Here is a 70,016-nt window from a genome sequence, read left to right as displayed (position 1 = left end):
GAGGCAAGGAGCAGAGCCACCAATTCGTTGAATTAGCTTCAGTTTCCCCATCTGAAACATGGAGCTGGTAAGAGGATCCACGGCTGCGGTTGAGCCGGCTGGTGCCCAGCTCAGGGCTCCGAGCCCACTCTACTTCCCCTGCCCTGCCTTTCCTGCTCAGGCTGCGCCCGCCCGTGCTTTCCTTTGGCACCTTTTTTCTCTCTGCCTCCCCTGGGCCGGGCTCTGGGAGGAGGGCGGGGGTGTGGGCGGAGCCTCTGGCCCTACAGCTGGTGCTTCCTGCCTTCTGATTGGCTTCCTGTGAGCCGGGGGCGTGGCCTTCCTTTTTAATGGGGAAGGCGTCTTCAGCCTCTTGCAGTCTGCGGAGCCTTTGTCTGAGCGTGCTCAGCCCTTCTCTTTCTTTCCTCCCTGCAGCCGCTGCCGGCGTCCAGCTGCCAGTTTTCTGTCTGGATCGCCGTCTCCCCATTTCTCCCGTGTCCTCGTGCAGAAGGCCTCGGGGGTATGTAACAGCCATGCCTGTGGACATGCTGTCTCCTGGAGCCCGGGACACACCCGCCCTACCTTTCCGCCTGAGGACCAAGGTCCCGGGCTACCTGCTGCGAAGGCCGGCAGACGGCGGAGCCCGGAAACCCAGTGCCGTGGAGCGCCTGGAGGCCGACAAGGCCAAGTACGTCAAGAGCCTGCATGTGGCCAACACCCGCCAGCAACCTGTGCAGCCGCTGCTGTCCAAGCAGCCGCTCTTCAGCCCCGGGACTCGCCGCACGGTGCTCACTCCCAGCCGCCGAGCCCTGCCTGGCCCCTGCCGCCGGCCCCAGCTGGACCTGGACATCCTCAGCAGCCTTATCGACTTGTGTGATAGCAGCCCGGTGTCCCCTGCCGAGGCCAGCCGGACCCCCGGCCGGCCAGAGGGAGCCCGCCAGGACCCTCCAGCCACCCCGCCACGCCCACCTCCCAGCACCGCTGCTGTCCGCCGCGTGGATGTCCGTCCCCTGCCGGCCTCCCCTGGCCAGCCCTGCCCGTCACCGGACACTGCGGCCTCCAGCCCAGCCCGGCCCCCGGGCCTGCAGCGCTCCAAGTCAGACCTGAGCGAGCGCTTCTCGCGGGCAGCGGCCGACCTGGAGCGGTTTTTCAACTTCTGTGGCCTGGACCCCGAGGAGGCGCGGGGACTGGGGGTGGCCCACCTGGCCCGGGCCAGCTCAGACATCGTGTCCCTGGCGGGGCCCAGTGCTGGGCCAGGGAGCTCCGAGGGCGGCTGCTCCCACCGCAGCTCGGCCACCGTGGAGGAGCGGGCCCGGGAGCGCGTCCCCTACGGCGTGTCAGTGATCGAGCGCAACGCCCGCGTCATCAAGTGGCTGTACGGGCTGCGGCAAGCGCGGGAGACGCCGGCCGTGGAGGGATAGGCCTCCGCCGGACTCGCACTTGGCACAGGGCACAGATCTTTAAGAAGCGATTGGCCCGTGACCTCTCCTTCACCCCTCCCCTGGGTTGGGGCAGACCAGAGACCACTGCCTTCTGCAAACTTGGTGTGGAGGCAAAGGCTCCGAGGCTGGCCCAGCATCCATCTGGGCAAGGACGGACCCCGGAGAGGGTGGCCTCTGGACCTCGGACCACTCCCTCCTCCTCACATGTCGGGATTTTTGACACGAGTTGTACCTCTGCTTGGTTCCTCTCATGGGCTGGGGGCACGTAGCCCTCCCCACTGGTGAGGGACCAAGGATCTCCACCAGGTCTGTCTACCCTGTGGCTCTGTTTCTTTCTTCCTTCGTTGGCCTCTATCCTTTGCTGACTTCCTCTTCCTCACTCAGTGGGCCCTGGTTCCCGGGGAATTCACCCCCAGGATGGGGGCAGGGAAGAGTGGTCTGGCCACTGTTCTTCCCAGGCCTTGGCAGCCTGGCCTAGGTGGGCAGCCTACAGGACGGACTGGTGGAGCCCTCCTGGCTCTGGCTTCCCGCCCTTTGGTTAATAAACACAAATGCTTGCTTTTTTAAAGGCTGGCTCACCAGACTCTTCTGTGATCACAAGGGGGCGGGATGGGAGAAGTCTTGGGGTGGAGCCTTCCAAACCTAGTAATTGTTTACCCCAGCATCTGTGGGGCGTGAGGTCCGAGGTTGGCCTGGCACGAGGGAGCTCGGGGAGGCGGGCGCACTCCCTAGCTGGGTCCGGGCACCAGGTGAGTTGGGATGGAGCTGGGAGGGCCGGGGGCCTTTCCCCTTTGACCAGGAAGGGGGACTGCAGGGGACAGGCTGCCATGGTCACGGGTGTTCTGACTTCCCCCACTCCCTGCCCAGCTCCAAAGGGGGAAGGAAGCTCAGAGAGGGCAAACCCTCAACTTGAGGTCACGTAGGCCATAGATTGGGGGGTTGGAAGTGAGAGTTCTTAGAGGAAGAGGGACTTGGGTGGGCAGCACAAAGTGAATGGGCTTACCTCCAACTCCGAGTGCCCCCGAGTGGACAAGCACAGTCTTCTCTGGGTTGAGTGGGAAGGGGGAGGAAGCAGCTGGCACTGGGCTTTGAGGTCTCAGCTCCTTCCTCTCTCTCTCCCGGTTAGTTACCTGTTAGGAGACCACGCTTAGGCTGGGGGAGCTGAGGACACAGAGGGTGAAAGCACGGGTGGCCTCTGCCAGCGTTCGGGTGGGAGAGGGGAGGAGCTGGGTGGTGCTTCCTTTCACTCGGGCTGGCTTAGCTGCACTCCTCAGAAACAGGAAGCGCTACTGGGGCCCTAGTGACAGGTTTGATGTAGGTTTTATTTTAGGCATAGAGAGGAGATTTCCGCTGGGCTGTTGACAAACATCCAGGACAGCCCAGCTGTCTGTCCGTCTGACAGTCTACCAGCCCCTGGGGGATTAGGCTAGGCCCGGCAGTTGAAGGGAACAAGGGGACGTTGGGGTATAGAAGAGGATGTTGTTGGAGCCCATGAGAATGAGGTCTATCCCTTCGTGATGCAGACGAAGAGCTGAGGCCCCCGGAAGGCCACCTGCCCCCGGGGGCCCAGCAGGCTGGATAATGTAGGACCTGGGCCTCCTATGTTAAGGGAGTGAGGAGAGCAGAGGGATAAGCTGGGCGGGCTCTGCGGAGGTGGTGTCCTTTGAGGGGTCAAAGACCAGCTCCTCTGGGGCAACCTGGTCAGAATTTTGTGCTAATTACCGCCCTTTCTGTGACCTACCAGCCCTCAGAAGCACAAGCAGGCGAGTGTGTTGGCTGCATTTTACATGTGAAGACACTGAGGCTGGGAGGGCCCTTGTTCCGGGAGGGGGCTTACGTGCTGGGCTTGGACCCTTTACGCTCGTCCTGCCACTAAATCCTCAAGATGGCCCTGCAGGGGTCCCCTTAGAGGGTCATCTCTGTCTTAGAGCAGGAGGAACAGTAGCTTGGGGCTGCCGCAGACCAGGTCTGCACGCTGGCCTGTCAGTGGCACTCTGGTTCTTTTGACACACGCCTCACTTCTTCCCATCCCGGCAGTTTTCCCTTCTGGTCACTTTATTGAGCACCTACTGGGTGCCAAGCAGTGGGCAAGAGAGTCTTGGCCCCCCTTTAATCTTGGGGTGGAGAGGGAAGGGCAGCGAAGCAGTAAGCACACAGTCGTACCACGTGGAGCAGGCATGTTGAGGGACTTTTGCCTGAAGCCCAGAGCGGTTCCCAGGAGCTGGGCCTGGGGTAGCCTTGAAGGGCGTTGGGAGAGTCTGTTGGGAAGCGGGCAGGAGGGATTCTTGGAAAGTGCGGAAGGTGCCAGTCTGAGCCCTGACTTCTGCAGCAGAGGTTCCCGAGTGGAGGAGGGCTTCCCTCTGCCAGGAGTTCGGAGCCCGCTGGCCTCTCACGTGGGGAATCTGTGGGCTGCAGCTGGGGCTTCCCCCTCTTCCCCCAACCACCCCTCAGCCCCACCAGCCTGCTGCTTCGGGCTCTGCGGAAACAGCCCCTCCATTGTTCCGCCTCCAGTTGGAGTGTGAGGGGCGAGGAGCGGCAGCCGCTGCCTTCCAGCCCCTCGGAGGGCCTGCAGCTGCTGCCCCGTCCCCGGGGGCTGCCTGGCCCCCATCGCCGCTCCCCCAGGCCAGGCCGGCCCAGCTGCCTAGCCCCTAATTAGGCAGAGATGAGATCTGCCCCCTGATCTATTTCCCACCGGCTAATTATATACACGGGGGCTTGGGAGACCGGCGACTTGGCTGCTCACTCCTGACAGGAAGGTGCGCTGGGCCTCTGGGAAAGGCACCCAGCGCCACCTGCCAGGCTTCGGCGCACCCTCCTGGCCTCTGGGAAAGGCACCCAGCGCCACCTGCCAGGCTTCGGCGCACCCTCCTGGCAAAGGATGGGTGTCGCTCGGGGGCCTTGGGGCTGTCCCTGGTGAACTGGTCCTAGTTCTGCGGCTGAGGCGTCGAGGGGACCGGGAGAAGAAGACCCGATTGATTCCTGCCTGACATCAGGGGGAGTATGGAGGGACAGGATTAGGCTACAGGATCCCAGGTAAGGTGGGGACAGCTGTCAGATAGATGTACACACAGGAGGGCTTAGGGTAGTGTGGGTCCATCCAGGTTTAAGACACAAGACCCCATTCAGGTTTTTAAAAGCTTAATATTATTTTTCAGATAATATATTCATATATTTCCTCCAACATTTTATTAAGAAAAATTTCAAGCTAAAAAAAAAACTTGTGCCCTGGCTGGTTTTGCTCAGTGGTTAGAGTGTTGGCCCTCAGACTGGAAGGTCCCAGGTTCGATGCCCAGTCAAGGACACGTATCTCGTAAATTTATGTGTCTCTTTCACATTGATCCCCTCCCCCCCCCCTTTCTCTTTCTCCCTTCTCTCCATTCTCTCTCTTTTTAAAAAAATATTTTTTATTGATTTTTTACAGAGAGGAAGGGAGAGGGATAGAGAGTTAGAAACATCGATGAGAGAGAAACATCGATCAGCTGCCTCCTGCACACCCCCCACTGGGGATGTGCCCGCAACTAATGTACATGCCCTTGACCAGAATCGAACCCGGGACCTTTTAGTCCACAGGCCAACGCTCTATCCACTGAGCCACACCGGTTTCAGCATCCTCCATTCTCTTAAAAAAAAAAAAAAAAAAAAAATGAAAAATATCCTCAGGTGAGGATTTAAAAAAAAAAAAAAAGAAAATTTGCAAAAATTATACATTGAACACATGTCTACCTACTCTGTGCTCAGATCTTGATATTTTGCTAAATTTTTTTTTATCAGGTATCTATCACTCTATCCATCTATTAGGACAGCTTATCTTTTTGAAGCTTTTCAAAGTAAGTTACAAACACTAGAACGTTTCCCCTTGGCACTTCAGCATTTGTATCATTAGCTATAGTTCCAAAGTATTTGTTTACAGTTCTTTTATTTTTATTCGGGGAGGTAAAATTTACGTACTTTGAAATGCACAGATCTTAGATGTACCCCTTGCTGAGTTCAGGTAAAAACATACTGTACCCCAACCCTCCATCAGGATTCAGAGCAATGCTACCAATGTGTAAGTTCCCTCATGTTCCTTCCCTGCTAACCTCTGTCCCCACCTCTTGGGTAGCAGCATGTCTGTATAAGTTAAATCGTACTAATAAAAATCATTCTCTTGCCCTGTCCTTCTCTCACTCCCAGTCCACCTCCTCCAAGCAACCACATCCAACTCTTTGAACAGTTTCTTCTGGTACCGTCCTCCACATTTCTAAGTGACATGCTTTTCCTTTTTTTTTAAAATTAATTTTAGGCAAGTGTTGACCTCCTTTCTGGTCTGCTGGTCTGATGTCTTCATATATGGCTTCCGCAGCCTGACTGCCTGGCTGGCCATGACTTTGGGCAAAGGACTTAACCTCCTGTGCCTCAGTTTCCACATTTGTGAAATGAGAGTAATACGAATATTTGAGGTGCTGGATTGTTGTGAGGATTCAACATGTAAAGTATCAAGAATAATGAACATTACCCAAGGAGTGGTCAAAATTATTTCTTTTTATCATTACTATTGTTAAGGAAGATGGAACTGCACTTACCCTCCTCTCCTTTGGATCTACAGTTGTCACAATTTCCCATTAGATGAATACTGAGAATTTTTATATTATAACTATGTAAGAATGGTTTCCTGGTCAGCCAGAGCACATGTCATGGTTGCATTCCTTTCTTGTGAAACTCTCTGTTGTTGTTTTTTCCTGGAGTTATTACTACCTGCTTTGTTTTTCTTCCCTTAGTTTCCTCTTAACCCATCCTAATTCTCAGACATCCTCAGTTTACACATAGAAGATAAATAATGACTCCAATTTCTTTCCTGTAACCCTTCCAGGGCTCTTTAATAACCTTCACTTTTTAATAAAAACAGTGGAACCAATTTTAAAAACAGAATCTCAAGCACAGGGACCATTTGTAAGATAAATCTTGTGAGCACCACTGTGTGCTCCTGCCCACACGGGTCCTCAGAGGGCTGGGCACTGAGGCTGTGGCCCTGCTGCCAGGCCTCCCCGTCTACCCAGGGGAACCCCCAGCACCTCCTGGTCTGCTCATTGGTGCCATCCTGTCGATGTCTCTTACTGGCTCATTCACTGCCCTTTGCTTTATTCATCTGATGCTCTGAGCGGTGCTGCCAGTGCTAGGGATACTGAGCTTGGGCAACGTCCACCCCCTGACTTCCAGGTGGGCATTTACATTGACGTGTGAGCAGGCAGGAGAATGGTCGGAATAGAGATGTGTGGGGCTGGGTGATGGCTGGTGTGTGTATGTGACCTGTAAGGGATGTGTAAGTGTCAGTGTGGGTGCCGGCAAATTTTCAATGGGAGTCCCTCTGTGTACGTTTATGTGTACAGGGGTTGTGTGCATAGTGTGTATTCACAAGGTATATGTATCAGTTAGTTTTTGCTGCTTAAAAAAACCACCCTAAACCCAGTGGCCTAAGGTCATTTATTATTCTCTGAATTGGTAATTTAGGCTGAGCTGGTGATGGCTGTTCTTTTGGTCTTACCTAGGCTCACTCCTGCAGTTGCAGTCAGTGGGGGCTGGGTGGTCTCGGAGGGCCTTCCCCACATGCCTGGCAGTTGGCAGGCTGTTTGCCGGGGTGCCTCAGTTCCCCTCGAGGAGGGTAGCTTGGGCTCATTCACATGGTAATCTCAGAGTTCCAGAGGACCAGCTCCATTGCCTTGGTGGTGATTACAAATGTCCCAGACAACATGACACGGCCAGGTCAGCCCCAAGGGATGGAGACGGGGTCTCCCTCTCTCAGTCATATTGCATAAGGGCGGGAGTCCAGGCAGAGAGGAATGATCGCAGCCAGTTTCCGGTTGACAGCAGCCTATGTGTGCCAGGAAAAGGATGGGGGGAAATTCCCAGTCTGAGAATCAGAAAAACCTGGATTTCCTGGTGCTACCCATTTAGTTGCTGCCTGACCTCAGTCAAGGTGCCCCAGCGCTCTGAGCTTTGTAACCTGGATACAATAGAATGAAATGAGGTCTTTACGAAGTGCCCGTGCAGTTCAATTGTTCATTAATGCAGTGCGTATTTCTTAGGGCCTGCCATGTGCCAAGCACCAGCCGCACCCTGAGGATATGGCAGTGAACAAAATGAGCCAAACACCTGCCCTTGGGAAGCTCAGTCTAGGTTTCGGGCGGACACGAACCCATCCCAATAGTTCCATGGCCACGTCCTGGGAGGAAGGAAGGACTGCTCACCTGGCCAGGGAGGTCTGCGGCCTGAGCTGAGATGTGAAGGATAAGGAGTAAGCCAGGAGGAGAGGGAGTAGGAGTGGGAAAAAATACCAGATCAAAAAAGCATGTGCAAAGTCTGTGGTGGGAACAGGAGATTCTAGGCACAGAGACTTGGAGCTTAAGAGCCAGGCCATACTGGGTTATGAGAGTCTATGAACAATTCAAAGGCCTGTCTCGCCAGGAAGCCTGAAATAAAACCCCGAGGTCTGACTGCTCTACGAGGCCCTCATGACCTGGATTCTTCTTCTTCTTCTTTTTTTTTAAATTTTTAAAAAATATATTTTTATTGATTTTTTTACAGAGAGGAAGGGAGAGAGATAGAGAGCTAGAAACATCGAAGAGAGAGAAACATCGACCAGTTGCCTCTTGCACACCCCCTACGGGGGATGTGCCCGCAACCAATGTACATGCCCTTGACCGGAATCGAACCTGGGACCTTTCATTCTGCACACCGATGCTCTACCACTGAGCCAAACCGGTTTTGGCATGACCTGGATTCTTATTTCTCCCCCCACCCCTCCCTTTACCTACGCAGCACAGCCATGTGGCTTCCGTGATGTTCCAAGAACACACCACACACATTCCTACCTCAGGCCCTTTGCACGGGCTGTTTCCATTGCCAGCACCTCTCCTGCCCCCACATCCACATGACTCATTCTCTCCCTCCATTCAGGTCTGCGCCCACACGTCACCTCCTTAGGGAGAGCTTCCTGACCCGCCCTCTCACTGCCCTCTCCAGCGAAACCATCAGCATCCAACAGTCCCTAGTTCCCTACCCTGGCTTATTAATTATTATTTTTGCTAGAGAAGTACACATCACCCCCTAACTTACAGCAAGCAGAGGCCGCATGACCTGCTTCCTGTCGATATCTCTTACTAGCCATGCAGCGCCAGGAGACAGGACTTCCTATGCTTCAGGCTGCGCCCCGTTCCCTGGGGGAGCAGCAGGTATTCTATAACATTGGTTGGATGAAGGAAGGAGTGAAAACCAGTGAGTGTGCGGCATGCTGGGAGGAACTGGCTCCTGGAAAGGAGGAAGTCTGGGTTCAAGCCCCTCGGTGACGTCAATCAATTGTTTGCCTTTCTGTTCCTTGGTTCCTCGGCTGTGCTCTGTGGTCTCCAGGTTGGTTTTGGGTTTGAAAGAGAGTCTCTAGGCAGCGGGACAGGACCTGTGGGGGAGGAGAGGAGCTGGCTCACTCTCCCTGGCCTTCCTGGGGATGAAAATAGCTGAACCCAGGCCCTAGGTCGGCCCCTTACCTCTCACTGTGGCATCCAGCTGGAGCCAGGGGGCTCTGGCTGGAGCCTGCCAGCCTGGCGCGGGGCTGGGATTGAGGCTGCTTGACAGCTGGGCCCTGTAGACCTGGGAGTTCTAAGGGCAAACTGGGCCTCCCCAACTTCCCTCTCCTCCTCCCTCTCCTCCCTGGCCATATGAATCCCTTAATCCCCTACATGCCTGCAGCCTTTGCAGCTTGCAAAGCTCTTTCTCAGTCCGTGTCTAATTTCACCCTGCAGGGTAGCTGCTTTACTGGTGGGGACACTGAGGCTCAGAGACAGCTGCTTCATTGGAGGTTACACGGCTAGGTGGGAGTGCAGTCACTAATGGTACCCAGATCTGGCCCAGCCCTTCTCTGCCAGTGTGTGTGTGTGTGTGTGTGTGTGTGTGTGTGTGTGTGTAGGGCGGCATGACCTTATTTGAGCCTCACTACCAATGCCCTCCCTTCAGCACTGGTCCCCTGGATGTCTGGTTCCCGACAGAGTATGGCGGTTAATAGCAGCTAGAGCCAGGCTGCTTGGGTTCAAATCCCACCTTTGCTACTTCCTCACTGGGTGCGTGTTGGGTCCTCACCGTGCTCCCACCTCAGTGCGCCAATAGGACAAATCACTGACTCCCGGACATTATCAGGTCTAACCTTAGCATGGACCAAGTTTTAAACATTTAATTAGTTGCCTACTGTGCGCCCAGCACAGAGCAAAGTGCTTCTAGGGGCGTTCAGTCCTGGGAGTGTGTGCATTGTGAAGTGGGTGCCGACAGAGACTCAGAAAGGAGAAGCACGCGCCTGAGGCCACACCGCAGGGAGGGGGCTGAGCGTGGGGGGCCGAGACTCCAGCACTCACCCCTCTGCGCTCCTTGAGACCCTTGTGTTTATTCAGGCAGGTGCCTCCCTCCCTGTCTGTGTTTTTCTTGGCAAAATGGGGTGGGGCAGTGGTAAATGCAGAGGGCCTGTCCCAGCCAATGGCCGCCCTGCAGGAATGGGGGCCAAAGTTTCAAGTTTTCATGAAAATCAAGATCTCAAAACTGTGCCCTGGCCCGTGTGGCTCAGTTGGTTGGGCATGACAAGAGGTCACTGGCTCGTTTCCTGCCCAGTGCACATCCCTGGGCTGTGGCTCTATCCTCGGTGAGGAGCGTGTGGGAGGCAGCCAATTGATTGATGTTTCTCTGTCATTGATGTTTCTCTCTCTCTCTCTCAAATCAATAAAAAACATATTTAAAGACATCTCAAAACCATGTAGTAGGTTATTCCCTCACTGTTTACATGTGGGAAAGTAACGGTTTACGTGTAAAATACCCCCATTCAGAGGGCATGCCATTATTCATCACACGATGGTTGGCAATAGCAAACAGCTGTGAACGTCCCTCAGGGAGAAGTGGTTGCAGCAGAGGGGCCCAGCCGCGCCTGGAATGCCCTGCAGCCACGGGGAGGGCGCCCTGCTGCGCTGGATGGGGATACCTGGCGACACGCCGGATCAGTGAGCAAAGCGAGGTGTGGAGTGGCATGCACGGGGTGCTGTGTTTGCAGAAATCAGGACATGTGTCCACACACTCTGGTATGGCAGAGACCCTCCCAGGAGAGTCACACAGGGGACCATGCACCCTGGGTGCCCGGGAGGGAACTGGCTGGCTGGAGCCAGGGGTGGGAGGGGCCTCACTGTTCCCTCTTTGTACCTTTGAATTTTGAACCATGTGAAAGTATTATCTATGCAGGGGGGAAAAAATAAAAATAAAATAGACAACAAGACATTTCAAACAGACAGATAGACACCAGGCCAGCTGGCCCAGTCAGCTCCCTCCCCTGCCCCACCCTCGGGCAATCATGGACCACATTCTAGGCTCTGCCCAGCTTGGTTTTGTGGCTCCACCCTCTACGGTAATATTTTGGTTTCCACACGTACAGCACCCACAGGAAACCCCAGCCAATGGCATCAGGTTCCAGGCTGGGCCTCCTGCCTGGGCTGGCGGTAGGCATGCCACAGCTCCAGGAATGGTGCGTCGAATGCCTGAGGGATGACGCAGCCCCGCGGAAGGCTGACACTTCCCACAGTCTCACAGGCCCTGCTGGGCTGGGGTTTGTCTTGCAACCTCCAGGTGGGTGCATGGGCACTTCAAAGCAGCCATCCCATCAACGAGCTCTGAACCTTTGGACACTGAATCCATCCATCCACCCACCCACCAATCCACCCATCTACCCATCCACCCACCCACCAATCCACCAATCCACCCATCCACCCATCCACCCATTCATCCATCCACCAATCTATCTATCCACCCACCCATCCATCCACCCATCCTCTATCTATCTATCTATCTATCTATCTATCTATCTATCATCTATTCATCCATCCATCCATCCATCCACCCATCCACCCATCCACCCATCCACCCATCCACTCACCCATCCATCCACTCATCCATCCATCCACCCATCCACTCATCCACCAATCTACCTACCCATCCACCCATCCACCCATCCAATATTCATTAAGACCTGCCTGTGCCAATTTTCTTCTAGGCACTGAAGGTACAGCAGATAACAAAACAAATAGAATAGCCTGCTCTTGTGGAATTGATTGACATTCAGGTGGAGAGACGGGCAATACTTACCGGAGACTGGAAATGCTGTGGAGAGAAATGAAGCAAGGAAGAGAGGTGGGGGACTCTAGGTTCCCCTTCTTATTGAGGTATAATTGATAAACAATAAAATTGACCCATTTTAGATATACCGCTTAGTGAATTTTGAAAGTTGTGTATATCTGTGTATCCACCACTTCAGACAAGTTATAGCCTATTCCTATCAACCCTAAAGCTCCTCAGGCCCCCTGGCAGCCATTCCCACCTCCTACCCACTCCCGGTCTAAACACTGCTGGTCCGGCCCTAGCCAGTTTGGCTCAGTGGACAGACCATTGGCCTGTCTCAGGTTCGATTCCAGTCAAGGGCAATGCCCAGGTTTTGGGCTCCATCTCCAATGTGGGGTGTGCAGGAGGCAGCCGATCAATGATTCTCTCTCATCATTGATGTTTCTATTTCTCTCTCCCTCTCCCTTCCTCAATCAATATATATATATATATATATATATATATATATATATATATAACCAAAAACAAAAACACTGCTGGTCAGTTTTCTTTCACTGTTGATTGGATTTGCCTTCTCCTGAGGCTGATGCAAGTGGAATCTTGCTTCTTTCTTTCTTTCAGGATAACACCTTTACGATTCATCCACGTTGTGTGTTTTTCATTTTTATTGCTGAGTAGCCTTCCATGCTATGGGTGTCCCATTCTCGTTTATTCGTCAGCCTGTGGAAGGACATCTGGGTTGTTTCCACTGTGGGCTGTTATAAATAAAGCTACCGTGAACATTTGTGTACAACTCCCGGTGTGCGCATGTCTTCATTTCTCTTGGGTGAGTGCCCAGGAGTGGGATGGCGGGGCCTAGTGTAGCCTAGTTGGAAGTGGGGATCGTGCTGCGGTGAAATAGGGCAGTCAAGGCACTTTCACTGACCGGGGACACGTCAGCAGAGGCTGGAAGGAGGCGAGGGGCCTCGTCGAGGGTTGGTCTGCAGGGTGAACTGAGTCAGGGGCTGTGCCTGGTGTGTGAGAGCAGCGTGGAGACCAGTGTGGCGGGAGTGGAGTGAGTGAGTGGGGAGGGCCTGCAGGAGGGGTCAGTGCTGGACAGTGTAGGTCATGGCTTTTACGCTGAGAGCCCATGGAGGGTTCTGAACGGAGGTGGGACAGGATCAGGCTTGTGTTTTAATACCTCCCCCCACCCAGCCTATCCCGGGCTGGGCTGCAGGGCAGCAAGGGAGGGAGCAGGAAAGTCAGCGAGGAGGCTACTGCAAGAGTCCTGGCAGGAGAGGCAGGAGCTGGAGAGGGTACAGGGGGCGGAGGGGGAGGAGTGTCAGCTTCTGGATCTGCTCTGAAGGTGGCGTCTACAAGGGAAGTATTGCTGTGAGAGGCAAGGGACACAGGGACCCGAGTGGCTTCTCAGAGTTGAGAGTGACCTCCAGCGAACTGCCAGCGGGGAAATGGGTCCCTCAGACTGGCAGCCGCCAGGAACCCAACGTCGCTGACTGCCTGCATGGCCCTGTGTCCCCAGAGGCTCACGGCCCCGGCCACAGCTTGGCCTCAGCCGGGTGAGATCCTGAGTGGAGAACCGGGAGATGCGGCGCCCAGACTTCTGACCCATAGAAACTGTAAGGGGCTGCTTTCCGTCACCAGGTCTGTGGTAACTTTTACTCAGCAGTAGGTGACGAGTTCGGGCTCCTAGAATGCTACAGTGGCAGAGCTAAGGGGGTCCTTAGCAGCACTGAGTCCAAACTCCTCATGTGCAGATGGGGACGGCAGCCCAGAGAGCAGATGGGACGTGAACCTGCTTCCTGCAGGAGGTGATGTCAGGCAGGAGCTTCCCCCACCCTGGAGACTCTGCCAGGCCCGGCCTCTCCTCTCCGCAGAGGCTGCTGTACCAGCCGCTCTGCTCACTCTTCCTCTGTGGGGCCCTGGCCACCCCAAGAGCTGGTATCTGGCTACCCACTGCATACCCTCATCTCCTGGGAGCAAGCTCGGGCAGGCTCCCCATCTGGCTCCTAGGTGGTCAGGAGGTAGAGCTCCCACCCCCACAGCAGAACATGGCCCAAGGGTGCAGGAGCCAGATCCGACGGAATCTGGGAACTCAGCGGGGAGGCCCGAGGGATCCTGGCTCGCATCCCAGCCAGGCCTCCGTCAGCGGCAGGACCCTGGTGTGGGGACTTCCCATGCTGGGCTGGTGTCCACGTCTGTGAAACAGGACCAGGGAGGCGTTCCTTCCGGCCGCGGAGGAGCGCAGGTACCTGAAACTCTGCACAGAAGCTCCCTGCGTGTGCAGATGTGTGTCTCCAACCTCGTCCTTTCTGGGGGTCTTTGCTTCCCCGACCTGTTAAATGGTTTTGTACCCTAGAGCTGTTTTGCAGACCCTAACAGTCGACCATTTTAGGGTTCACATTCTAGCTCCGTTTCCTCCTACCCGTGTGACCTCGGGTAAATCACTTCAGCCCTCTGAGCCTCAGTTTTCTCACTTGCAAAGCAGGGCTACTGATCATACCTACCATTACACGGGAGATGCAGGTCAGATACCCGGCCGAGCGCCTCCAAAAATGTCAGCCAGCCCTATCACCATAGCGATCATCGCTGGAGGAGCGTGTGAGTCCGGTCATGCCCACTGCAAAGGGCAGCGGGGCAGAGCCTCCCGGGGTGAGAGAAGTTTGGTTTCCTGGGAGACAGATGTTTGTGGGCTGGGAACATTTTTGTGCCTGCATACATTTCTGGGAAAGCAACATGAGTTCTTTTCCCTCAACTCTCTGGCCCTGCACCCATCCAAACCCCTGCCCCGAGCAGCGCCGGGCTTGTCAGCAGTAAAGCTGCAGGCGGGTTTTGGAAAACAAAAATGCGCATTTGTTCCTGTTGCCAGGTCTAGGAACTACTTCCTGTTTTTCTCTCCAGGATTGGCCATCGCTCGTGCAAATGGCCGGAGGTGGGAAGGTGAGTCAGGCGCACACCCGGTGGGCATCCCTGCCATGTCCCCACTGGCCATGCCTGGCTATATTGCACGCTGTCCTCTGCCCATAGCTGATCCCCTGGTGCCGACAGACACCTGATGGGGCAGGCAAGAGTCTCTCCGGGGACTCGGAAACTTGAGGGCACAGAGGCAGGGGGAGGCTGGACATGCACCTTCCCCCGCCAGTGCCCTGGAGAGGACAGCCACAGGCTCCGCCCCTGAGGCCCCTGAGGGGAGCGAGGGGGACTCGGGCTGAGGGTTTTCTCTTCTCCCACCCCAGGAGCCGCTTCTTATAAAACCATCAATGGGCTCCTTGGTTGGTAACGTGCTGGTGTCTGCCACCCCACACGCCCTGGTCGATGTGATGATGGGGAGGACACAGCATCGCTGGGGGTGGAGGGCAGTCTGTGGGATGGAGCGGTGACCCCCCTGGTCTGTGTAGATAACTGTGGGGTGCTTCTGTGCCGAAAGAGCATTGGACTCGAATCTGGTTCTCTATGACCTGCCTGTCGTCTGTGTGACCTTGAACAAGTTCCTAAGCCTCTCTGTGTGGTCTAATGGGATGGGAACAGGGGCTCCTCAATGAGCATACGGGGAAACTGAGGACCGGAGAGGAAGGGCTTTACTTAAAGCCACACAGCAGGTTTAAGGCAGACTCTGGGGAGCTCCAGGTCCTCCAATCCCAGCGCCGAGGGGGCAGTCCTGGGAGCAGGAAGTGCGTCTCTGATTGGTAGCAGGTCCTGTTGCCTTAGATGAAACCCAGGCCCCCATGTACTTCATGGACCACAAATTCCTTCCCAATCAGTTGTGGCATTTGGCCCAGTAATAGCATCAAAGTCACTCTGGGGGGCTGAGCAAACAGCCCAGAGAGGGCCAGGGACTTGTCCAAGGTCACCCTGCAATGTCATGGCGGAACTGGATTCTGAGTCAGATCTGAAGAGCCCGTGCTTTTTGCTGTAAGTCAGGGCTTCTTAAGCCTGAATTTTGCATAAGAATTTTAAAATTGTTTGCTTCCATTGTGATGATACCACGATAAAGGAACTCAAGCACATCATGAATCATCTGCATGACCCAAGGTGAACCTTACCTGAGCTTGTATTTGACCTTGGGATCACACTGGCACCAAAGAATAACATTGAGGAGAACTAACTATGGGCCAGGCACTGTGCTTTGCTCTTGTTGTGTATTATTCACAACAATGCTCTAAGGAGATAGAAGGTGCTATTATCCTCCCATTTCACAGATCAAGGCACAGAGATTGAGTAACTTGCAACCACCCCCGCAGCGAGTAAGGGGTGTAGCCAGAATTTGAACCCAGGCTTATTCCAGAGCCCGTGATCTTGATCACTATGCTTTAGCACTGCAACATCTCCGGGCAGTGAGACAAGGGCGGAGGTGGCTGACAGGTAAAGATAAATTCCTGCTACGTAAGGTCCAATCGATGCAGAAGTAAGGGTGGGAAGCACGTTCACTGTGGGTGAAACAGAACCAAATGGCGGGAGGAGAAGTGATCAGGACACAGACCAGAGTGGGAGGGAGAGTGCCAAACCCAGAGGGAATGGCAGCCCAGCCGAACGTCCCAGCGTCACACTGCCAGCGACTCTTCAGGTTCAGCAGAGCACTGTGTGGTCATCACTCAATTAAAGTTGTCACATTGACGCTATGGCACCATGCTTTGGTAGTGAGGGCCATGGGCTTACGAGTCATAATTTCTGACTTCAAATTCATCTTCCTTCGTGCCTAGTCCTCAGACTATGGGTAAGCCACCCAATCTCTCTTAGCTTCCGTTTTTCTAAACTGTCAAATGGAATTAGAACAGCACCTGAAAGACTGCTAGTTGCCTTTGCAATTTCCCTCTCTCCTTTCAATTTTTTTTTGGAGCGAATCCTCATTTTATTCCTGGGTGATGATGAACCCAGGTAAACAACAAACAACAATTTAAAAAAATATATATTTTATTGATTTTTTGCAGAGAGGAAGGAAAAGAGATAGAGAGCTAGGTCGATGAGAGAGAGACATCGACCAGCCGCCTCTTGCACACCCCCTACCGGGGATGCGCCCGCAACCGAGGTACATGCCCTTGACCGGAATCAAACCTGGGACCCTTCAGTCAGCAGACCTACGCTCTACCACTGAGCCAAACCGGTTTTGGCCAAACAACAATTTTTATTTTTAAAAATTCTTTATTGTTTGGTTATTTTAAAAAATACTCTCTTGTAGCTGCTGGTGGCCAGGGAGTGGAAGGGGGGAGGGGAGGTCTCTGGGGAATATTCTTGGAAGATGCTGATGCGGCTGGGAGGAAAGCCAACATGCCCATCTTTCTTTTTTTAAAAAATTTTTTTATTGATTCAGAAAGGAAGTAAGAGGGAGAGAGAGATAGAACCATCAATGATGAGATCAGCTGCCTCCTGTGCATTCCACATGAGGGATCGCGCCTGCAACTGAGGCACATGCCCTGACCGGAGATTGAACTGTGACCTCCTGGTACATAGGTCAACGCTCAACTACTGAGCCACACTGGCCAGGCTATTTTTCTTCCTACATGGGACTCACTCCTTACCGTTGGAGCCTCGCCAGCTATCTTGGAACTAGAAGTGACCTTGATGATGAAGCCAGGTAGGAAGATGAAGCAACATGAAGCTGGAGGGAACCTTGACATTGATGACCCCATGGAGATCGCATCAGCCCTGGCCTGGCCTGATCTTTTCAGGATTAAAAAGCCCCCACAAAACTTGTAATCTTAGAACAGTTTTAGGTGTACAGAATTATTGCCAAGATAGTACCGAAAATCCTATATGCCCCAAACCCAGTTTCTCATCTTATTAACATCTTAGGTTAGTATGGTACATTTATCACAGTTAATGAACCAATATTGTCATGCTATTATTAATGAGGAAGTCCGTACTCCGTTCAGATTTCCTGTTTCCCGCGACTGTCCCTTTTCTGTTCTGGAATTCCATCCGGGACACCACATTACACTTATCTCCTTGGGCTCCTCTCGGCTGTGACCGTCTGGGACGTTTCTGGCTTTGGACGACCTTGGTAAGTATTTGTAAAATGTCCTCCCGTTGACTTTGGCGATTTTCTTACGATCCTACCAGCACACTGTGCTTTGGCAGATGATCACACAGGCCAAGTGGCATTCTTCACCTATTCCTCGAAGGGCAGATGCTATCAGCGCGACTTATCAGGCTGGAGGTAAACTTCATCACTGTCAGCTTCTCCACCATAAAGTGTGTCCTTCCCCCCCACCCCCCCCACCCCTGGCCGCTTTCCATGCTGTGTCTTGGGAATAAGGTTATTGTGCACAGTCCACGCCGAAGGACTGGGAATTTTGTTCCCTTCTTACGGATGGAGTATCTACATAAATTATTTGGAATTCTTCTGCATGGGAGGCCAATCTTTTCTCTTTATCGTATCTCATTTGCTTACTAATATCAGTGTGAACACGTGGATGTTTATCTGATTCTTTGGGTTATAATCCAGTACAACTTGATTCCCTCCCCGCCCCCACCTCCTCAAACTATCCCACCTTTGGTCATTGGGAGCTCTTTCCTGTTGGCTCCCCAGTTTCTAACACAAGAGGAAAACAGAGGTAGTTATTTTGCAACGAAGGTCTTAAATTCCTCCCATTCCGATGTGCTCACCCCTTTGCAACGCGACTGCAGCTTCTCTCATTAGACCCGAATCTCCTTCTCCATCGCTGGAATGTGGGCTGGGCCATGTGACTCGCTTTGGCCAAAAGACCGAAGCTCCAAAAGGCTGGTTGGTGTGCGGGGCTCGCTGCACGTAGGACCCTGAGACCAGGACATGAGCCGGGACAGGTCTCCTGCCAGAGGATGGATGACACTGTGGCCCAGCCACCTCAACCCCTGCTGCCTAACCCCAGGCACAGCCTGTGCGTAAGGCTCTGACTATAACTGGTTGCCAAGGGATGATGGGCCCAGGGACAAGCCCTCCCCACTGAGCCCAGTCCCACTTCTCACCCACAGAGTCCTGAGCAAATCAATGGTTAGTGGAAGCCACTAAGTTGTGAGGTGGTTTGTCACGTAGCAAAAACCACTTGCTGCCCAAACTACTACTTCCTTTTTACAAGTCTGGGATTTGACTTTTCTGTTACACAAAGTCTAACCTCGTCCTAAATGGACAAAAATTAGTAATTTTGTTTCAGGTTTTAACTGTTTGGGAAATATAGGCGTAAGGACCTGAGACCTCATTGTACGAGTGTCTACAAGTCAGTAATAGCTTCCGTCTGCACCTTCTGGCCTGCGACCACCAGGAACATATCTGGGCTAAATAGGCAGGATCCATGACCGCAGGGACGGTCTGGCACCTCAGGAAACCCTGGGGTCCCAGTAAGAGGGCGTTAGAAAGGGCTTTCTGTGGGGTTTGGGCTTGTGGTAGGTGGCTCTGAGTTCACAGAAGTGGGGTTTTCCGCTAGACTGGATGCTGTGAGGCAGTGGGAGGAAGTATATGGTTGGGGTCTTGATAAGCCTTCTCTATGGAGGAGACAGTGCCACGCTAAGCTGTTAGGGGTGAAGCAGCAGCAGTCACTGTGTGAGCCAGGATGGGGGTGGGCGGTGGAGGGAGGCGTTTGGTTATTTTTAAAAATTCTTTATTGTTTAGACTCTAGAGTATTACTTTAGAGTATTACATGAGTCTCCTTTTCCCCCATTGACTTCTCCCCAGCCACTCCCAGCCCCCAGCACATGCCCTCACCCCCTATTGTCTGTGTCCATTGGTTATGCTCACATGCATGAATACAAGTCTTTTGGTTCATCTCTTACACCCACACCCTAATCCCCCTCCCCTGCCTTCCCTCTTAGGTTGGATGGTCTGTCCGATGCTTTCATGACTTTGGCTCTATTTTTTTCATCAGTTTGGTTATTTTTGTGGCTTGGAAACATGCACGATTTATGTTCAGACATCCTTACAGAGTGACCTTGTTTTTGTCTTGATCCATGAGTCACAGAGTGCCTTGTTTGATGTGGGTGCTCTGTAAAATGTCCGTGCTCACAGGACCTCAGCTGCTACCTGTGCTGGGCAACTCCTAGCCACACCCAGGCCCCGCTGGCCCAATCCAGGCCAGCTTCTGGGTGGCAGCACTGCTTTCCTTCCTCATGAGGCACAGAGAGGGTGTGGAGCTAGCCTCAGGTCACACAGCTATTGAGTGGCTGTGCACCATACACCCTGCCAGCTGTCTTTCCCGCCTGTGGGCTGCTGTGGGCTCGCTCTCGGTATTGTGTACGTGCATGTGAGTATCCTGAGGCCGGTGTCAGGCATGGAGGTGTGGCTCTGTTTCTGGGTTGGGGTGTGTAGTGCATACTGGAGGAAAGAGGACCCCAAACCCCTGTTCTCTCTGGGCCTCAGCCTCACTTCTGGGATCATGTGGGCACTGTCCTAAAAGGGCTGGGCCTGGGGAGGACCGAGGGGCCAGGCAACCTCATGTCCAGTCCATGCTGTGTCTGACGAAACTTGGGCCTGAAGAGAAAATAGTTACTTGTGTCTTGTCCAACGTCTAATGTAATAACTTTAAAAAAACACACAGCTCCACCCTAACCGGTTTGGCTCAGTGGATAGAGCTCTGGCCTGCAGACTGAAGGGTCCCAGATTTGCTTCCAGTCAAGGGCATGTACCTTGGTTTCGGACACATCCCAGTAGGGAGTGTGCAGGAGGCAGCTGAATCGATGTTTCTCTCTCATCAGTGTTTCTAACTCTCTATACTTCTCCTTTCCTCGCTGTAAAAAATCAATAAAATATATTAAAAAAAAAAACCACAAAAAACAAACCCACACATCTCCACTGAAGTAAAATGGACACACAGCCGGGACCAGTTTGGCTCAATGGATAGAGCGTCGGCTTGGGGACTGAAGGGTCCCTGGTTTGATTCCGGTCAAGGGCATGTACCTTGGTTGCGGGCATATCCCCAGTAGGGGGTGTGCAAGAGGCAACTGATCGATGACTCTCATCGATGTTTCTAACTCTCTATCTCTCTCCCTTCCTCTCTGTATAAAATCAATAAAATATATATATAAAAATAAAATAAAATGGACACACAGTAGATGGCACGTGTTTCAGGGAAACCATTTGGTGAGGGTTAGCATGTATACAGCCCTGAAACCCTTGCCTCAGTCAAGGTAAGGAACACGGTCATCACCCAGGAAGGTGTCCGCTGAGTAATTCAGGGAAGGCGCTGTCTCAGAACTGGGCTCTGCGGGCTTTTGTCTGTCTGTGATTTTCAGGAAAAAGGAGACTCACTGTCCAGTACATGTCACCACATCGTGGCTCAGTGGCCACGCCCAGGAAAGAGGGAGCAGACTCCTGTGCATCCCCTGTTGACGCCTGGAACCCCTCACAGTCACCCCCGTGTGCCATGCAGGCTTCTCAGCTGCAGGCGACAGAATCCCAACGCAAAGTGGCTTGAGCAAAACAGAACTCTCATTGGCTCATGGCGCTGGGAAGTCCCCCGTGAACAGGTCCAGCGCAGCTTGGCTCCGGACTGCTTTTCTCCTGTCCTTGTCCGCAGGCAGGCTCTCCTCCGGGAAGCAGGATGGCAGCACATGTGCGGGGGCTGGGCAGGCAGGGAGGGGGCAGGCCCCCGGGCATCACTCTTTACTCTGGGGCCAGTGGCAGGGGCAGCCTTGGCAGGAGCTGTGAGCATGAGAACAGCCTGATTAGATCTGGGTTCTGAGATGGTCACGCCAGCCATGGTGCAGAGCCAGAGAGAGAATTAAAAAAAAAAAAAAATCTTGCTTGAAAAGAAATAATTTCTTTTAAAAAAAACTATCCAAACAGAGTTAACATGAGCCAGCATTATGGGCTCCTTTTTAAGGATCTCATGTCTTCCCACAAGTCCATGAGAAAAATGCGTATCAGTTAAGATTTTAATATATATATATATATATATATATATATATATTTTATTGATTTTGTACAGAGAGGAAGGGAGAGAGATAGTTAGAAACATCGATGAGAGAGAGTCAATGATCAGCTGCCTCTTGCACACCCCCTACTGGGGATATGCCCGCAACCAAGGTACATGCCCTTGACCGGAATCGAACCCGGGACCTTTCAGTTCCCAAGCGGACGCTCTATCCATTGAGCCAAACCGGTTTCGACTCAGTTAAGATTTGAATGCCCAAACAACAGTGGCTTAAATAAGAGAAATGCTTGCCTCTCTTTTGTGACAGGTGGGTGAGGGCTGGGGAGCAGCTAAGCGATGGGAAGAAATAGGGGCTCCTTCTATGGTCCTGCCGCACCTGCCCCGTCCTCCAGCTCCCCTCTGGTCCAGGTGCTGTGCTCCAGCCATCACGCCTGCATCCCACATACAGGAAAGGGGGGAGAAGGGGCCCACCCCCTGGTCTGGCCAGCTTTCCCATTCTCCTGACATGACATTTCTTCTTGCAGATTGTTGCCCAGAGCCTGGTCACATGCCATACCTTAACATCAAGGGAGTTTGGGAAGTGTGATCTTGACAGGGCCACATGGCCACCCCAAATGGGGTGTGTGTGTGGGTGTGTGTGTGTGTGTGTGTGTGTATTCAAAAGAGGCTGTACATTTTTGATACTATTTCCATCCAGCGGTAGGGTCCATGACCACAAACCCCGTGCATCTGGCTGGGGCTCTGTGCCTGCTCTGACCATACAATAGGGCGGAAGTGTTGCTTCCACACAGACTTTCCAGGCCAGGTCATAGCAGGCCATGCAGCTTCTGCCTGTTTGGCGTGGAGCCAGGACCAGCTTCTTGGGTGTGTGACCTATTTAGTTGCACATGGCCTGGGCCAAAGGGGTTATTCACTTGTTTTAATGCTCTCCTTGCGGTCTTGACATTTTTAATGATTTTATCTTTGAACTTGTGGTTTGTAAGAAGCTGGTGGGACTGTGGAGATGAGCCTCTGTGGAGGGATGTGTACAGTCGTTTCCGGCCGCTCTATTAGCACCTGCACTTCCGGTACCGGCTTCCATTACACTTACCTTGCACGGAGGGCCAGGCTCAGAGGGCTTCTGTCTTGTCTGCCTGCTGTCACCATCTTGGAATCCTTCATTTTATCCTTGAACTCGTGTCTTGGAAGTGAAGTCCAGTGGGGCCAGGGCTCATGCAGATGGGCAGAAGAGATTCACACGGGATGGATGTCCACCGTTCACACATAGTGTTCACAATGCCCCATGAGCACAGGCACGTGGGGAGCCCACCGCCTCGGCTCGACGTGAGTACAAGGGAAGCCTGCGATGGCGATGATGAAGTTGGGGCACAGTCCAAGGAGACTATGCTTTCTGTTCGAACCAGCAGTTCCTTTGGCCAGAGGAAAGAAGGCAGTGGGATTCTAAGAAACACAGACAACCACGGAAACTAATCACATCCTTTCTTATTCAGGCCACTTTCCTGTGTTAGCCAACCACTTACACTAAAAACGATGACATAGAAGGGGAAACACAGGGCATCCCATTGTTCCCTTTCCTCTCAGTCCTCCTTACTCACCAGTAGGTAGGAAGCAGAGAGTGTTGATAGAATGTGTGCACATCCGGAAGTGAAATAAAAGCAATTCAATTCGTTTGGTGCAGCATTTCCATGTTCCGGTGAGAATGAAATAGGCACACACATGCATGAGTTATGAAATGCCACTGGTGTCACTTCAGTGATTCTACATATGAGTTCAACGCTCTTACGTTTGCATTTAACACTGTCATTGCACTGTATAAAGACGAATGGTAAAACTCATGCACGTAATCTGCATGAAAAGTTTTTCTTTACTTAGAACAACATTTAGCAGTAAATAAAACAACACCATGACTGGCTGAGAGAGGGAGACTAGAAGAAGGGGAAAAGCTTTCTATTTCAGTACGACCCCTGGCACTTCCTTCCTGCCTTTTCTTTTTTTTTTTTTTTTTTAATAAAGTTATTTTTTTTTAAGCAAATTTTTATTGATTTCAGAGAGAAAGGGTGACGGGGAGAGAGAGAGAGAGAGAAACATCAGTGATGAGAGAGAATCATTGACCGGCTTCCTCCTGCACACCCCCTTCTGGGGGGATTGAGCCTGCAATCCAGGCATGTGTCCTGGACCAGAATCAAACCTGGGACCTTTCCATCCACAGGCAGATGCTCTATCCATTGAGCCAAACCAGCTAGGGCTCTTCCTACTTTTTGAACAAAGGGCCCCACATTTTCATCTTGCTCTGGGCCCTGAAAATTACGTTGCTGGCCCTGTTGGGATGCTTGCAGCCAGGAGGCATCCTTTCAGAACCCGGTCTTCAGGTTGTGAGGAAGCCCAAGCCGAATGGAGAGGGCACGTGAAGGTGCTCCAGGCAACAGTCTACCCAGCCCCGCCTGTGAGTCAGCCCAGCGCAGGCACAGGAATAACGCTTCCAGAGGGTTCCTTCCCCCACCCCCAGCTTCCCAACACCTCCCTCCAGCAGGTTCTCCAGCTGAGCGCAGCCTCACGGAGTAGAGACAAGCCATCCCCTCAGTGCCCTGAGTTTCTGACCTACAGAATCCACGAGCAAAATAAAATACCTTGTTGTTTTTCACTACAGGGTTAACCCTACCCCTAAGATGGGGTAGTTTGATATGCAGAAATAAGTGTACCATAGTTTATTCATTTGGGTTGATTCTCATCTCTGTTAATACAAGTGAAGTTGCAGTAAATAACTCTGTGCAGGTATTATATATATATTCAAGGCAGATTCCTAGAAATGAGGATTACTAGGGTAAATTCATATGAAAGGGTAAATTCATATGAATTCTTATTTTAGCTATTGCCCAATTTCTCTGTAAACTTTATTTTTCTTCAAATAGCTTTCTTTGTGTTTACAGAATATTTATATTTTTACTAATGGCCCATGCACAAAATTCGTGCATATTAAAAGGGAATTAATTAGAGGAAATAGTTTAATATTGCTAGTTGTCCTTTCTCTATAATAGGAGTGTCAGAAGTGAAAGAAAATTAGTAAAATGTATATGAAAATAATATATAAATTTATTAATAAATAAACAATCACAACATGATATAAAAACAACAAAGATATGATGCAAAAACAACACTGATACAAACAATGACTGATAAATTGATGAAACTTACTCTAATATCTCTCCATATACCACATTAAGAGTGAAAACTCTTTCGGAGTGCTTGACTAATTTCCCTTGTGATGAAGTTAGGTTTTACAACTTAAACTTTAACGTCACATGCTCTTCGAACTCAAGAGAAAGCAACATACAACGGACCATGTGCAAAAACCGGTTCAGGGAGGAATATTCCCACTCTGTCAAGAGCTTGTCCTTGGGACTCATTAGTAGTCATTGAAAATGCCGGCATCTCAGGAAACTGTCTTGGAATTAATTTAAATGGGAGGCCAGTGTCAGATGGGTACAAATCAATACTTGGAAATCAGAAAAAGCTCTCTTCTGCAGATCCTGTTAATACTTCAGTTTCAATAATGTTAATCAGCTTTGTTAATACTTCAGCTCTGGAGGGACTCTCTGAGCCCTGGCTGGGTTGCGGTGGCGACAGAGAGCTCTGGGCCCTGGGTTTGAAGGCCAGACACCCAGACACTCCCGCGATTGTAGGAGACTCAGAGTTCCGCTGCTCCCCAGCTGGGGCCAAGAGCTCCTTTCTGCCGCCATGCCCTGGCAGGGGCCCAGGACCCAGTTATTTGGTCATCTCTCACTGCCCCCCCCCCCCCCCCCCCCCCGCCAGCCTGGTTGCCCCACATAGCTTCCTGTTCGGTAGTTCGGTCAGTCATTTAGGTCATGACAGCCCCTGGCTTTTTATATATTAGGATTATCCTTGCTGCCCACATACAGAGAAACATACATAGAGAAAAGTGCACAAATAAATGCACAACTTGCTGAGTTCTTGCAAACAGAACTCGTGTGTGTAACCCTCTTGTGTGTCAAGAAACAAACACTCCTAGCCCCTCACGAGCTGCCCCAGTCCCGCTTCCCAGGGAATACTCACTTCCATGGTGTGACTGTGTCATTGTTTATCCATTTCCTGTTGACATTCCCGGGTAGGGGCTAATCTGTGCGATAGTCCTTGGCTGCTGTATAGTCTGCAGGACCCACTGCACAGATATCAGGCTTGGGGCATCCTCCTTTACCTTCTGTGGGTTATCATTCTCAAACTAGGTTCCTGTGGAACCCTGGAGTCCTTTTCCAAATAACAGAAAATGAATAAATCCATGGCTTGGCTTCTCTCCATTTAAAAATTTCCCTAAACATTTTAGGGTCCACTCCCAGTTATCTGCTACCAAGTTTCAGCAATGACAAATGTTCAGGAAGCAGGAAATAATGGAAAGACCCGGAAATGCCACAGGCTGCATTGAAAATAGCAGTGGCCATCACTTTTGGAGAGGTCCTCCATGCTGGAATAGGCCTTTCATGATGGTGGATAGAGTTTCTCTAAAGTCTTGCCAACGTAGGTATCGAGATTCCTGTTTCATTGGCACTGAAAACCCAGGTTCTGAAAGGGGAAATAACTTGCACAAGTTTACACACTCACATTGGAGAAGAAAGTTTACACACTCATATTGGAGGAGGGAAAAGTTTACACACTCACATTGGAGGAGGGAAAAGTTTACACACTCACATTGGAGGAGAAGAACGTTTACACACTCACATTGGAGGAGAAGAAAGTTTACACACTCACATTGGAGGAGAAGAACGTTTACACACTCACATTGGAGGAGAAGAAAGTTTACACACTCACATTGGAGGAGAAGAACGTTTACACACTCACATTGGAGGAGAAGAACGTTTACACACTCACATTGGAGGAGGAGAAAGTTTACACATTCATATTGGAGGAGAAGAAAGTTTAGAAGAACATTTACACACTCACATTGGAGGAGGAGAAAGTTCACACACTCACATTGGAGGAGGAGAAAGTTTACACACTCACATTGGAGAAGAAAGTTCACACACTCACATTGGAGGAGAAGAAAGTTTACACACTCACATTGGAGGAGAAGAACGTTTACACACTCACATTGGAGGAGAAGAACGTTTACACACTCACATTGGAGGAGGAGAAAGTTTACACACTCATATTGGAGGAGAAGAAAGTTTACACACTCATATTGGAGGAGAAGAACGTTTACACACACATTGGAGGAGAAGAAAGTTTACACACTCACATTGGAGAAGAACGTTTACACACTCACATTGGAGGAGGAGAAAGTTCACACACTCACATTGGAGGAGGAGAAAGTTTACACACTCAAATTGGAGGAGAAGAACGTTTACACACTCACATTGGAGGAGAAAGTTTATACACTCATATTGGAGAAAAAGAACGTTTACACACTCACATTGGAGGAGGAGAAAGTTCACACACTCACATTGCAGGAGGAGAAAGTTTACACACTCACATTGGAGGAGAAGAACGTTTACACACTCACATTGGAGGAGAAAGTTTACACACTCATATTGGAGAAAAAGAACTTTTACACACTCACATTGGAGGAGAAGAAAGTTCATACACTCACATTGGAGGAGAAGAAAGTTTACACACTCACATTGGAGGAGAAGAAAGTTCACACACTCACATTGGAGGAGGAGAATGTTTACATACTCACATTGGAGGAGAAGAACGTTTACACACTCATATTGGAGGAGAAGAAAGTTTAGAAGAACATTTACACACTCACATTGGAGGAGGAGAAAGTTCACACACTCACATTGGAGGAGGAGAAAGTTTACACACTCACATTGGAGAAGAAAGTTCACACACTCACATTGGAGGAGAAGAAAGTTTACACACTCACATTGGAGGAGAAGAACGTTTACACACTCACATTGGAGGAGAAGAACGTTTACACACTCACATTGGAGGAGGAGAAAGTTTACACACTCACATTGGAGGAGAAGAAAGTTCACACACTCACATTGGAGGAGAAGAACATTTACACACTCACATTGGAGGAGGAGAATGTTTACATACTCACATTGGAGGAGAAGAACATTTACACACTCATATTGGAGGAGGAGAAAGCCTGTGGGTTCTGAGCGACTCCTGGGCACTGGCTTCCTGCTGCTACGGCTGCATCTTCTTGTGTTCTCTTCTCAGCTTGGCACCCAAGGCCCTGCCCACCCAGCCCCTATTAAAGCTGTGGCCACTTCTGCCCCCGTGCTCTGATGCTTTCCCCTGGGCCAGCGCCTGGGCCTTTGCATGTGCTATTCCCTCTGCGTGGAATCCTCTTTTTCCTGTTCATCCAGTTCTTCCCATCTTCAATTTCTTCTCACTTTTCCCTCTAAGTTGACACCCTTGCTCCAACAGCACGGTGTATTTCCCCTAGCACTGGCACTGTACATTTTGTTCCTTAGTTATTTTTTTTTAAAGTATTTATTGATTTTAGAGAGAGAGGAGGGAGAGGGTGAAAGAGACATCGATGAGAGAGAGAAACATCCATCAACTGTCTCCTGCACTCCTCTTACTGTGGTTCAAGCCTGCAACCAAAGCATGTGCCCCAGCTGGGAATTGAACTGGCGACCTCTCGGTGTATGGACTGAGCCACACCAGCCAGGGCTATTGTTTGGTTACTTTCTATTGAATCTCTGTTTCCTCCCACCCACTCCTGGCTACATTTCCAGTGCTTAGCACAGTGGCTGGCACATGGTGGATACCCTATAAATGTCTGCTGAGGAGAGGGACCATCGTACTAGTATGTGAATTTCATGGCAACCCTGTGAAACAAGTAGGGTGGGGATGCCCACTCCCGTTTTATGGAGGAGAAGAATGAGGCTCAAGAGGGAAGGGGCTGGTCCAGTCTTTTGATTTATGGACCCTGTCAGACCTGGTGATGATGGTCCTGACACTTCTCTCAGACACTAAGGGACAGACAGCGAAGGCTGAGGGACAGGGCCTCCTAGCCAGGGGGCTTCCAGCCTCCCCAGATTAGAATAAACCGGCAATAGCTGCTGTCCATCCCTTGCCCAGGGCACAGGAGAAGGCCAAGGTGGTTGACAAGAGAGAAAACTTGAGTCCTGCTCAGAAGAGGACTGGGGCTGGGGGGCCTGTGCCCATGTGTTGAAGAGCCGGAGGTCCGAGCAGGAAGGGAGGTGTTGGCCCTGCCCAGGACGGTGCAGTGGGGACTGCGGGCCTCTGTCTTCCTCTGTGCATTTCAAGCATTGGCTGGCCAGCTTGAACTCAGCCCTTGCTCATGTATTTTTTATTCCTTTAACCTTCCCCTTTAAGCGCACGGGGAACATGCGCTCCAGGGGAAGCCTGCTCTGGAGGAGGTGACGTGGGACCAAAGCCACCTCCACACCCCTCCTTTTTGTGATTTTGGACAAGTGACTTCACTTCCCCGGGCCTCAGTTTCCCCATCTATAAAAGGAGGGGAGGATAATGGCCCCTGTCCCACTGGGTTGTTATGGGGCTTTTATGGATCTTCGAGGGAAGTGCTTGCTGAGGCGCCTGGCATAGAGAAAGATGCGAAGATAACGTCACAGAGAGCTTGCTCTGTGCAGGCCCTCCCGTGGGTCCCCTCACCATTCACTGAGCCGGCCTGGGGATTCTGGAGGCTCCGGTGTTAATCTTGTGAGGGGCATGTGTGGGACCTGGACCCAGATTTCTGCCATAAACGTTACTTACAGGGAACAGCCACTGCATCCTGCTCCTTAAAGGTGGGAATGGACAGATCTTCTAGGTCCTAGAATCTAGGACAACGGTTGGCCATTTGGGACTTTTTCTTTAGAAGGAATGCCTCAAGCCCGGAGCCTGTGAAGCCCAGTTTAAGAAGTTCCAAGGAAGAGGAATAGTTAACTCGGTGTGTCTTGAGGTCTTTTAGCTGCAGCAGCTTAGCCTGTATCCTAAGTCCCTGTGTGACCTGAGGCACGGCACTTGGCTTCTTTGAGCCTCCGCTTCCACATCTGTAAAATGGGGTAATGACAGGACCGACTACGATTCAGGGATGGTGACTGTAGAAGCAGCTTGGAGAAGGCGTACGGTCAATACCCAGTGTCTCTGCCCAACTCCTCTGGCTGACCCCATGTAGGAGACACACTGAAATGCCCATTCTCTTCTGATCCCCTCAGTGGCCCTTAGCTCAGGCTGTGGGCCCAGGTTTATACAATCACAGGATGTGGGTGACTTTCAGACGTCCCTCGCCTACATTTCACGGATTGGAACCCTGAGGTCCCAAGAGGGGCAGGAGTTTGCTCCCGCTCCACAGCCTCTCAGGCGGAGTGGTGGCTGCATCCAGGCCTTGGCAGGCATGGGGTGGGGAGGCGATCTCTGATGTAGGTGCTCGGAGGGCACATTCTCCACCACTTCCCCCCCTGGCTCCCTCTGCTGCAGCCGCGCTGGCCTCCCTGTAGCTCCTCATGACCACCTCAGGCCTTTGCATTTGCTCTTCCTCTAGTCACGAGAGTCTAATGGGCCTATTCTTTCCACAGCTCTTCCCTTGGTGGCCTCTTCCCCGCCTTTTAGTCCTCAATTTATTTATTATTTATTATTTATTATTTATTTATTATTTTTTATTTTAAATATATTTTATTGATTTTTACAGAGAGGGATAGAGATTTAGAAACATTGATCAGCTGCCTCCTGCACACTCCCCACTGGGGATGTGCCTGCAATCAAGGTACCATGCCCTTGACCGGAATCGAACCCAGAACCCTTGAGTCCGCAGGCCGACGCTCTATCCACTGAGCCAAACCGGCTAGGGCTAGTCCTCAATTTAAGTGTCGTCTCTTCAGAGAGGGTTTCCCTGATCGCCCTAAGGTGGGCCCTTCGTAATCTTTCACCTCTACCTCCTGTTTATTTTCTTCATCTGCAATATAATAATTTGTTAATTTAGTTTTTAAATTAAAAATAGTTGGTTTTGGCTTCGGTCCCCCGAGCCTGTTAAGCTCTGTGAGTGCAGAACTGTAGACATGCATCTTGTTTGCGGCTCCATCCCCATCACCCACCCAGGCCTGCACCCAGGTGGGTCCCAGTCCGTTGCTGCGATGTGGATAAATGAATGTGTGCATGCATTCTGTGAGTGGATGCACACTGAACGTGCTTGACTTCCCTGTGAACTAGATCCCAGCCTCCTGATTGTGCAAACACAGACGAGAGGCTCAGAGCGTTCTCACCAGGCAGGGCAGGAACGTGCTAGAAACTAAAGGCCTTTGGACGTCCCCACCCTCAGGCCCCGGGAGAACACCAGCGGTGCATTCCCACATTAGCGAACACAAGAGAGTAACATATGAAAGCTGGACATGGCTTGGGCCAGACTCCGTTCTCCGAAGGGCTGCTCCATCAAACTGTGCCGTCGCCAGTGTGACCGAGGCAACACTGACAGCTTTCTGAAACCTTTTAAATAGGAGAGGTCAGGATCACACAGACATCGAGGGCCGGGCAATCTGGAAAAAGGGGTCAAATCCCCCATGGCGACAATCTACCCTTATGCCGGCTGCTCCCATCCCCCTGCAAAGGGCCACCCTGGCTGTCATCTCTGGGGGTGCACAGTGCACTCTCCCTCAGCCTTGGCTGGGAACATGCAGAGATCTCAGGAACATTGTGCTCTGTCTGTCTGGCTCCAGCAGGACCTACCAGGTGCCAGTGGGAAAGACAGATGGGTCTTGGAGAGCTTTCCAGAAAGTTCCTTCAGCCCTCGATATCGGTGGAGGGGACACCGCTCCAGCATTTTTATGTTCTGTGCCAAGATGCCTTCAGAGAGCTCTGGACGAGGGAGGCAGCCTGTGTATGCCTCTGCATTGTCGGCGGTGGTTGGCTGTGCTGCCTTAGATGAAATCCTTTCCCTCTCTGAGCTCTAATTTCTTCATCACGAAAATGAGGAGAACACTGGCCTGATGTAGGGAGAGGTGACGAGGATTCTGCATAGCAGCCTGCAGATGCAGGTATCCCAGAAGCCAGCTCCTATGAGCAGTGGCTCCTGGAGACCCGGCCGGGGCCAAGGCCCCACCAGGGTTGCCCACCACAGGCTTTGTGCTGCCCAGAATCCTTCAGCTGGTCTCGTGTGCAGCCACCATGAGCATCGTTGTCAGAGGCTCTTAGAGGTCTGCAGGTGTTCCGTCCTTGCTGCACAGATGGGAGCGGAGGCTCAGAGAGGGCCAGGGTCTGACATTGCCTGAGCAGGACGCAGCTGTGCCCTTGATAATCTGGGGCAACCTGGGGATGAAGAGCCTGGGGCCAGGCATTGGAGTCAGAGAGAATGGGGGGGGGGGGTGCGGCAGAGATGGAGAGATAAGAGACGGAGAAAAAGTGATCACCGGTCTTGCCTTCCTGAAACAGTGTCTGTTTCCCCACTGCTGGTCCACATGCCGCATGACTTAGGTGGGACAGACCCCACCCGCTGGTTCCAGGCAAGATCATGTGACCCAGGTCTGGTCAATTAGAATCACAGTGGTAAGTGCAGGGATGGCACGGGACCAGTCCCGGCTGGAGAGAATCATGCCCTCGCTGGGACAGGGGAGCTCTGTCTCAGAGGCGCGAGCTGGGACGACGTGAGCCCAGCGGGAGGGGCCCTCTGGTCAGGACCGAGCATGACTGGGAGTGAAGTCCACATGGCAGATGGCAGAGCCAGGAGACGGAGAGGGGCATCATTGGAGCGCCTGGATCTAGCCACACCTGAATCCACTTTCAAGCTTGTTAGGTGAGCCAATCCATTGCTTGGGATAAGGTTTCTATGCCTTGCACTGGAGAGTCCTGGCTTGGAGGAGGAAGGAAGGTGAGAGGGAAGGGTGAATATTTAAAAACAAGTGTCTGGCCCTCGCCGGTCTGGCTCAATGGATAGAGTGTCAGCCTGCAGACTGAAGGGTCCCAGGTTTGACTGCGGTCAAAGGCAGGTGCCTGGGTTGTGTGCTCGTTCCCCAGTGGGGGGCGTGCAGGAGACAGATCATCAGTGGATGATTTTCTCTCATCATGGATGTTTCTATCTCTCTCCCTCTCTCTCCTTTCCTCTCTGGAATCAATAAAAATATATTTAAAAAACAAAACAACAAACAAAAAACAAGTGTCTGAGGGTAACCAAACCAGCTTTTTGACCTTTTAGGGAATGGGATTGCAGACAGGAATTTGGGGGGGGGGGGGGAAGAGAGAGAGAGTTCACCCCATGCAGAGGAGTCTGTCCCTGAGGCTCCCAGCTCCCCCTCCACCCCTCCCCAGCACAGAGCAGTGTAACAACAAGTGCTGTGGACACAGCAATACACGCTCACTGATCTGGGCCCAGCAGAAGGGATGACACACACTCGGGGCAATTTCTCACCTCTTTGGGAACTAATATTTATTAGGCACCTGCTTCATACCAGGCTCTGATCAGACGTTGACATGCATGGTCTCATAGGAATGAGTATCATCGCCTCCATTTCACAGACGAGATAACCGAGGCCATGAGAGGCTGAGCCACAGGCCTCAAGTCCAAAGAACCGGAGCAGGCCTGTCCGACGCCAAGCCCTGCCCACGACACCACGCTGCGCACAGTGGGCCATGGGGACTGGAGAGGGTGGCACAGCGATGGGGGAGTGGCAGAGCGGCCGTGGCTCCTTTCTGACCTCGCCCTCTGACAGAAGCTCAGGAGAAGGCCCTGGTCCCCCAGACCCCCCGCGGCAACATCCTGTTGGATGGAGCAGGGGGAGGGGGCTGGGGGTTCCGGCTTAGACCTGGGAGGATCTGGACCTGCAGATGGTGTTCTGCCCAGGGCAGTGCGGACAGTCCCTGGCAGTGCCTGTACCTGAGCCAGGCTGAGCTGGGCTGACAGGGAGTGCCGAGGGCAGCCCAAGAGCCAGAAGGAGCCTTGGCAGCAGCCGGGAAGCTCCGGGATGGTGTGTGTCTGTTCTAATCCAACGTTTCTTTCCAGTTGTTTTAGAGACGATTTGAGACCTTCCCTGTGGCTTTTGCAGCCAGAAAGGATGGGTCGCTGGGGGTGGGAGATGGTGCCTTGGGGCTCCTCCTCATGACACTTGAGGACTAGCCTTTTCCAGAGGCATCCACCGCCCCGAGAGATAAGGAAATCTGGGGAAAGCTGCCCATGCCAGCCCCTTCCCGGGGGTCACCAAGTACAGGCCACATTGAAGGCTCTGATGCGTCCTGCAGCTGAGAATGCATGTGGACACTGGTTTAACTACGCTCTCCTCTCTCACTGGACCACAGGCACGCTGAGCGGGAAGCCTGCGTTATTCTCTGCGGAGCCTGTTCCGGAACCCGCTGGGCGGGGGGGGGGGGGGGGGGGGGGGGGGGGGGGGAGGAACCTCTCTGAGGTCTCCTGGAGCCCTTGAGAGACCAGGGTTGAGTTCCAGAGGTGGGGCCCCGGGAGTGGTGGGCCGTGTGGGGTGGACATAAAGATTCCTGTTATGGGGTAGGTGCAGGCCTTTCAGCCTTGGACAGCTCAAGGGCATCTCAAGGCTGAGAAGGCTTGGAACAGGCGATGGCCTTCCCACCAACCCTGGGCATAGGATCTGGGTCTCCATCTGAGCAGTCTCCTGCCTGCAGACACCTCCCCACCTGCCTGAAATTCCATCGCCAGCCAGGTATTCCTTTGAGGAGCCACGTTGTCTGTTCTCAGCTCATTCAGAGTATTGTGACCCTCGGGTTGGCAGGGGCCCCTGCAGAATACTGGAGAAAAGAGGGGTCCTGCAGAGACAGGAGCCCCCAGTCACCCCTCCCCCCCATATCACAGCTGGAGGACGACAGGGAGGCCAGGCGTTGGAGACTCGTGGGGACTCGTGGGGCCAGGAGGGCTGGCTCAGGAGGTCCAGGCGTCCAGGCCCTGGCACTGTGTCCTGTGTTGGTCCAGCTCGCCCAGGGCATAGTAAGCCCTGCCTCCTCCCGGGTCCCAGCCTTCGGCGGGGCTGCTGTTAGGTGCCCACGGGCCGCACCAGCATGCGGGTGGCGCGCAGCGAGTAGCTGGGGCCCTGGAAGTAGTGCCAGCGGATGCCGTTGAGCTTGCGCAGGTGGCGGCCGGCCGCGTAGTAGATGCCGTTCAGGTTCGAGAGGCCACAGGCGTCAAACCACCACCCTGGGGGGAGCGGAGGAAGAGGCTGTGGGAGCTGGAGGCCCTCCGGTGGGGTGAGGGCAGCCCCCTACCTCAAAGACTAAGCAGGCCTTCGACTCCCCCAGGAAGTCAGCTCCTGGGAGACGGGGGCTGGGGGGAGTGGCCAGGGGGGTGAGAGGGAGACTCCCGGACCCTCTGCCCAGCCTGGCGCCCCTGGAGGTGGCATCGGGCTCCGTTACCCCCCTCAGCCCCTCCATTCTTTCACCCTGCCCCCAATCCCTGTGTCCCAGCATCCCTGTCTCCTCCCCCTCGCCTCCCCTCTCACTCCCGCACAAGCCCCATCTCCCTCTCTCTGTGGGGTTCAGTGCTCTCTGTCCCCTGAGTCTCTAACACCCTGGGGCTATCTCTTTCTCTCTCTGATGGTCTCTGTGCTTGCCTGCCACGCTGTGGGTCTCTCTCAAACCGGGATCCTCTCTCTGATGGTCACTGTCTCTGTCTTTCTGGGTCTGTCTGTCTCCCACACTCCGTGTTCCTTTCTCTTGCCCTGATCTGCATTTCTCTCTCCATCTCTCCTTTGTGCTTCCGCCCCCGCGTAGCTTTCTGTCTCCAGCCCCCTGTCTCTATGCCGGTTCCGCAGTCTCTCTCGGTCTCCACCTGTCCCTGGCTCTGTGTCTCAGGGGGTCTCCCGCCTCCCACCTGTGGGCGGATGGGCGTCACCGCACCCCGCACCCACCTCCGGACAGCATCTGGGCGCACTTGCAGAGGCAGTTGTCGTTGTCTGCGTCCCGGGTGCTGAAGTTGGTGCCCTCCAGGGCCAGGCTGCTCTGGGGCCCCGCAGAGCCACTGTACCCGCTCAGAGAAAGCCTGGAAGCCACCCGGAGGTGGTGGTGGAGGGGGAGAAGGGCGCAGAGTCAGGTGGGGGCTGGCTGAGGAAGGGGCTCCGATCTGGTTGTTATGGGGGCCCCCGCCCTCCTGGATTGCACTCCCTAACCTGCTGCCTCTCAGCGACCGAGCACCCACCCTGTGCCGGGCCTCCCTTCTCTCGATGCACCTGAGTCTTACACAGGAGCAGCATGATCACGGCAATAATAACAGTGAGGGCAATGGCTAACGTTGTAAAAAAAACAACATCTAGCATGTGCCAGGCATTGTTCAAAACACTTCACATGGTTTAACTCAGTGGTCAGCAAACTGCAGGCTCATGAACCATCTGCAGCTCTTTGGCCCCTTGAGTGTGGCTCTTCCACAAAACACCACGTGCGGGCGCACACATACAGTGCGACTGAAACTTCGTGGCCCATGCCCAGAAGTCGGTTTTCAGCTCTCAAAAGAAATTTCAGTCATTGCGCTGTTGATATCTGGCTCTGTTCACTCATGAGTTTGCCGACCACTGGTTCAGCTCATCTTGTTTAAGCCTCACAACACTCAAGTATTTCCATTTTACAGACAAGGAAACCAAGACCCCAAGAAGCAAAGGAGCCGGCCTAAGGTTTCAGAATGACTGAGGGTGGGAGCCAGACCCCAGCCCACTGGGCCTGGCCTGAAGCCGTGCATTTTCCTCCCCCGCTGACCATGTGCAGCCCCACCCGTCACACCTCCTCACATCGAGCCTCTATCCCTATGGCTTCCCCCTCCACAGCCCGCTGGGGAGGGTTTCTCTTTCTCTGCCAGGCGGTGAGTCTCACTCAGCTCTGCCGCTTGCCAGGGGCATGACCTTGGGCAGACAGCTTCACCTCTGAGCTTCGGTTTCCTCATCTGTCCAGGTGGTAATTAGCGTGTTAAACCGACCTCGAGCAGCTATTGTGATTCGATGACTTCAGGGTGTGATGGGCGCAGAGCAGAGCGGTGCTGGCACGTCATAAATGCTCAGCCAGGTGAGGCTGCTTGCTATTTGTCCCTGTGCCCCTGGCCCTTGGCACAGCGCTGGCACAGGCTGCTGGCCTGGTTGGAGTGTTGGCTTCTTGTAGCAGGGAAGGGGCTGCCCTGGCAACTGAGATGAGGATGCATTTGGGAGCAATAAAGAAGGCCCTCCGGTGTTGGCAAGGGGACACCAGATGCCGCCAGGGCAGCTCAGGGACTCTGGGTCTCCAAGGCAGAGCCTGGAGCTTTCCCATTGGGGCCCAGAAGGAATGCAGGGCCAGGGCATATGGCCTGGCTAAGTCCCTGCACCTCCCACCCATGGGCTCTGTCTATGGCGAGGCAGGCACATGGCCCTCGGGGTCCAGATCACTGTGGCCAGCCATGAGGCTCTGTGCCCTTAAACATGCCACCTGGGGCTCAATCGACTGGCGTTGCAAACTGGCCCTGGCAAGAGGCCTGGCTGGCCAGGGGCTCCCAGGCTGGGGACATGGTCCTGGCGTTTCCTTGTGGCCCCTGAGGGCTCCTCCTGAGGGCTCGGTGATGTCAGCTCAAAGCCAGGCTCTGGGCACAGGCTGCCGTTTGGGGTCCTACTCCGTCTGGGGCTGTATGGAATCAGCACTGGCCTGGCCTCTCTCTGGTCCCCAGGTCCTCAGCTCAGCTCTGCCTCGCTTCCTCTCCCCTTTGGGAGCCAGCCTAGGGTCTGTGATCTCCGGGGGACCCCCAGTCACGGACCAGGAAACCCCACTTGGCCCGCTGTTCAGATGCACTTTGAATATGTTCATAGCTCAGTCCTGGGAAACCCAAACAAACACACGAGTCTCTGGGGATCCCCAAGTTAGAAACATCCGGTGTGTCTCCCATGTGTCTGTGGATCTGCATCCCAGTCTATGTGTCTGTAGTGTGATACCATCTTCCAGTCTAGCGTGTGTGTGTGTGAGTGTGTGTGTGAGTGTGTGTGTGTGTGTGTGTGTGTGTGTGTGTGTTGAGTTTGTGCTAGAATATCTATTGTGGGTCCAGGATGTGCTAGGGAATCTGCCTTTGTGGCTGGGGTTGTGCGTGTTTGCCTGTGAGGGCTTCTGTGAGGGACATTTGCACATGTGTCTGTGCCTGTTTGTGTAGCTATGCACTTGTGTGATATTGTGCTCTGCATGTACCCCAGGGGTGTGGCAAGCTCTGCACGTGTGAATGCCTGACTGTCTTGTAATGAGGCCTGGGTGGGCATGTGCCCAGTGTCTGTATGTGTGCGCCTGGTGTCTTGCCTGTGCCTCGCCTGTGCCTCCCCCTTCCCCTCCTCGTGGGCCACTTTCTCTTTAGGGTTATGCCTGTGCCCCAGCTGGACTCCAGAAGCCCCCTTATTGTGATGGACAAAGAAGGGCACCCCTCCTGCCGCGATGCCCATGCCCCAGCTGCTGACTGCCAACGCATCGCTGCCTCTGGGCTTCCCATGGGCTTCCTCCCGCCCTCACCAGCGGGCTGACCTGGTCTGGTGGTGGCACAGGGACCAGCGCCTGCCTCAACCCTCTCCTCCTGGCCCTCCTTTGGCAGTTTCGGGCCCCACAGTGCTTTCCAGGCTCTCCACCCCAGTCTCCTGAGTGAGTGGGGCCTCTCCCTGGTCATCTCAGCCGCCTTTGAAAGAGCCTTGCTCAGGCTTCAGGTGTCTGTGGCCAACTGAATGTCAACTCTTTCTCTGTCTCTTTCAGAACATTCCCGCTGCCTGGGAGGTCCTTCCTATTCTCTCCTGGAGAATGCCTCACCCTTCACAGGCATCAGCTCAGTGCCTCAGTTTCCACATCGCTAAAAGAGCTACAGCAACGCTCACCTCAGAGTGTTGTGGGAGGTCAAGTAGAGTAATGTGCCTGGAACATGGTAGGTGATCAATACATGCTCATGCCTTTCCCTAAACAGAGCCCAGAACCAGGCGGAAGGAGGGAGGCCTCGGTGATTTTATGATGCGCTCATATTCAAGCCCACCCTGTTGTTAAAAAGCAGAGGTGCAGAGAAGCCAGAACCTTGACTCATCCAAGTTCTCAAAGTGAGCTGAAGCAGAGGCAGAACGAGCCCAGGTCCCCGATCCCCAGCCCAGGTGACCTTTCCATCTCCTCCCGTAGCACAAGGCACACTGGGAAGTCTGAGCCTCTGTATGGTGACTGCCTTGGGGCGACTGACCTTGGAAGGCCCTTCCTGCTCACGAAACGACAGCATCAGCAGCACTGTCTCCACCCCACCCCGTGGCTGGGAGGTGCTGAGTGCTAACCGGCCGCCTCCAGATCCCGTGATGCGCTCCCAAATGGGGGACAGATGGTAGGAACAGGGAACGCCCAGGGACTGACCCTTGGTGCAGACTCCGTAGCCACTAGCCCAGCATCCTCAGTCCACCCACCAGCCTGGGCCCTGAGCCCACCTGTACAGCTGCCCCTCGCTGCCCAGCTGGAAACGCTCATATTGGGCATAGGCCTCGTTGCCTTCCCAGTCTTGCAGCTCCACACGCAGAGAGTAGGCTGCCCTGCTGGTGAGATGGTGCACCAACTCGTTGCCCAGCCAGTGCTCCCCAGCTGGATCGCCAAAGCCCTAGGAAGAGAGGAAGGTCAGGGTGGGCTGTATGCCAAGGAGGGAGGCTATGCCTCAGGCTGAGAGGCTGGGCCGGGCCAGGGCCTGGGGTCACTTATCCAAAACCACTTAGCCTAATGATCAAGTTCACAAAGTACAGTGTAGGCAGAACTGGGGAGAGGGGAGCTCCCCAACTTCTGGAGCAAAAAAACACTAAAACATTTGCAACTATAAAAGTCTGTTTAAACAATCGAATCACGTTCTACGAAATCACGTTCTAAGAACAGGCCAATCTAATCTGTGTTAATAGAAGCCAGAATAACTTCTTTTGGGGGAGTACTGCTTGGGGGGAGCCCACGGAGGGCTTCTGGGGTGCTGGAAGTGTCCTATATCTATATCTGAAGGGTGGTCACATGGACGAGCACCTATGCAAAATGCACTGACGTTTACACTTAAGGTTTGTGCACTTAGTGCTTCTCTGTTAAATCTCAATTTAAAAATTAAAGATTTTAATCAACCGCAAAAATGATGGGGCAAACTTTGTTCAGTGACATGGAAGCAACTACAAAATTCCAGCAACATAGATGTGTAAAGGAAAGGGAGTCACGGGCGTTCTAGGGTGACGAGAAATCAAAGTCCTGGGCCAGAACAACAATTCAGCACCAAGGACAGGGCGCACCTTAGCCCCCACTCCCCACTTTAGCCTTGCTGTGCTGCTGATTCGTATAGTGGTTAATGTGCAGCACACTTTTCTGTATTTCTGGATCTGAGCACCGTCTATATCTTTGCTATTTTAATGACTGTTTCAAATTAAAAAGACTCAACAACACTCAGAGCTCAATTTGGTATTTAAGTATTTATCAAATGGACAGCAAGCAGGCACACACACACAAAAATATTGTTGTATTTCCTTGTGGGTATCTTTGCCCAGTTCTTTTGCTTTTGAGAACTATCAGAGCTTTTCAGCTAGCTGGCCAGAAATCCTTCATTCACAATTTAATTGAAAAAAATTGGAAGACAATTGATGTCTACTTCTTATCTTGTAAAATGCACATGGTTTTTGAGCCAGCAATTCCACATTACAGACAGATTTTCTCCTGCGGACATGGTTGCCTATGCATACAAAGACAAGACAATTCATGTAAGCAGTGCAGCTAGGAATGGGAGAGAGAGATTACGATTTTGATGTTCCCTTTCTTTGTAGTCTTACTTTTTTTTTTTTTTTTTTTTTTTTTTTTTTTTTTTTAGCACTGTATATATGTCATATTTTTAAAAATTTAAAACAAAAAGAAGTTAAAGTTTCATTATTTGATATATGTCAGAACTTTCTAAAAGAAGGTCTAAATTTAGAGCATAGAGTCCCTGGAAGTGAATGTGCACTGGGAAAGTTTGTTTGAAGGTGGTTGGTTTTGGGTAAGCTGGTTTCAGGGCTGAAAAGCCGCTCCTCAGGGCGGCAATGTTACCTGTTTGTAATCGTTCCAGTTCCGCTGAAAATTCACGCTGCCATTCGCACGGCGCTGAATGAGGGTCCACCCACCTCCATTGGCTTCCATGTCACAGAAAACCTGAGGGAATTGGTGGGGAGAGGGGGTTGGGAGTCCGTAGAGGCAGCCAGAAGCCAGGTGTGTGGGCCAGCTCAGGTGTGACACGGCCAACAAAACCTCACGTAACAATAGGTGAGCCTGGTGGTCACGGGCATCAGAATGACCCAGGTTCAAATTCCCCACCCATTGTCATTTTTTCCCAAGAGGGCAAGTGAGGCCCTCTCAGGGCCTTTCTTTCCTCATTTGTAAAATGGGCTGTTAATACCTTAACCTCCTGGCACCTCAGTTTCTCATCTGCAAACTGGGGTTGTTGTGAGAATTAAATGAGATGAATCATCTAAAGAACAGAGCCTAGCATGCACTAGGCACTAAATCAATGCAGGCTTTTCGCTTGCTGGGTTGCTGTAAGGATTAAATGCTGATAAGTGTAGAGAGCTTGGCATACCATATAGACTCAAGAAATGCTATTCCATTCAGTGGACAAATGCTTTCTGAACATTTCCTATGGGCCGGACTCCATTCAAAGCACTGGATGCCAATATGGGAGAGACAAAGAGTTCTTTCTCTCAAAATGCTTACCATCTATGACAATCACATCTTTCAGTCTAACCTTTGTTCACATGTTATTTTTTCCAGTTCATTACATGTCCGTTGTTCAATGAAGACAAACTTGGTGCCTGGCCCGGGGTCAGAAAAGTCAGAGACAGATCAGATGTACATTGACCCTCAGTTTGTAAACTGACTTGGTTTGGAGGAGGTTGGGATAGTGCAGGCAGACTGTTGATGACAAACATTTGGGCGGCTACAAGGAGAGCCATCAAAAAGGAGCCACTGGAAAACCCTGGAAGACTTCCCAGAGGAGGTGGCATTGGAGCAGGGCCTTGGTTGATAATGTGCCTGAGTCTAGCATTCTGAGTGGAAGGAGCAGCAGAAGGTGAGGCTCTGAGATGGGAAAGGCCTGCTCAGTGAGGGAAGACAGGGGTATCGTTGTGAGGATACCAGAGGGTGCAGGAAGGAAAACTGAGGCCCAGAGAGGGGAAAAGGGATTGGCTCAAAGCAAGTGAGTCTAAGGTAAAGCTGAGGCTTGAGCACAGATCTCTTGCTTCCCAGGCCAGCTCTTCCCTCTTCCCAAATTTCAGCCATTCACACCTTCCCAAATTCCACCAAAGCTCAATTTATTTAATTTCATATAGAATGTACACTTTAAAAGGACTTCTTCTAAGTACCATATGTGGAAAGCTAACAACAGTTGCCTTTGTTCAGATTCGTTTAAAATAAATATAATGAAAAAGTTGCGTTACGAAATTCTAGCTAGAAATGGAGAGCCTGATCTCTCTCTGGTAAAAGGGGGCTCTCGCAGGTTAAAGATAACAAGGAAACAAACGGAGCCATTCTCCTTGAGATACCCAGAAGGGCTGAAAGGAAATGGAAAAGGGAAGTATGAAGTGTGAAGACGGGCAAATTGTTCCTCATCCCCTTCCACTCCTGGGCCTGGCCCCAAGCCCTCCCTCCTGAGCTCCACACTTTCCCTTGACCCCCTCCCACAGCTCCCGGCCCATCTGACAACTGGCCCTCAAAGCTCAGGGCAGCCTTGGGAGCCACTCGCTGAAGACAGTCCCCAACTTCCCAGCGGAGCAGAGAGCCCCCCCTCCTGCCTTCTCCTGACTATATGCCAACTAGAAATAAACTTCTTTATGTTGAGATCCTGGAATTTCAGGGGTTGTTTGTTACCTCAGCTAGCATGACCTTAACCAACATAGAACTCCTGTGACTCTGATTAAAAGCGCCTCTGGGGAAGATGCAGGAGAAGGGTTAACTTCCAACTTCGGGAACTTCTGTGTTAACCCCTTCTTTTCTAGAAGGAAGGGCCACCCCACCTTCCTTGGGGTCTGAGATGTGGGACAGGCCTGAAGGTGATGAGGGAGGAGGATGTGTCTGAGAAGCCCTTGGCTCAGCACCCCTGATAGCCTCAGCCCCCAGGGCGCACCCTCACCTTTCTGGGCTCCGTCATATTGGCCACGTGGATGGTGTAGACGCCACTGGTATTGGCCCCGAAGCTCTGGATCTCTGCACAGTCCTGGAACACCCGCTCAGCTGCAACTGGACGGAGCAAAAACAACTGCAGGTGAGCTAAGAAGAGAGAGAAGAGGCCAGGTGGGCGCTCCTGCCTGCTCGGTGCCAGGCTCCTGGTTGGGAGGGGCTGGGCACAGGGAGACACACCAGACCTGGGAAAGCTTCCTAGAGGAAGTGACAGCGAGCTGGGACCTGGGTGAGGAGCAGGCGCTGCCCAAGTGGCACAGGAGAGGGTGTTTCAGGCAAAGAGAACAGCAGATGCCAAGGCTCCAAGGTGGGAACAGTCCTGGTGTGTGCAGGGAACAGGGCGCAGTGAGGGGAACTGAGTGAGGCCGGGAGGGGGAATGACTCACAGTATGAGAACCTGTCTGAGGCCAGAGAAAGCTCTGGTTGCCTGATCAACCTGAGAGGAGCAGGGCAAGGCTGGCTCAGGAAGGAGGACACACGAGGTGGGATTTGTCCTTGGAGCTCCCTTGGGTGGGTGGCTCAGAGTCCCCTCCACAGGCCACCCCTCCCCCTGGATATCCCTGCAGCCTGGAGGTAGGTGCCCCTTATGCCCCCACTGTGAGCTGACCACCGGGCTTAGGAGCCCATGTTTCTTCCCTCAGGAGAATATTGGTGTCTGAATCCCACTAGCACCCTGGGAGCCTCAAGCCTGATGTGCAAAAAAAAAAAAAAAAAAAAAAAAAAAAAAGACTGTTGACCAATAGAAAGGGATTGAAATCCCCCTCTCTGCCTCCTTTCAGAGGGGTCCAATTACAGACTTGAGCTACGAGTCCTTCAGAATCCAATCTCTAGGTAGGTGGTTATCCAAGGATGGACTAGCATTCCAGGTAGACAGGTATCCTCGCCAATGAGGAACCAGGAGGCTTACAGGGGGCAGGACTTCCTGTTTTGGCCCCACACTAGAACCTGGATCCCAGGTCCTGGAGCTGGGGCACCTGTCAGAAAGAAGCAGTTTTTCCTAGATCACAAATGAAATGACTCAGGCCTCACCTCCACCAGGCTTAGGCATTCCCTGGGCAGAGTCTGCCTGACTTAGATGGAGCCCTGGTGCCATCCTCTGTCCCCCAATCGCTGCCAGCCACAGCCTGGCATCCCACACGATAGCTGGATTCCTTGTGCTGTCCGGCTTTCAGCTCCCCCATGGCGACCCGGAGGCAGCAGGCACCCTTTCCTGGGTCTTTCTCACCACGCCACCCTCCACGCCGTGGCTCCAATCAAGCACCCTAACCAGTCCTAGCTGCGGCCCTCGGTTAAAATCCCTTTTCCTTAGAGCAGCCTTTTAGGCCTTTCGTGGTCTGCAAAGTTCAGAAACACGGCCAGCAGAGCATGTGGCATGTAGTAGGCACTCGACAAACATGCATGTTCTTCTCCTTCCCTCAGAGACACACAGGTGGGGTGTGGGTGGGATGAGCATTTTTACAAGAGACGCAGGCCATGACTACCTTGTTCACTGCTGTGTGCCCAGCACCCAGCACTGGGCCTGGCGCCCAGGAACTGTTTGTTGGCTGAGGGATTGAACTGGCCCCAGGAGGGCCTTGGCCACGTGGGTGGGGCCCGTCAGAAGGACCTGGAAGTCAGGGCCAGAGGTGCCACCCTACTTCTCTTTGGGCCTCGTTGGCTCGTGGGCAAGGGTGTTAGGATGAGAGAAGCCTTTGGGGGAACACTGAGTCTCAACCCCCTGTTCTATAGGTGGGGAGACGGGACCCAGGGAGGGGTGGAGAGAGCCCAGCAAGTGGGAACGCTGAAATGCAAAAGTGTTCACCTAAGCTGGTGGTGCCCTTGTTGCTATCATCATTTCCATGAAACAGATGGGGAAACTGAGGACAAGAGAGGGATGGGGCATGCCCAGGGTTACTCATGGAGTCAGGGAGAAGAGTCTGGATTGGCTCCTGCTGGGACTTGTCACCGGTATTATTATTTGTTGCTGTTATTGCTATTTCACAGGTGGTGGGAGAGGGGTGAGGCCTCTCCCGTGGGTGGCTTCCAGGCTGAGGCTCAGGAATGAACCGGGAGGGTAAGCAGGATGTGTTCCCCCACCTTTCTCTCTCCCCCCTGCCCCCCTCCTCACACACACACACACACACACACACACACACAGATCGTACCCTGCTCTCGCGGGCCCAGGGCCACGGTGCGCAGCAGGCGCTTCATGGACTCCAGCAGCCGGTCCTGCTGCCTCTGCAAAAGGCTGGAGTTGCTTCTGGCCGCGCGCAGGTTGCGTGCGAGGCCGGCGAGGGCGCCGTTCTGGCGGCTCAGCAGGCTCCCCAGCCGCTCCTTCTCCTGCCGCAGGCTGGCCAGCTGTGCCTGCTGCTGTGTCTCCAGGGCTCGCAGCCGGCTCTCCAGCGCGCTGCGGGCGGGCGGGCGGGGCGCACAGGGGTGAGCGCGCCCTCCCCACTGGGCAGCAGCCACACTCGGACTTTCCCTGGGTCCCTGGGTGGCTCAGCACTACGGCCCCCACTGAGGTTCAGAGAGGCGGAGCGTCCAGTCAGAGGTGCAAAGCTCAGAGGCCCATGGCCCAGAGGAGAAACGGAGGAAAGAGAGACTCAGTCCTGTAGGATAGGTTTGGGTCCGCAGAGGGAAGAGGCAGGGCTGGGAGGAACATGCCAGCAATCCCAATCTGCTCGCCTTTGGTCCTGCAGGCCCCTCTCCCAGGATCATCCAGGGAGCAGAGGCCACCTGGGGATTTGTTGTCAGAGGACGGAAGAGCCTAAGCGCCCAGCAACCAAGGCCAGCTGAGTCTGTTCTGGCTGGTGTTCCTGGAAATAGCCTGGAGCCGCGAAGAGGAGGAGGCAGAATCCCTGGCACAGGATTGGCAAGATGCCCAGGGCACACCAATGCCTCTAGGTTAACCCCTCATGTGGGAGAATAAGAAAGAGAGAAAGAAGAAAAGCATTTATGTAAATGTAGAGAGTTGCAGGTGAACTTACAAGAAAAGGCACAGAAAAGCACGTGGGAGGAGGCCGTGCTGCCTGCCTGCGTTGCAGAAAAAGCAAAAGGATTCACTACTAAGCACTGTGACTTCTGCAGAGCGGCCTGAGCAGATGGAGGTGGGGAGGGGGAAGAGGGGTTGGTGGAGGGAGCCGACTTTTCCTTCCATCTTACACAGGTCTCTACTGTCCGATGGCATAAGCAGGAGGCATTTTTGCAATGATTTGGGGAAAAGAAGTTTTTAAAAGAAAAAGGCTTTTGACTGAGCCCTTCCGCGTTCGGCATTTTATTGCACAGACGTGAGACGTGGAACGCTTGCTGTTCATCGCATCCCTGGCTCAACTACCAGACATTGGAGACAACCTCAGGACCCGTGAGTCCGGGATGTGGAGATACATGCAGGGGCGGGAGAGGAGAATGAGCACGGAGAGAACCGTTTCCAGGGCAAAGTGCATACATGCCTATATCCACGCATTGACTATTCATACAGATCTATAAGAAACCTTCTTAGAGCCGCTTCGAGAATGTCAGCTCTACCAGGACCGGGATTTTTGTCTATTTGTTCACATCTCTAACCCATGGATCTATAAATAGTGCCTGACACGCGGTAAGAGCTAAAAAAAAAATAAAATAATAATTCCTCCTCTTCCCTGCCCCTAAATATTGTTGGTTGAATGATGGAAGGACACACAGAAAACTAGGAATACTGGCATCCTCTGCGGCCGGTGGGTGGGTGGGTGGCTGAGGGGAAGGGAAGGGAGGGAGAGGTTTTATGTGTGAGGCTCTGCTGACCCATTCTCCAGGCTAACACACCACACCCAGCCAGGGCAGCGGCGATTCCCCCTGGACTCCTAATTACAGGAAGAGAGGGAATTGGGGCATACTCCGATTCTAGAAGTTTAGCCACCTCCAAGGGCCAGGAGCTAACCGATGCCATCCCTCCGCACGGACTTGTAGGCACCTGGTGCCCATTCAGAGTGATGGGAGGCATGCAGGCCTTTGCCCAGCCCCACCTGGGGGTGGGAGGGTGAGAATAGGAAGGCGACAAGCTGTCATTAACTGCACCCAGGTCAGAGGGGGCGGGGCGGTCCTCGTGGCCTTATCTGGACCCATCACATGAGCGGCAATCACACCTCGCCGTGTCACGGGCCGTGGCACCCTGACCTTGGCAGATTTTTCTCTACTCAGCTCGAAACGGAGATGAAACCAGCCTTGGATGTCTGCCTTAGCTATACCCCATGACTCTTCTCTCTTTGTAGTTTGAAGGGTGTTCCCCTCACACGTACTTGCTGATAAATGCGGAGACTCTCTACCGTGCAGACAGGAAATTGGTAACTGGCTGTGCATGCTTCTGGGAAGGGAAATTGGTGAATGAGATCAGATTTGTTATTATTTCTTCTTATAAATAAATAAATCAAATTAAAATTTACAGGGTAAATTGTATGGTAAATAAATTGTAGCTCAGTAAAGCTGTTAAAAAATTTTACAAAATATATAAATGGAGAAAGGAAGAAAGGAGGAAGGAATGAAGAAAGGAAGGAAGGAAGGAAGAAAGAAAGAAAGGAAGCAAGGAAGGAGAAAGGAAGAATCAGGGTGCTCTGAGCTCCAGGAAAATGCCTGTCCCCACCCAGGCCCTGTACCTGCCTGGCCCCTAGCTCCAGCCTCAGCCCAGCCCTGTGCCTACCTTCCCTCCAAGGTCAGTCTGGTTTCCAACCCTAATTTCAGTCCTTGTCACTGCCCTGGCCTAGCCCCAGCTCTAGCTCCAGCCCTAGCCCCCAAACGATGCCCCCCTCCAGTCCTAATCTAGGCCTCTAGCTCGGTCCCCGCCCCTGTCCCAGGCACCAGCCCACACCCAGCTTCCAACCCTGGCCCTGGCTCCAGCCCAGCCCTGGCCCTCGGCTTGGGCCCCAGCCCTCCCCGGCCTGGTGCCAGTGCCCACCTGTTGTAGTCCTGCAGCCGGTGGAGCTCGAGGCCCTGCAGGAACAGCTGCTTCTCCAGCTTGTTGGTGGACAGTGAGGTCTCCTGCATCTGGATCTCCATTCTGGATGTCTGGTTCAGTACCTGCCTCGGCCAGCAGGAGGGGAGGGGGCTGTGTAAGGCCTGCCCGAGGCCTTCCCAGCAACTGTCCACCGGCCCATGAGCTCTGCCATCCCAGAACCTTGCTGGCCTGTTTTCACCCTCCCTGTAGTTAGTTCCTGTGGTTGTTCATTCATTCATTCATTCACTCACTCACTCACTCACTGAGCTGATGATCTTCATCCTAAGTTTGCTCTTCCCATCACTGCCCATGGCAGCTCCATTCCCCTTGCTCAGGCTTGACCCCCCACATCTAATCCCCAGCGGGTCCCATCAGCCCCATCTTCCCCATGGCTACCTGACCACCCCCTCCCTGTCCATGGACCCTACTCCCTCCTGGTCCTCGTCATCTCTCAGCCTGTGACCTGTGCCAGCTTATTCACGGGGCTCCCTGTTCCCGGCCTTGTCCCCTACAGCCCATCCTCTGCTCATAGTCTTCCCGCGGCTCCCACATCGTGAGTGGAAAAGCCCAGCCCGCACCAGCTGGAGAGGGCCTGTGATGCCACCTGCCCCTGTCACCTCTCTGACCCCTGGCCCACCACCTGCACCCTCGCCACTCCAGCTGCACCAGCCTCTGATGTTCCTGGAGATTGTCAGCCTGGCCCAGCCCCTGGGCCTTCGTACAGGCTGCTTTCCTGTTTGACTGCTCCCCCAGGAAAGGCTCCCGTCCCACCTTCTCGGGGGTGCTTTCCTGGCCTCACAGCCTAAACCTGCAACTCACCCTTCCGCCCTGCCCCCTCACTCCCACCCATGCTGCTCTCCTTAGCACTGTCACCATCTCACACACATATGCGGTTTGTCCTGTTTATGTTCTCGAACCTCCTTAGGAAGGAAGCTCCGTGAGGGTAGGAACACACACCTGTTTATTCAGTGCTGTACACTAGTACCGGGCCCTTCCAGCCACGCCTGGCACACAGTAGGGTTCAACAAATGCGTGCCCATTTGTCAGTCACCTTTTTATTCATTTCCTTACTCACCCTCCCATTTATACAGCCGTCTCCTCTCTCAGTCAGTGGCCCCCTGAGGTCTAACGAATTGCTTATTTCCCCGTCTCCCCGGAGCACTGTGAGCCCCCTGAGGGCAAGGGAGTGTGCTGTCCCCCTTCATCCCTGCGCCCGCACACACCTGAGCGTTGGGAGTCACAGAGGCCAAGGGGCCAAAGCCAGTGGCCTGGTGGGAGACAGCTTTGTGACAGGGCATCAGGAGGGCCTCAGGGGATGCAGGCCCAGAGGAGGCCCTGGCATTACCCAGGAACAGAGGTCAAGGCAAGATGACCTGGGCTGTGAGCCAGCCTGGTTGGCCCCAGTCCCCCCCCCTCCCAATGCCACCCACTCCCCCCCCACCCCTATGTACCTGAGCCTCCATGTCGGTCAGGCGGTGGGCCTGGGCGGTGGTCTGGTTCAGGAGGCTGGTGCCCAGCTCCAGCACGGCGGCCGTCTGGTTCTGGACCACGTGCTGTCGCGCCTGTGCCAGCTGCGACCTCAGGTTCATCTGGATGTACCTTTCCAGCTGTGGGGAGACAGTGGGCCGGGTCATGGGCAGGAGGCGGGGGAGGCTCCTGCCCCTTCCTATGTCTCCACAAAGGACATGGAACAACCAGGAGAGACCTCCCTGCCAGGCCAGGCCCCCATTACCCTGCCTGGGCTTTCCCAGCAGCTTTCTCCCTGGCTTCTCTGCCTCCACCCTTGTCCCTCTCTGCCTAGTCCATCCTCCGCTCAGCAGCTGGGGGATCCCATTTAACTAAGCCAGATCACATTCTTCCTCCGCTCAAACCTCTCCCAGGGCCCTACCTTACTCACAGGGAGAGCCAGTCTGCTATTCCTGCCGCTTGCTGTGTGACCTGGCCTCCCGCCGCCACTCTGATCTCTCTTTAGTCCTCTCTTCCTCCCTCGCTCCAGAGGCGCTGCCCTCTATGACATCCCTCCAACCCAGCGAGCATGTGCCTACCTCAGGGCCTTTGCACATGCTGTTCCCTCTGCATGGAGAAGCCTCCCCCACCCTCCCCATCACATGGCTCTCTCCCTCATGTCATTTCAGGTCTCTTCTTATCACTTACCAGTCCCTGACTTTATGTTACACTAGAGGCCTGATGCACGAAATTTGTGCATGGGTAGGGTTCGTAGGTCAGGCCGGCGATCAGGACCAAACTGTGGGGTGACCAGCAGGGTGATTGGGGCCCCCCACTGGCACCTGAATGGTGAGAGGATTGGGGCAGAGGGCCACTAGCACCCACCTTGGCTAGCCTGGGGTGGAGTGTCTGTCCCCTGGTGGTCAGTGCATATCATAGCGACCAGTCATCCCACCCTTGGGACAATGTGCATAGTAGGCTTTTATTTTGTAGGCTATTTCTCAGCCTATGGCCTGTTTTACCCTTGGAATGTCAATTCCACGAAGCCAGAAATTTGGTCCTGCTCACCACTTTATCTCCATGTCCAGCAGAATGCTTAACACACGCTGGGGGCTCAATAAATAAGTGTTCAATGAATTGATAGAAACAGGGGAGCATAAGGGTCAGAGCACAGCCCCAAAAGTAGGGCCATTACCCAGCTTCTGAGGGGAGAGCCAGCAGCAGAGAGCAGGGGCACATCTTTCCTCGCCTAAGAGTTTGCAGGTCCATCTGCCACACTGGGCTTGTCGTTTTCCTGGCCCTCGCTGTCTGCCAAACAGGGCGGATCCGGCCTGTCCCCACGGGTTCTCCCCGCTTGGGAGTCCAGGGATCCCACCAGGTGATGCTCATTCCTCTGACAGGACTCCTTCTCCCCAAGAGCAGGCGGCGCGGGTCTGGACGCGACACCGGGATCAGGTTGCAAAGGTACACAGTGTGTTCCAGGGCCCAGTGCCCCTTCTGCGTCCCTCCCCATCCTGCACCCATGCTGGCCTCTCCCTCCTACTCCCTCCCTCACACACGCACTGCCAGCTTCTGTCCTCAGCTCTCCCTCAGTCTTCCAGGAGGTCCCACAGGGCGCCTGGGAAGCCTGGTTCTCCCTAAGGAGAGGGAAACCTTGGCAGGGGGCCCAGGCTCTGGCTGGTTCCTTCTTCATCTCTTCTCCCCTCTGCCATCTTACTTGTTGGCTCCTGTCCCATCCCATGTGCTTTTGAAGGAGCATCTTCTATTGTAGGGCAAGGTCAAGTCCAGAAGAGGGTGCATCTGGGTGCACTGGTATTGATTAAAACAGTGGTTCTCAGAGTGTGGTCCTTGACACAATACCCCCAGGGAGCATGTTAGCAATGCACCTTTCTAGGCTTCACCCCAGACCTACTGAATCAGAAACTCTGGGGTGGCACCAGCCCTCCCGATGAGCCTGATACTCAAGTGTGAGGACCCTGAGTGCCGAGGTCACAAAGTGACTTCAAACCCCTGTCCCTTTGGCACCCCTTCTTTCCCTGCACCCTCAGCCCCAGCTGACAGTCCCCTGCAGCACACACATGCCTCCACAGCTCCCCTGTGAGAGGCAGAGGAGCCTGGCTGGGGTGGCTCAGTTGCTTGGGCATCGCCCCGGGCACCGAAAGGTTACCGGTTGGATTCCCTGGGCACATGCCCTGGTTGTGGGCTCCATCCTGGCAGTGGGTGTGCAGGAGGCAGCTGATTAGATCAGTGTTTCTCTTTTTCCCTTTCCCTTTGTTTCTCTCTCTCTAAAAAAAAACCAAAACAACAATCTTGACTCCCCAGACCCCTTCAACTATGCCTCCAATTTCTCTGATCCCCTCAGTAATATAACTTTAATTATTCTGAACAAATTGTTTCCTTTTTCTCATCTCCATTCTAACCCTCACCTTAAAAAATTTAACATTATTACAGTATACTTCACACATATACAAAAAAAAGCATAAAGAATAATACAGTAAGCCGGGACCGGTTTGGCTCAGTGGATTGAGTGTCGGCTTGGGGACTAAAGGGTCCCGGGTTCAATTCTAGTCAAGGGCATGTACCTTGGTTGCGGGCAGATCCCCGGTAGGGGGTGTGCAAGAGGCAGCTGATCGATGACTCTCTCTCATCGATGTTTCTAACTCTCTATCTGTCTCCCTTCCTCTCTGTACAAAATCAATAAAATATATTAAAAAAAAGAATAATACAGTAAAAGCTGTGTATTTTCCACGCTCAAGGAAAAAAATATCACCTATTCTGTAGAATCCCGCCACCCCCACGCCTACCCCCAGGACTCCTAGGCCCTGAGCTCCTGGCCCACACTCTCAAGCAGCAAGTCCATTCCTGCCCGAACACCTCTGCAGGCATCGCCCAAGCCTCTGCTGCAGAGGGACAAACCGAGGTCCAGAAGACGTGCCAAGGTCACTACTGGGCGGGCTAGGTTCTGAGACTCCTTGCTCAGGGGCTTCCTCAGGTCTGCAGAGCTGGGTGGGACCTCGGGGTGGCTTAGGGTCATCCTGAGTGACAGGAACTCCCTCATTGGTCTCTCACTTGTCCTTCGGCCACAGGGGCTGAGTGGGGCAAAGGCTGCGGGCAGCTGGGGCTCATTATCTAATTTGCCTCACCCACTCACCAGCGTGAGCTCTGGGATGGGTAATCCAGGCCAGATGGGCCAGTATGGCCAAGGTGGGACCCTGGAGACTGATGTCAGCCTATGTGGGAGGAGTTGGGTTCATACCAGGGCTCAGGAGCCGGCTGAAAGGGTGGAGAGGGATCCCAATGAAGGTACCCGCAGGTGATGGGGTGTGCCACAGCTTCCTCCCACCCCACCATTAGACCTACCTCTTCCCCCCAACCCTCACGCTGGCAAGTTTTTAGGGCTAAGATAGGGACTCCCAGCACCCCTCCAGCCTGCAAAGAGGCTGATCTTCCCTGCTGGCCCTGGGTTTGAGCTCTGGCTCTGCTCCCCTGCAGCGGTGGGCCTCTGGTCATTGAGGGCTAGGCTTCTCTGAGCTCACTTACCAGCCTGGGGCATGGGGACGGGACACCCTGCTCCTCACGGAGGAGGGGGCGCTTGGAAAGGGCTTGGAAGAAAGGAAAGGAGTCTGGTCAGGAAGGGGCGGGGGGAGGAAGAACGGTGCTTCGGGAAGAGCACGGGTGAGTGTCTGTGGGTGAGTCTTGGTGGCCAAGGAAATCTTCTCACACCCCTTTCCTCCCGCAGGATTTAAATAAAGAAGGCTGCCACCGGCGAACAGATAAACAGCCTGGGTCCATCCAGCCAATGGCCCTGCTCAGCTGCATAAAGGAAGGAACCAGCGGGGCTCTCCGAGGTATTTTGCTGAGGAACAAAGCCCGCATACTCCAAAGGCTACACACCGTTTGGTTTGGTTTGTTTGTCTGACTCTGGAAAAGTCAGAATCCGAGGTTGCAGGGGCTCAGGCCCGGGGGCAAGGACTGACTGCAAAGGGCGACAGAACTTTTCAGAGTGTGCAATGTCTCTATCATGACTGTGGTGGTGCTACATGACTGCACATCTGTCAAAACTCACAGAACTGCCCTAGCCCGTTTGGCTCAGTAGATAGAGTATTGACCTGCAGACCAAAAGGTCTGGGATTCGATTCCCGTCAAAGGCACGTACCTTGGTGGCAGGCTCCTTCCCCGCCTGGGCCCTGGTTGGGGCGCGTGCAAGAGGCAACCAATCGGTATTTCTCTCTGTCTTTCCCTCTCTCTTTCACTTTCTCTAAAAATCAATGGAAAAATATCCTCAGGTAAGTATTAAAAATAAAACCAAAAAAACACACCTCATAGAACTATAGGTTAAAAGGGTGAATTTCGTTGAATGCGGAATAAAATACAATAAGAAAAACCCACCAACGCAAAGTTCTTTCAGACATCCCATATATAACATCATCGTAAACACGTTTCCTCACAGTAGTCACCACCCTGAGTTTCACTCTCTTATTCTGCCAGGAGTTATTTCTCGAGTACCTACTTCGCGCTAGGCGCTTTGCTGGGCGCTATGCAATCAGGAGTGAACAAAATCGGCAAGTTACCTGACTCCAGCGCACTGCCACTAAACCCCTCAGTTACATTCCAATAGTGACGCGTGCTCTGGAGAGAATAAGATGGAGTCACGACTGGGCTCGAGGGCACGGTGAGCCAGAGTGGCAGGGAGACCCTCCCCTGAGCTGAGAGGACGAGACGGGCCAGCTGTGGAAAGTCAGGAGGGAAAGCCAAGTGCAAAGGCCTGAGGTGGGAGCCGTGGCACCGCTTGGTGCCTCAGTTTCTCCATCCATTAATGGGTGGACAACCTTGCTCCACAGTCTTGTTGTGAGAAAGAAATGGGACAGTTCTCTCACATAGGGGGTCCAGCGCACGGTAAGTCCATGCTGGTTGTCTTCCTTTATCCTGCGCTCTCTCCGGGAGGCAGGGAATGTTTTCAGTTCCGCTTCTTAGAGGAACCAAATGATGCAGGTGGTGGCTGCCCAAAACCCCACAGCTGGTCCGTGGTACCGCCGGGGCCACTTGACCTCAGCCCAGTCCTCCTCGGATCCCACAGGGGTTCCCGGGGCCCGTTCCAGGCATGCAGGGCCGGCTCTGCGGCGGAGCAAACGCTCAGAGGCCAGAGGTGCGGGCTCGGGGGACAGACCTAGGGCTGTTTTCTCACATTTCCTGCCCACGGAGAGGCGAGGGAGAGGGTCTGTGTGCAGCCAGCCCGCCGAGCTCTGGGCTGGAAGGAAGGAGCCAGAAACACATGCCCTGCCCCCATGGGATGGCCGGGCCAGGCCCTTGAACAAATAAACCCGTTTTGTGGGGGGAGGGCGGACGGGGGGAGCCGTGCTCGGGGCCTCTGCGGCCTCTGTGCCAGGCCACCCCTAGGCTTTGGGCATCTGTGCCAGCCTTTCCAGGCTCCTCTCTCGGGAAAACATGGCATAGATGCTGTGCTCCTCACCCCACCCCCAGCCCTGAGCAGAACGCGGCCAGGGGAAGGTTAGGAAATCAAACCCCAAGAGGTTTGGTTCAGCAACCGAGATTCATTTCTTGTTTGGATAACCCAGGGCTGAAAATGCCAAGAATTTACGGGCAGCCCGGGGAGGCCGGGGCGGCTGGAAGTCCCGGCCGTGAGGGAGGGTCCAGGCTGCGCCAGGACCCCACACTGCATTCCCGCCCCACTGGCGTTTGACCCGTGTCCAGTCGGGCAGGGCCCCGGGGCCGCCAGGCAAGGGGCCGAGCTATTCTGAGGTTTGACGTCAGGGAGCTGGAGCAGACCGCAGCGGCGAGGGGCAGCGCCAGGTCAGAGGCTCCCGCGCAGCTGCCCGCCTCCCCCTTGCGGGGTGGGCGCTGGCCACTGGGCCGAGGTGTCCTCCATGTGGACATCTGGGGAAGTAGAGGTGGTGGGGACAGATGGCCTAGTGGTTAGGGAAGAATCTGAGAGCATGACAGGGAGAGACTTAGGGAGACACCAGGCAGACAAGAGAGAGAACTGGAGAGTGACAGACACACACAGAAACCACATGGCCACCTGAGAGGCCCAAGAGAGACCGCCTGAGGTGGAGGCACACGGAGGTGCAGAGAGAGGCAGACAGCGACGCAGGTGGAGGGCCAGCTGCTGCCAGGACAGGGAGGGGTTCAGAGTCTGCCAGGCCGGGGGCCCCAGAGACCTGGAAGAAGGCGTGCTGCCCTATGGTGCTGAGGGGGCCAGGCGCCTGGGGCCCCGTGTAGCCCCCCTTTTCCTCACTCTTCCCCTCTGCGGAAGGAGCCTGTGGGAGCATGGACCGGGCAGAGGGGCGCCTCCTGCTGAGGGGGCTGGGAGCTGGCATGGCAGGAACCGCGTGTGCCTTTGTTGGGAGCTGAGGGCAGGCACTTTCCAGCTCCTGCTCATGGCCCCATCACACACCTCACAGGTGTGGTTCCACAGGTGAGGGCCACACCGGTCACAGAGCGAGTCTGTGGTGACCCCAGGAGGCCATGGGACTAACCACGGCACCACCCGGCTCAGCTAGGGAGCCTGCCCGCCAGCTAGCCTGTGTCCCCCCTCCCCCTGCCCAACATTCCTGGCTGCTGCCAGGAGCGGCTGTGCAGCCCACAAGAGTCCTGACCAACTGACGGACATGAGTCCCTGGGGCAGAAGAGAGAGGCGGAAGGGAGGTAAGAAGAGTAGAAGGAGAAGAAGGGAGAGGGGCTCAGGGGAGCAGAGCAAGAAACAGGGAGAGGGAGCAAGGGCAGGGCATGCCCACTCCATGCACATCTGAGCGGAGGGCAGGGCACCAGCCAGCTGCATGCTGGGAGAAGAGTGGGAACCCAGGACTTGGGATTCTGAGGCAGAAGGGAGCATCCAGATGGCTCTCAGATCTTGCTGCCTCACCTCCCTGACTCCCTCTGGCCAGGAGAAAGGACCTGCAACACGGAGGTTGGTGTTTGCCGCTGCATGACTCTGTAAGCCCCTTCTCTTGGCTGGCCTCAGTTTCTTTATCTGTACCGGGGAGGAGCTGGGGGAATGGCTGGGCCGGCATTGGCCATTGGGAGCTTGCAACAGCACCCCTGCCCCCACCGAGATGAACAGAATCTTGCGGGGTGCTGGGTCTGGGGGGCAGGCTATCTCCTGTCACCCCAGGTGGCCATGCCCCATGGTGATGCTGCTGCAGCTGCTGCGAGATAAGGCTACTTTGAAACTCATTTTTTTTCTCTTCTGGGCTGTTCTAGAAGAAGCCAAAAGTGGCATTGAGTTTCAAAGACACTGGACTGAGAGACTACACAAAAGAAGAGGCAGAGGGAGGTCACAACCATGGTCACCAAAGGTAGCAAGCGTTCCTGACTGGGGCCGGGGAGAGTAGGAGGGAGTGAAGTGACTGTTCAAATGCTGCCCATCACTGAGCCAGGGGCATCTGTCTACGAGGGGGAGGAAGGACCCAGGAAGTACAGGATCACGTTGCTGTTTCCAGGGAGAGCGCTGGATGGAAGCGGGCAGCCGGTACTGAGTTTACTATGGACCTGGCACCGGCCCAAGGGCTCACTGAGCCTCATCTCATTAAATCCTCGTGGAGGTAGGAGCCGTCACTCTACTCTGCGGGAAAGGAAACCAAGGCTCAGAGAAGTGAAGCAACTTGCCCCGGGTCACACAGCAAGGAAGAGGCAGAACTGGTTTCAGATTCCAACAATTGGGCTCCAGCGTTGGGGCTCTCACCTTCCAGGCTCGGAAGCCACCCACAGACGTGCAGGCCCAGGGGGAAGTGACTGCCAGGGGTGTTTAGGCGGAGGGGTCTGACCTCGTGGCAGGCTCCCTGGGCACAGTGATTGGCAGTGACCTGGACACTGAAAGGCATGAGGGAAGCACTCAACCCGAGGGGTCCGTTACCTAGGAGATGCCATGGCCAACATGTGCATGAACCCCACCAAAGACCGGCATGATGGGGACCCCTCAAGAACACCAGCGTAGACAAGTGACATTCCCAGCCCTGAGGCTATCTGCCACCCTGGGGCTGACCTGACCACGATGGAGCTTCCCCAGATACACAATGAGATTATGTTGGTTAAATGACAGCCCATCGGTCCTCTGCATTCTGGGCAGGTGGGCTACTCGAGGCAGGGACAGCAGCCGGCAGCAGGCTGAGAGGGCGCGGGAGTGACCTCCCGGTCCTCCCCGCCACCCCCTGACGTCCGTGGTGTTCTCCATTTTGCAGATGGGGAAACAGGACTCACTCACCCACAGCCTCGTGGCAGGCAAGTGCGGGGTCAGGCTGCGAGCTCCGGTCTGCCTGACTCCTACCTCAGGGACCGCTGGCCCACATGTTCTGTGGGGACTCCTGGGTTATCCGGCTGTGGATGGACGCCGGGAGAGAATATTCCACGGCGAGCTGAAGGATGAGCTGGGTGACCTTCTGACCCAAAAGCCTTCAGTTTAAACCCGTCCTTTGGCTGAGTCAGAGTTGCCTAAGCACCAGGCATCCAGGGGAGTCAAAGAGGATGAGATGGTGAGGCTTGGGGTAGAGAAGCCACGTGTGAGTTGATGAGGCCTGAGCCAGGGCAGTGGCCAGGTAGATGAGAGGAGGGATGCTGACAAGAGAAGCTGAAGCAGCGGGATGGGTGGGACATGCTGCCTGGTGGGTGCGGGGGAGGGTTGATGGGAGGGGGGTGGAAGGAGAAGGACAGCCCCAGGGTGCAGAGGCCTGCTGGCTGGGCGATGATACCTCAAACAGAGAGAGCAGTGGGCCAGGTGGGAAGAACTGAGTGTAAGACAACTTGGGAGCTGAGACACTGGGGTCTCAGAGAGATGTCTGGGGAGGGGGGATAGCAGGGCTATGGATTTGGGGCACAGGGACCCATCAGATGCCCATTTGGTGTCATGGAGGAGCAGGTTGGAGACAGTGAGCAGGTGGGAACAGCCCTGAGGGCAGTGCCACTGAGTGTGAGAGGAAACCCAGAGATGAGATGAAGTCCTGGGAACCACCACCATGTCACAATGGGGGGGAGGGGAGGAGCAGGAGCAACCTGAGAGATTGGAGGAACAGCGTGCATTTAGGAAGCATGTATTGAGCACCTACTATGTGCCAGGCACAGTTCCAGGCCCTGGGAACACAGAAGTGAACAAAACAGACACGGTCCCTGCCCTCTGGCAGCTCACAGACCAAAAGCAATGCTCTTAAGAACAGTGGTGGTAAGTGCTAAGAGGAAAACCAAACCAGGTGAAGGGGTAGAAGGAAGGTGACTATTGTACAGAGGACGGACTAGGAGGGCCTTTCCGAGGAGGTGACATTAAACCAAAGACCTGAGGGCGGTCAGGGGTGAGACCTGTGGGTATCTGGGCGAGGGGGTGCTCCAGGAATTAAGGATATTTGCTCTGATGCTGAAGAGATGGGAGCTGTGGGGAGGGTTTGGGCAGAGGAGGGACAGGACCTGACTTAGGTTTGAGAAGGACCCCGCTGCCTGCTGTGTGCAGACAGGACTGTGGGGCCAGGTGGAAACAGGGAGCCCAGGTTGGAGGCTGTGAGGACCGTGTCGGTAGGAAGGAGATGGAGGTGGCTGTCCAAAGTGGCCCATGGAGGTGGGGAAAGTGGTTGGAACAGCAGGCCTTGTAGAGGAGGGTTTGCTGATGGAGACAGCTTCTGGAAGGATGTGCTGGGCAGCAGTTCTAGGTCTGCCAGGAGGTCAAGTATGATGGAGACTGAGCCATGGCCATTGGGTGTGGGAAGTGGGGTGTGGGAGGCGGCCTTCGGGGAACGAGGAAGTGGGCATGGAGACAGCAGAGGCAGAGCATGTGGCTTCTGAGAGCCAGGCCGGAAGCCAGAGGGGTCATGGAATGAAGAGGCTTGCTTTCCCTCTTCTTTTTCTCTTCCTTCTGAAACAGGGAAGGTGCCTGGATGCGATTAAACACGAAGAGGGAGGACCAGCAGGGAGGGAGGAGTGGACAGAGACACAGGAAGGATGGCTGAGTTGAGGAGCTGAGGGGCTGCAGGGGATGGGCTCACAGCCTGGAACGGAGCAGCGGCCTTGGGCCCCGGAGACAGGCTTGGGGACTGGAGGGTGCACGGGTGGACCTGCAGGTGTGGGGCAGGCTGCTGAGGGCATCTATCTCCTGGGCCCCGTTTCTGTGGCAGGAGGTCCATGGTGGGGCTCAGGATGGAGGACGGGGGGGGGGGGGGGTCTCAGGAGGGAGGCCTCAGGAAGGGGAGGTTTGGAGTAACTCTTATGGGACTGGGAACAGGTGCCTGAAGACACAAATTTCAGGGCAGCACAGAGCCTCCACTGGGTTGGCTCCAGAGTGTGAAGCCAAGGGCTCCCTGGGGGGAAGGACCTGAGGGTGGGATGGTGGAGGCTGGAGGTGTTGCAGGACAGGTAGCGGAAGGGCAGGTGGGCAGAAGATTATGGGAAGATGCTGAGTGAGGGCAGAGGAGACGGATGGTCTGGGCAGGAGGGAAGCAGGTGGTTAAGTGCGTGTGTGCACGAAGGCCTGTGAAGGTGTGCTTGGCGATGTTGGCTACACGGCCTCTCCCCTGAGGATGGAGCCACCAGGGGTGTGCGAAAGGCAATCCTTTGGAAAACAGGGGGGAATACCAGAATGTCAGTTTTCATGATTTCATATGAAATCGTGAAAAAAAGATTGTTTTTGGTGATTTTTAGAGAGAGAAGAAGGAAGAGGAAGGGAGAGGGGAACATTGATGTGAATGAGACATTGATTGGCTGCCTCCTGCACAATCCCTACTGGGAATTGAACCAGCAACCTTTTGGTGCATGGGACAGTGCCTAACCTACGGAGCCACACTGGCCAGGGTCCTATGTCATCTTTTCAATGTGCATTTCCATTTGTGTCATACCTTGTACATATGATCTTCATGTGGGCACACGTACGTAACTATCTAGTAAATATGCGCATGTGAGGGAGTGACCGTTGCTGCTGGGGCACATCAATTGGACAGTTTGGAAACCACGGGCAAGAAGGGCCCTCTCCTGGGAGAGGCCTGTCGGGGAACATGCTTGTCTCCTTTGTGCGCACCGTAGTCTCTAAGCTGCTGTCTGCTGCTTAACACACTCACAAGTTCCGGGAACCAGTTCACTCCTCTCCACTCCCTGCTATCGGACAGACGGTCTCTGGTCTCCGGTGCTGGGTCCTGTTGGCTCCCGCGGTAACTCCTACGTAGGGGGCTGGCCGGGCCATCCGGGAACCTGCAGGATGCCTTACTGCCCCTACACCGGCCCCGGGGCCAAGCCTGCCTGGTTCACGTCAGTGTCTGACCTGGAGTGCGTGCTGCAAGAATGAGGGCTGGAGCTCCTAGCCGCGCTGGCCTCAGTCCATCAGCAGAGCCCAGCGGCTCCCTTTCCAGGATAGACCAGCATTGGGCTGTGGACACATGGCATCAGTGCCTGCTCCCAGCCCCTCCTGCTTCAGGCCTCCATGGCCTCTCGCCTGTGGCTGCAGCAGCCTCCTCCTCGGGCTCCAGTCCTCCACTCTGCCCCCTACGGACCGTTCTGTTCAAACCGAACCAGGTGTGTCTTTTCCTGCTCAGAATCCTGCAATGGCTCCCAGGGTCCTTGGAGCAAGAGCCAGAGTCCTCCCAGAGGCCCCCAAGGCCCCACGCGGGCTGCCCTCCCCTTCCCTCCCCTCTCGGGTCTCGTCCCTCACCCTTCATCCCCCTTCTCCTCTGCTCCAGCCACCCTGGCCATCCTGCCGTTCCGGACACCCGGCTGCATTCCCACTGCCCAGCCTTTGTGCTCCTGGTCCCTCCTCCCAGGTCCCTGCAGGGGCCACTCCTTTCACTCCCCTTGTCCTCTGGGTTCAAATGTTGCCTTCTCTTGGCTCCTCTGACCTCAAATAGCCACCCCGGGTCATTTCCTGTCATTTCCCCTCTTCCATTTTGCATCACTCTCTGGCCGGGGTAAATTTTTACTCTTTCTCTTCCACTCTCTCTCTCTCTCTCTCTCTCTCTCTCTCTCTCTCTCTCTCTCTCTCTCTCTCTCTCTTTCTCTCTCTCTATCTTTCTCTCTCTTTTAAATATATTCTATTGATTTTTTTACAGAGAGGAAGGTAGAAGGATAGAGAGCTAGAAACATCAATGAGAGAGAGACATCGATCAGCTGCCCCCTGCACACCCCCCACTGGGGAAGTGCCCACAACCAAGGTACATGTTCCTAACCGGAATCGAACCAGGGACCTTTCAGTCCGAAGGCCGACGCTCTACCCACTGAGCAAACCGGTCTCGGCTGTCCATCTCTTTATGCCTCTGTCCCCACCTCAGTCCAGAGGGGACATCCTGTTTATTTGCTGCTGGGTCCCCGGCACCTAGGAAGGGCCTGGCCCTCGGAGGCTTTTATCAGGTGAGTGAGTGATTGGCAGTGAGGAAGGCAGGTTTCGCTCTGGCTCTTCCCAGGCTCGCTGTGTGGCCTTAGGCCAATCAATCCCTGCCCCTCTCTGGGCCTCGTTATCTCAGTCCATGCAATTCAGAGACAAGGGTGCCACCAGCCTGGCCCTTGGTGCCCAGGGAGGGCCTCTGGGGTGGAGGCTGCAGCTGCCAGTTGCTGCCCACCCCCTCCGGCCCCTGCAGGCCCAGCCCGTACCTTCTGCAGCCGCTGCGTGTTGTTCTCCAGCATCTTCTCCAGGTGTTGCATCCGCTTGGTAGGCCAGGCCACCAGGTTCAGCGAGTCCCTCTGGAGGCTGTTGGAGCCCCGGAAGGCCCCGGTGTCCGGAGCACAGGCCTCGGGCTCGGGCAGCAGGAAGGTGTAGCTGCACTGGCCGTGCTGGACGCGGTGCGCCAGGCGGCGCTCTCTCACCTCCTGCCCCCTCCGCTGGGCCACGGTCACGGTGGCCACCGCGAGGAGGAGGCCCCCCAGCAGCATGGCCGGCCAGGAGAGCACCCAGAGGCGCGGGGATGGCGAGGCGGGGAGGCCTGGCCGGAGCCCGCAGCCCCACTCCGTGCCCGGGGTGTCCCCGCGGTGGCCAGCAGCGGACAGGTCTGCCCCAGAACCGCTGCAGCGGCAAACCCCTGTTTGGCCAAGCTCCACCCAGACAGCTATTTATACTCGTTCCAGATGCCACAGCTGCTCAGCTCCTCCCACCGGCCTGCTCGCTCCCGGCTCTCCCTCACCTCTGTTCTTCCCCTTTCCCTTCCTTCCTCTCACAGGCCCTCCTGCTACCCCTCCTGTGCACTAGCCCTGCTGTGCGTGGGGCCTCCAAGCCCTTATTACCCCGTGGGGACCCGCCTCCCTGGGAGAGCGCAGGCGAGAAAACAGCCCACGGACGTGTGCACACACACACACGCTCAGAGCCACACACACACACCCCAGGCCGCCTGCTGCAGAAAACCAACCCAACTATCTCTTCCTGTCTCTGTCTCTGTCTCTCTTCCCAGCCTCCTCCCACGAAGGCTGGGATCTCAGATTTCAGCACCCCATGCCTCCGCTCTCCCCCACCCCCAGCACGCTCCTGCTCCAGTTCCGTGTGAGCGTTTGGCACACCAGGGAAATAACCCGGATAGAGCAAAAGGAGGGCGGAGGGGTGAGGCTGGGGAGGGGGCAGCCAGTCCAACCTGTTTCAGAGACAGAACGACCTTTCATGGCCGGGAAGTGCATGCTTCACTGCTGGGAAGTGCATGCTTCACCGCGGAGCTGCTCCCTCGGGGCCGAGCCAGGGACATGTGCCCTGAGGTGGCCCTGGCTCAGCTCCTGTGACAGCGGAGGAGAGGCGGTCTGTCCTGGGGCCGAGGGACAGGCTGTCCGTCCTGGGGCAGGCTGCTCTGCGGTGACTCTGAGGGAGGGCTGGGAGAAGAGCTTGGGAGGCAGCCCCGGGGTCAGAGGCGGCTGGCTCTCAGCCGCTCCCCAGCTGCCGGCCCTGAGACCTGGGTGGGCAGCGTCCCCTCCCTGGGCTTCCCTGTCCTCACCGTCAGCTGAGAAATCCCATCTCTTGCAGGAGAAAGGCCTGTGAGCCCCCAGCATGGGGCCTGAGGGGCTGTGGATGTACTTATCTGTCTACTGCTTCAAATCCTGGCTCCACGACTTACCACGACTTGCCTTCAACTGTGGGCAAGTCACTTGACTTCTCTGTTCTCCCTCTTGACAAACCGAGTGAAATACAGCCCATGTCTCAGGGTGTGAAAATCAGCCAGTTAGCACAGTGCCGGCACCGAGTGAGTGGAAATGATTATTGTAAATTACTGTCAGGGTCGTAGTTATTATCTATCTCCCCTCCCCCAGCCCACGGGAACGTTAACCCCACGAGGCCCAGGAGTTGGCGGACATGGTTGCTGGGCAGGAGGTGCCCGGAGCCGGCTGGGGGCTCTCCTGGGTGGCTGCCTTCCGGCGTTCTCTGCCCTTTTTCCCGGAGTGAGGACAGATCCGGCTGTTGGGTATTGTTTTGTTCCCTTTGTTTTCCCAAATCCTGTTGGGATTTTGAACAGGGCAGCTGCTTGGGACAGTGGCGAGCTGGGGCCCATCCGGGGCACAGAGAACATTCCGCCAGGTGTGCCGACCGGCCGGGGCAGGAAAAAGAAAGGCAGCTGGGCATCAGGCACCTGCCCGCGCCGGCTTCCCGCGTGCTGAGAGCCCCGTTCTCACCGCCCCCTCAGGGTCAGGGGTCACACCGCCTGCGACCTGGCCAGGAAGCAGTGTGGTCACACAGGCTGGGGTTTATTACAGTGCCTGGCATGCACGAGTCCCGAGTAAAAGCCTTCCGTTAGGACTGAGTAGGTTGAGCTTCGCAGTGAGACCAGCGTTATTATCCACCCATTTTACAGAAGAGCACACAGAACTCTAGAAGAGAAGAGGGATTTGCCTCAGGTTACACGGCCCGGAGCACTTGGTCGGAACTGAAGGAGGACAGGCGTGGCCACCAGGCTGTCCCAGAGCCTAACCCACTCTCCCAGGGCAGTGTGCAGCGTGCGCAGTGCGCAGTGTGCAGTGTGCGGGGACAGCAGCCCGTCGTTCTCTGTCTCCTCACTGTGCTGTACTGAGAGCATTAAACCTTGTGAGACAGCAACGTGATGATGGGAAGCCTCCAGCACAGGTGATGCATTTAATCTTTCTGATGGAGCGAATGAATGAATGTATATAAGTGCCTTCCCTGCATAGACTTAAACAGACACAGGCCCTAAAGTTGCACGAGGGACTCTCTTTACAAAAGAAGAAACAGAACTACCTATCCACAGAAGAAATGTCGATCGGATAAAAAGGAGAATTCTAGAAAGCCTGGGAAATGGCCTGCCAATCTCTGCACCTTCATTCCAGCACCCCTTCCGACCCCAGGGCCTTTGCATATGCTGCTTTCTCTTGTTCAGAGCATTACTGCCTGCCCACACTCCCCCTTAACCCACCTTTCACCAGCTTTCCGTTACTGTGACTGCCAATAAGTTTCTCCAAAACTTAGCGGCTTAAGACCAAAGTCACCATTTATTGTTTCTCAGGGTTTCTGTAGATCAGGAATTGGTGAGCAGCTCAGCTGGACGGTCTGCTCGGGCCTCTCATGAGGTCGCAGGCTGAGCGAGGGTCATCTGTAAGCTTCTTCATCTCACCTGCCAGCCCCTGGGTGCCCCCCATCACCCTCCCGGTCCATGTTCTTCAGGGGTCTCCAGCATGGTCTTCAGGCAGCCACGCTTCCTCCATGGCTGCTCGGGGCTACAAAGGTGCCGTCCCCAGAGCCAGGTGGGCCTTAGATCACCTTCTATGACCAGCCTTAGAAGTCACTCAGCGGAACTTCTACCGCCTTCCATTGGCCCGGGCCTCCCCAGGTCCTAGGCAGGGATGGAGACCCTCCTCTGTGGAGGGCGTCATTGTCACAGGAAGCACGTGCTGGAGGGGCGGTGTACTACCATGACCCTCTGGGAGGTGGTACCGGCAGGAGAAGTTCTTTGCATCTTTCACTGTTTTAGTTGGAATATTGCTGACACTTGCTCACACAGACCCTAGGCCCTGTTCAAGCTTTAAAACATCACCCCCCCCACCCCCCCTACCCCCCCCCGCCCAAGTCTTTGGCCTTTGTTTGAACCCTTCTCAAGGTTAACTGCTTGTGTGGTGACTCATCTCTGTTTGCTTGTCCCCAGCATGGGATATGCAGTTTGTTCTCAGGAAATACCTGCCAGAAGAATTGAATGAACGCATGTGTGAATGGATGGATGGATGGATGAATGCAATGCTTGAGCCAGGCTCTCCCTGCCTGGAGATGGGGACCAGGAGGGATGCTGTGGAGTCACTATGGGCTACACCGGTGGTCGGCAAACTGCGGCTCGCGAGCCACATGCGGCTCATTGGCCCCTTGTGTGGCTCTTCCACAGAATATCACGTGCATGAGACTTCATGGCCCATGTCAGAAGTCAGTTTTTGGCGCTCAAAAGAAATTTCCATCGCTGTGCTGTTGATATTTGGCTCTAATGAGTTTGCCGACCACTGGCTACACTAACAGGGCAAGCCTGGCGGACACAGACCCGAGGGTGTCCGTTCTGGGCCCAGTTTCCTCCTCCTCCATTGGAGAGCGTTATAGGCCCTATCCTCGCCCCCTGTCCCCGCCCTCTCCCACCAGATCGCACAGAGGTGAGCTGTAGAGAAAATTCATAAATGGTCAAGCTGCCGAGGACCTTTAAACACAGGCCTCTCAGCCAGTGTCCGGGGGGTTTGGGCATCAGTCCAGCCCAGAGAGGAGCTGCGCAGAGGGCCCTCCCCGCTCTCAGGGAAACAGGGACCAGCATGTGGCAGGGCAGCAGCAGGTACGAGGCGCTGGCGGCAGGGCCCAGAGAGGGAACGGGGAGACACCATCTGGGTCAGGCGGCACGTTCAGGGACCCCACGTGCCAGTGCCCAAAGGCAGCATCCAGCGGTGGCCCCGGAAGGGCCGTTGGCAGTCAGCGTACTCTGTGGGGGAACTTATCCCGACCCCATTCCGAGCCCCACACCCAGAGCCATCTCTGTTTCCTGGACACAGCCCTCGGAGCCTGAGACCCAGCTCCCATCCCTGCTCCCCTGCTGGGCCCAAGCAAGCTTCTCCTGGTGCTTCCCTCGCTGGTCAGTGCACAGCCTTCCCCCGGCACCTGCGGCAGGAACCTGGGGACATGGGACCCAAAGGGGCTGAGGGGAGGGGAGTCATGGGAGCCTGGGATGGCCAGAAAGGAATGGGTGCTGATGGGCATGAAACACCCAGCCCCCTGCGTCCCCATCCTGGCCCCTCACCCAGTGAACCAGCTCCCCACCCCGGCCCCGGGGAGCCTGGGCATGAGCAGGGTGCCAAGGGCCCTCACCTCGCATTTAGCTGGTGAGGAAGCACACCCCGAGGAGGAGGCAACAGACTGGAATCTGTGCTCCTGGGAGAACTGATCTTTCTGCTCCCGGGAGCACAGGCAGGGAAACGGGTTATTCCTGACGAGTCGCTTGTTAATTGGGGGCTCCTCTGGTATTTGGGTCCAAAGAAGAGTTTGAAGTCACCCTGACCCCTGGCCGCATCCCCAGAACCCAGCACGTCCCCACCCAGCTCCCTGCATCTCAACAGGGTGATGCGTGAGGGTTGAAACCTGGCAGCTTAAAGCACACCAAAGCCTCTGGTCCTGCGCTGCTCACGTCCCTGTGGACGTGCCCTGGGCATCTCTTAGGGCCACCGAGGGTGCGGTCCCGGCACGAAGCCCTGGGGCTGCTGACAACCCCGGAGACATCTGTCAGTGTCCCCAGAGTCGAGGGATGAATCTGTGGAGCAGGAATCATTGGCCGCCCTCCCCCCACCCCACCCCAAGACAACAGTCTGGCAACTGTCCCACCGCTAATCTCCACCGCCCCAAACCCAAGCCACAATACAATTGATCCATCAGAAGGGACACCAAGGTGAGTTTTGAGGTCACTCCGATGACCCAGGACTAAAGATTAAGAGTTCCCAACTTCTGGCACCGAATCTTGATTCCACTCTAGTGGGTTAGACTCGGTTTTCTTATGTATAAACCAGAGAGAACGGTATCTCACTAGCAAGGTGTGGGGGAGGTTCTTTCAGTCCATTTAACAAAGCACCAGACACCTAGTGGTTTAAAACAATGGCGACACCTCTTTGGCCAGGTTCAGCAGGGACAGCTTGACCCTGCTCCATTTGGCGTCAGCTGGGGTCGCTTGAAGGCTAGTGCCCAGAGCCACCCAAAAGCTCATCCATTCACATATCGGAGACCTGGGCTCAAGGGCTCAGCCAGAATGACTCCATGCAGCCTCTTCACGTGGCCAGGGCTTCCTCACAGCATGGCGGCTGCCTTGCAAGGGTGAGCAAGGGAGCAACATTCCAAGGGCAAGCATCTGCAGAGTCAGGGAGAAAGGCATGGGACCTTTGGTGACCTAACCTCACGACTCCTGCAGGGTCAACTCTCTTATATTCTACTCATACGCGTGGTCACAGAGTCCCACCCAAGTTCAGGGAGAGGAGGAACATATTGGTACTTCTGTCAAGGGGGACCAGTGAGGTCTCAGAAGAGCATGTCAGGTGGAAGGTATGGTTGGAAAATATAATCACCAAAGGAGGGGAGAATAAGAAAATGCTACATAAGTATTTAGCATGTGAGTGAGTGCTCAGAAGTTGGTAGCTATCATTACATCATCTGTATTACTGGAAAGAGCGAGCATCTCTTTACGTAAAAGATGTCCTTCAGGCCTGCTGACAGCTGAAGGTGAAGCAGAAAGTTGTTTCTGTTCCATTGATGCTGCCGTAGAAATTGGCCCAGAGATACTAACGTACCAGCAACCAGCCGGCCCGGCCTTGAACACCGCTGTTGCCAATACTTGCTGCCCCTGGAGCAGGGGTCTTCAAACTATGGCCCGCGGGCCACATGCGGCCCGCAGAGGAGTCTGATCCGGCCCGCCAGGTTTTTTGGGCAGTGAGCGCAGCCGAGGTGTTACAGTAGGAATTAGTAGTTCATATAGTCCGGCCCTCCAGCTCTCTGAGGGACCGTAATCTGGCCCCCACTTTAAAAAGTTTGAGGACCCCTGCCCTGGAGGTACGAACCTTAGCCTCAGTTTCCCCTCTGAATAATGGGACTGTCCTCCCTAGAAGCTCTGCCACCCTAGAAGCTGAGGGAAACCAGGCGGAGGGCATCTACCCTCTAGTGCTGCTCGGCCGGGGCCACAGGCCACGCCGGTTCTCTCCCAGGCCTGGGGCTCGGCTGCCTCGGAGCCCGAGCCTGGCACTCGTTCTGGGACGTGCAGCCTGAGCCTGCCAGGTCAGAGCACAGATCTATTTTGGAACCTGGGACCCCGTGGAGGCTCAGAGGAGCCTGTGACCCAGAGAACCAACACGGCCCTCTGGATTTTGTTTGTTTTTATTAAACAAGCACAGCATGTCCCTCATAGAAAAGTCAGAAAAAAATACATTCGCAAGAGGTAAAAAATAGATGTTTTCTGTGCTCCCACCAGCCTGAGGCAAAAACTGCAGCTAACGGTTTGGACTGTTTTCCTCCGAATCACGTCCCTCTATGTAGAGATGCATATGTTTTTGGAAGGATTTTCTAGCAGAAACGAAACAAAACAAAATAAAACAGAACACAAGAAATCATTCTCTAAACTTTTTAAAAAATTTTACTTATTTTTTCATTAAAAAAAGGAATTAGGATAATATAATCCCATTATGCCCATCACTCCACCTTGCCCACAGGATATATATATATATATATATATATATATATATATATGGATATATATATATTTCCATAAATAATATACATTTTTACATGTATCCATAAATAATGTACATTAAGTATATACAAAACTTAAATATAGGGTGTCCCCCAAAAATGTATACACACACTTTGAATAACTATATAGGCAGGGTATATTAAAATACATTTCATTTTCAAAATTGAGCTACCAGCTGTTAAAGTTTACATACATTTTTTGGGGACACCCTATATATGCTAATGTCCACTTGTGCAGAATGTTCTCCAGATCTACCCAAATTCCACATATAGATCTTGTGACCAGGGTCACGTTCTTTTCACTGTTGAGCATTGCCTCAATACCACTCTTCATTCAGCCCAGGAGGGATGGACAATTGTTTTGTGATTCCTAACAAGGCGGCTGTGGCTGTCTTATACCTGCACCCTGTGCCCATGACCTGAGGGTACGTATGGAGGAGCACTTCTCCTGGGATGGGGGTGTATTCAGTGCCAGCCTGCGGACACGGCCACGTTGTGCATGAGCATTTTCGTTGCTCCGCATGCCTGCCATTCCTTAGTATTATCAGGCTTTACATTCTTGGCAATCTGATGGCTGAGAACTGGTGCATAAAAATGGTGTACCCCCCTCCTCAAATGGAAGCAGATTAAGTGGAAGGTACACTGACACTATCCCAGGACCAAACTTGGATTGCCACTAAAATATAGAAAAACCATCTCGAATAATCAACTGAGGACCAGCTGGAGAAAACCCTATAACCAAGGATGGAAAGTGGAGACCACATACTAGTAGAGCCTGGTAGGTAGGAAGTGTGGAGGTGCGAGAGGGCTGGCTGGGCTCCTACAGACAGCATCTGAAGTTCCGAAGAGATATCTCAGCCCGGGGGACTGGGGGTTCCACTGAGAACTCTGGGGTCTAAACCTCAAGCCCAGAGCACCAGAACTGAGAGCACAAGTTCAGGAGGCACAGAGAGTCCCAAGCAAGAAAAACCCAAACAGGTCCACATCCAGACACATCATAATCAAAATGCCAAAAATTAAAGACAAAGAGAGGATCTTAAAGGCAGCAAGAGAAAAACAATTAGTTACCTACAAAGGAGCTCCCATAAGGCTGTCAGTTGATTTTTCATTAGAAACTCTACCGACCAGAAGGGAATGGCATGAAGTAATCAAGGTAATAAAAAGCAAGGATCTGAAACCAAGACTTCTCTATCCAGCAAGGCTATCTTTCAAAGATGGTAAAATAAAGAGCTTCCAAAACAAAACAAAACAAAACAAAACAAAACATCAAACTAAAGGAGTTTATCATCACCAAACTAGCATTACAAGAAATGGTAAAGGGACTACAGTAATAATCAGAAGAAATGAGAGAGAAACATAGGTATAAAGAATTAAAATGACAATAAATAAGTACCTACAATTAATAGCCCTAAATGTAAATGGCTTAAATGCTCCAACAAAAGACATAGGGTAGCTGAATGGATTAAACAATGACTGGGTTACCAATGAGATCAAGAAAGAAATAAAAAAAACTTCCTGGGAATAAATGACAGTGAACACACAACAATCCCAAATCTATGAGACACAGCAAA

General features: G+C 54.0%; 2 protein-coding genes across 4 annotated transcripts in view; one reads left to right on the top strand and one right to left on the bottom strand.

The window, feature by feature from the left end:
- FAM110A (family with sequence similarity 110 member A) overlaps nucleotides 1-1,978 on the top strand; it is an 11,518-nt gene extending 9,540 nt beyond the window's left edge. For all 3 annotated transcript variants that reach the window (XM_084889041.1, XM_084889042.1, XM_084889043.1), the window contains one exon: nucleotides 412-1,978. In XM_084889041.1, coding sequence (XP_084745167.1) covers nucleotides 510-1,397 — 888 coding nt within the window. In that variant the 5' untranslated portion in view covers nucleotides 412-509 and the 3' untranslated portion in view covers nucleotides 1,398-1,978. The remainder of the gene's footprint in view (nucleotides 1-411) is intronic.
- Nucleotides 1,979-32,669: 30,691 nt separating this feature from the next.
- ANGPT4 (angiopoietin 4) lies at nucleotides 32,670-62,138 on the bottom strand. The gene is made up of 9 exons (XM_084889037.1): nucleotides 61,371-62,138; nucleotides 48,809-48,964; nucleotides 47,319-47,440; nucleotides 44,557-44,798; nucleotides 42,366-42,472; nucleotides 40,292-40,393; nucleotides 38,683-38,849; nucleotides 35,155-35,285; nucleotides 32,670-34,445 (listed from the first exon to the last, which is right to left on the bottom strand). Exons 1-9 carry the CDS (start codon nucleotides 61,647-61,649, stop codon nucleotides 34,285-34,287), a joined length of 1,467 nt encoding a protein of 488 aa, XP_084745163.1. The 5' UTR covers nucleotides 61,650-62,138; the 3' UTR covers nucleotides 32,670-34,284.
- Between the last annotated feature and the right edge of the window lie 7,878 nt (nucleotides 62,139-70,016).

This window comes from Pipistrellus hanaki (assembly GCF_964339955.1).
Source record: "Pipistrellus hanaki genome assembly, chromosome: 6".
In the NCBI taxonomy this organism is placed as follows: Eukaryota; Metazoa; Chordata; class Mammalia; order Chiroptera; family Vespertilionidae; genus Pipistrellus; species Pipistrellus hanaki.
Note: the sequence above shows the minus strand (reverse complement) of the source record. Positions and strands in the feature narration are given on the sequence as shown.

Excerpts from the sequence above, each read along its gene's own strand:
- ANGPT4 (XM_084889037.1), bottom strand. The coding sequence starts at position 61,649 with ATGCTGCTGGGGGGCCTCCTCCTCGCGGTGGCCACCGTGACCGTGGCC. Across the intron at positions 42,473-44,556 it reads CCTGGGCCCGCGAGAGCAGG|TTGCAGCTGAGCGGGTGTTC; the intron begins GTACGATCTGTG and ends TGCTCCGTCCAG. Across the intron at positions 38,850-40,291 it reads ACTGGAACGATTACAAACAG|GGCTTTGGCGATCCAGCTGG; the intron begins GTAACATTGCCG and ends CTCTCTTCCTAG.